General features: G+C 46.4%; 1 protein-coding gene and 1 long non-coding RNA gene across 4 annotated transcripts; both read left to right on the top strand.

Moving 5' to 3' along the window:
* The first annotated feature begins 3115 nt into the window (after positions 1-3115).
* Positions 3116-57144, top strand: LOC149347545 (uncharacterized). 3 transcript variants are annotated; one of them, XM_089587192.1, is made up of 2 exons: positions 3116-3285; positions 52073-57144. In XM_089587192.1, the coding sequence occupies exon 2, from the start codon at positions 52078-52080 to the stop codon at positions 52663-52665; it is 588 nt and encodes a 195-aa protein (XP_089443318.1). In that variant the 5' UTR covers positions 3116-3285; positions 52073-52077; the 3' UTR covers positions 52666-57144. The 3 variants fall into 3 exon arrangements, with proteins under 3 accessions (XP_089443318.1, XP_089443316.1, XP_089443317.1); XM_089587190.1 differs by lacking the exon at positions 3116-3285 and adding an exon at positions 10120-10226; XM_089587191.1 differs by lacking the exon at positions 3116-3285 and adding an exon at positions 42246-43431.
* Positions 57145-63066: 5922 nt separating this feature from the next.
* LOC149347546 (uncharacterized) lies at positions 63067-71763 on the top strand. Its single transcript, XR_016292534.1, has 4 exons — positions 63067-63379; positions 65964-66057; positions 66604-66679; positions 71468-71763. It is a non-coding gene; the product is annotated as an uncharacterized LOC149347546 (long non-coding RNA).
* Positions 71764-72089: the final 326 nt, after the last annotated feature.

Genomic DNA, 72089 nt, shown 5'->3' on the forward strand with positions numbered 1-72089 from the left:
GTTCGCGTGCCGTGTGAGCTTCGTGTCGAACCGCAACGCCTTTACGAGGGAAAAAGCGCTGAAACCTTCGACCGAAACTGCGGCTGGCAGGCCAAAAAAACAAGCGCACACTCGTTGCCGAAGAGAACAAATGACAACGACAAAAAGTAACCAAGCGCCTGAAATGAATGCTTCTAAAAGGCGAGCATCCGCAAGCAACAAAGTCACGTGGATGACGAAATCCACACAGCACAGGCCGGCCAAGGCCGGCGGCTTCACTGTGCTGCTATGAGAGGGCGCTAACAACATTATTATTTTTTATGATAATAAAAGCATTGTACTTTCGAAGGATGTGTACTTGACAGAAATGTTTTTAAATAGCAGTACCTAGTATAGGAAGGAAGAAATTAGCAGGAAGGAAGCAGTAACTAGCGTAGGGGGATGAAACGGGCTTGGGCAAGGCATGTAATGCGAAGGCAAGATAACCGCTGGTCCTTAAGGGTAACAGAGTGTATGATTCCAAGAGAAGGCAAGCGTAGCAGGAGGTGGCAGAAAGTTAGGTGGGCGGATGAGATTAAGAAGTTTGTTTGGATACGGTGGCCGCAACTGGAAAAGAGCTGGGTTAATTGGAGAGACATGGGAGAGGCCTTTGCCCTGCTGTAGACGTAGTCAGGGTGATTATGAACTAGTATAGTCATTTAGATTATGAACCACAAATAAGTGTTCAAATAAGTTTTTTCGTTACGTTTCGGGGCTGCCAATGTTTATTTCGGGGCTGCCAATGTTAGAGGCTGGATGCCCATGGCTGAGTCAAGCTGTCCAAGAGGAGGCGTTTACTGTAGGCATTCTACCACGATGCTAATTTTGGTAGCGAAAAAAGCATCATCATCATCATCCACATCATCGTTATTTTTACTATCATTATAATAATTATTATTTGTATTATATATCCACTGCCGCAACTTACGACTACCGCTGATATCGCTGGTACTGGGTTCTAATTCGCATTAATGCTTTGACCTTGTCCTTACTTTCTTGTCCACCAGGTGTCGTGCCATGCTATGACCGTGAGGGCGCCACTATACATACGCCGGAACGCTGCCCACACCCCTGCCGAAAGAGATGTTTGAAAATTGTGACTGTAGATATATACATACTGGAGCGCAATGGAGGGCAAACTGCAGGTGAAAAAGTAAAAAGGAGCATAGCAACGACGGGCTGGCGTGAACGTCGATATGTCGGGTATGACGTACATGTTTCCAAAAGAGACAACTACATACAGAGAAGGTTGCGACACTGAATATTATCAGCACAAAAGAACGAGAAACGGGACATTTTCCGCCACCTCGCCCGCGCAAATGTTTGCGCCCAACGCTGCGTTGGCGTGACTGGCGGGGATTGGGATATGCAAATGGTTTCTGGGATGCTTCCCCACGGGAGGCGGTTGCATGCATTCATGAGAGCGGTTGATACTGCCACTCAGCTACGCAGGAAACATGAATGTTCGACGCTAGCGCCGCGCTGCGGACAATCGTGGGTCGACGCTGACGCCCTCCTCCCGCTATCACACCACTGGTATGGGAGACGTAATGACGAGCTAACTTCGCCGCTAATGACTGCACGAAATGGGCTTCATTGCGGCGTCTCATCCTACGCTTTCTAGACGACACTGGGACTACCGCTAAGGTATCCAACTGAGTGAATGGTTTATATCTCGCTGTTCTACCTGAATCGTCGTAGCAGACGTGGGAGTGCTTCGAATCATTCGGTGTTTTGTACTGAGTGTCGAGGGTAGTGAAGATTCAGCGACGCCGGAATGGGAACAGTTTGTGGACGGTGCGTGGAAGAGAAGTTTCCGAAGGACAGTCGAACGGGTGGTCGCTGGGCTGCAGTCAGGCAAGCGACCGGAAGGGTTCGGAAATCATTCTTTGCTCGCAGTGAAGTCGTAGCGTGGCTGGTTCATTTAGCCCGCTTACGAAGAGTGGTTCAGTGAGACCGTTGAAGATGTAATCGATAGTGTCGTCTGGTATGCGCGTCGTCTGCAAACGACGGCTGCCATTGACTGCGTCGTCGACTGCTTACCGTCTGCCATCGAAACTCGTGTGTTCGAGCCGGAATGAATTCGATTCTTTCCAGCTCATTGATCATACGTTGTTGATCACTGATTCTTAATTGGCGCATAATGACTTGGAAGCAATCAGGTTGTTTTCACTGATAATGCGATCATTTCTGTTCAGTAACACCGACTCGTTCAGGCGTACTACATGATGTCGACAAAAGCAGAAGAGGACCAGGTGTTGTGAAGTGTCATCTGGAAGTGGTCCCCTAGAGAGGGAGGCCACTGCGAGCCTGCAACCGAAAGACGACCCAGCCACAGCGTTCATGGTGACCGCTGCGAACTACAAAATCGCTATCGGATCCTGTGCGTGGGCTTCGCCACTGGACATTACACAACATTTGGAGTTGAAGGGTTAGTAGTCATCAAGTGTTATCTCTATTTCTTTACGCTGCTTTTTCTCTGAACATGCTACTTTCTTTAGCCGTAACTGAATTCTTAACATTCCAGACATGTCCCACTGAGTTTAACAATGACTTTTCACCAACTGCCTACAGTCTCTATGTGTAATGTCCTGAACGTTAAGCAATGGCGCGAGTTATGCGCCCATAAAAAGGCAGCTTCATAGTAATGCATGTCAGACATTCTAGGACAAAAATTTTGAATATTGGAAAATTGTAAGGTACCGGTGTAGCAGTATTGAAGGGTTCTAACCCAGGATCATCGCTTCACCGGAGCATTCCCTCTACCTCAGACTAAGGCGACTTTTTCTTTAACTACGAAGTTTCTCTGGAAGCTATATTTCTGCTTTGTAGCCGCATAGCTCCGCTTAAGTGGATGCCAATGAGTAATCTGCTCCCTTATTACAAATTTACTCCACCTTGGGGGATTCCTAAACATTTGACCAAATATACATTGTTATTCAGAACAAAAAGACAAAAGAAGTTACGACGCCATTTGAGAAGTATTTGCGTAGCTGATCCTGGATTGGTAGACATTGCAGATGCAGGCAACTATCTTTCCTTCCTTCGTCTCTCTCTCTCTCCATTTGGGGGTGGCGCAGGCGATGACGTTCCTTCATGACAGCTTCAATGTATTCCAAGGCTCCCGGCCAGTTGGCCGTCGCAGCCAGAGCGACCATCCCGGCATCTGGGGATCGCTCTTCTCAACGCGTAGCCGGCCCGTGATCGTGATCGGAGCTTCAAGACGCTCTCAGCTGCCCACCGTCGCCGAGTCGCTCTTCAGACAAGGTGAGGGGTCCCGCATATTTTTGTGGCGAAAGCTACATTGGCCACGAACTTGAGATTTCGCTGTGGCGCTGCTCCGAGGAGGCACAGAGACCGACCTTGAGCCGTTGCCTAGCAACCGCCGCAGCTGGCGGACGCCGCGCGCTCGCCGCGCCATCTGGCATGACGTCACACCGCGCGCCTCGCCGCGGAGCCTCCGTTTGGTATGACGTCACACCGCTTGCCTCGTCGTTGCGCTCGCCTCCGCTCGCTTCTCCAGCTGCGTCGCATGTCTGATAACATGTCGGAGGACTGAAACAACAGCACAGCTACACAACCAGATTAACGACTTGTAATCAAGATTAGCTAAGGCTATCTAAGCTATGCCTTACCTTTCACTACGTATATCCTGGTATAGCCGAGCTAAGCCACTGCCAATTTTTTAGCCTCTCTGAAATGTCATGGGACCTCGCCTTGCGTGACTGCGTTGTTTGTGTGAGTGTGCGTGTGTATGGGCGCGTGAAAATCACAACGATAAAGACAACTGGGCTAGGGATTCGGGGCGGCGACATGGTTATTACTAACGGCCAGCCACAAATAACTAAATACAATGAATTGCTTATCAGTAATAGTTAAAAATTTCACAATTAGAGTATAGTTAATCACTTTACTAGTTACCATGCTTCGCCTGTTTTGCTGATGTCCGCCAACATCGGTATTACTACTCCGCAGAAAGCTTCTCTTTACGTCAAAGACCGTTTATTCAAAAATTAGTAGCCGGCTTCCCTGGAACACCTGCCATGTTAGTCATGCAACACAGAAAAGCGACAGCAGATTGGAAATCCAAATCGACGTTTTATTCTTTCTAACTGCGCTCGCCGCATGTCACGTGACCCGCGTAAATCACTCTCGTTATCCTTACAGTGGGACGAGTGACCTTGATATGCACCTACTAGATGTTATTTTATGGGGACGGCACCGGCGATATCTCGGGGAAGTCTGGCTATAACAGATGGCGCTGTAAAAAGACGCGAAGCAAGTCCATGAACGAAAGAGTGCTGACACTCAATTTACGACCCCCAGCGTGTCCCAGGATCATGCCAGTACTCCTATAAGTTCGGAAGAGCACATGGTTATGGCTCTTAGGCTTAACACAACTCCTCTCTCAACCTCAGTGGTTGTCGCGGTAATGTTTTTTATCATACTTCTGTTTTTGCTGTACTCCGTATTTCAAGCCTTGGTCTCTTACCTTTATCAAACCTCAGCTACTATAAATGTTGACGGAGACGATTAACAGCGCAAAGACGGTACAAAGAGAGAGAGACACACATTTGCGCTAACTAACGTATTTTGGCTGCTAGTCAACGCCAGTGTTTGTATCGTTTCCTTTGTTTCGTCTTAGCCCTGTTACATCCTCTTCGTCAACATGCACCCGCTAACCCGTATAAGCCATATTCTACTTTAAATCCCGAGTGTCTTCCATCTTTTACATCCTGTGCGTTCCTCAATAGTTTCATTTCGATTAACGGCCATTAGTCTTCCAAATGTTTGCTCTATCACCATCACATCGTCATTATGATCATCACCATGAGCTTTTTTTCTTTTTCGCTTTTGAGTGTTCTTATAATAATAAATTTTTTTTCTAATTCCGTGCACCACTGTATTAGACGTTTTGCTGGGAATAGGCGCTTTAAGCAAACATATAAACAAGCCACCACCATCACCACAGCTGTCATAATCATCATCATAATCATCCGAGTTAGGTCCACTCCTGGATAACAGTTTCTCCCTGTCATGTCGTATGCTATACGATTTCGGGTCCCGAATTATGCCGGTTTCGTTCCAGACGTTGTTCCATTCTTCCCTGAAATTGCTTGAGCCTGCCACTCCATCTGACAGTCGGTTTCCACCGATAACATCTCCCTACCCATGGAACCTTCTATGACGCTCTCACAAGCCATCCGTTTTCAGTTCATCGTATTCCTTGTAGTGTTTGTGCCTATTGCTTCTTTTCAATTTTATCTAAAACTGTCTTTGTTCAATAAACGGCGCTACTCCCTTTAATTAACGTTACACTTATAATTGCTTTTCGTTTTGCTCGTCTCACGATTTCTAGCCTCAATTCTAGCCAATTTGGTAGCCTCCAAGTTTCGGTCCACCACCAACAAACCAAAACCTACACTAACGATTGTGGGCTTTGCCGCATAATGCATCACCACGTGGCGAAACCACCTTTCACGACGCACAAAATTGGTGGTCGAAATTTGTCGTAATCTGGAGCCACGGTTCATTTCGTTTTACTTGGTCATGACGTCAATCGTGACGTAAGCAATAAGGAATGCGGATTCAAACGGCCGACCATTGGAACGGCAGGTCTGATCGCAGCGCCCGCGGTAGACGCCCCACTGTAGATGCATCCAGTCCGGCCGAGTCGCTGGGTCCAGTTTATTTCTCGAGGCAGGGTTAACCCTTATGAAGCTGATCAGGCGAGTCAAACGTGTCGTCATGTCCTGTCACTCGTCGTTGTCGGCGCTGATCCTTCATGGTGACATGGGTGCGAAGCACGTCAATGCGAGTAAGCGACATCAATGGTTTGCTCCTGCGGCATTCACCGTGACGTCAAATACCCCTGGACACGTCACCGGAAGCAGCGACGAATGGCATAGGACCAAATTAAACGCTAAAAAATGCTGCCTTTGTTGATTGGATCTTGAGGAAGACACGTTGTCGGAGCTGTGGTTATAGCTACACTAATGACATGAATGGGAGTAAGAACGTTGTTGGGGAATATAATAAGGAGTAGAGTACACCGGGCGTTTCAGTGAGTATTTTACGCAGGTTTTAAAAATAGACTTTTAGAAACAAAACATGGCTTTTGAGACATGGTAGCGTCAGTGGCGGCCGCCATTAGAAACTACATGAGCTGTGTTGATTAGTAAGCGCGTTAAGTGGCATTCAATGGTCAACTAATCCGGTGAAGTTCATCGTTTGCAAAGCGATGTTGTGGTAGTGAAACGCATTGCAGCTCAAGTCAGGAGCAACCTTCGGTGGAATTACGCGTCTCCTCAATCGATGTTACTTAAGCGTCCATAATGTAGAAGAACTGAGCGCCGTTTTCTTTTACCGCGACTTCCGGGGCTCGGACACGAATTTAACAAATCGTGCGGAATGGTTCCTCCACATACCTCCCGCGTTCGAACGCTGTTTTGCCGAGCTCAGATAGCATCTGTTTTTCCCTGACCACTAAATAAGATTGGCATCGCCCGAAGAGGGTCAACGGCGGCGGGTTTAACGGCGTTCCAGGGATTTTCATATATTTTTCGCCGAAAGCAGTCAGAACACTCGTTGCCTTATGGGCCTCCGACGGACCTCGCCGGCCGTGCGCGTCAGCAGAACGGGCGGTTCAATCGTCCCGTTATTGCGAACGTCTGTCTTTCTCCTGTTTGCTCTTTTTTTATTTCATTTCTTGCTCTTTCGGGTATTGTTCTTTGCGTTGAAGCGGAAACTTCGGATATAGGAACGACGACTATTATGAAGACATGACCCTCGCCTTGTTCGCTTTTGCGAGAGCGGAAAGAATGTGTGGAGATAGGGGAAGTTTGCCGGTGTAACTGCGACGTGACGCCGTTTTCCGGAGCATTGGAAAGAGCGTCATGACTGAGCGTTGCGGAATCCGGCCGTAACAGGCATCATCGTACGTGGCTGCCAAGGGATCGTGAAAGGATAGCCTCATCGTAGCGCTATTCAATCAATCAATCAATCAATCAATCAATCAATCAATCAATCAATCAATCAATCAATCAATCAATCAATCAATCAATCAATCAATCAATCAATCAATCAAAAGAAAACGACTTAATTACCACTGCAATTATTTTTGTGTAAGAATAACTGAGTTAATTAGTTATCAGGGAAAGATAAACAAACCAATGTTGCAGGTAATCTTTGGCGGTCGCTTTGATTATGGCCGTAGTTTGAACTCTCCACTGCTTAGCTCGTCTATCGTACCTGATGAATGCTGCTTGGTTTCTCAGAGATTTCGCTAGAGTACTTTGCACGAATATGTGCAGGCGCGCCCATAAGTAAACGGAGCACGCTATTGCGTTCGAAGTGCAATCACGCTTTCTCCATGGCTAATGATGAAGCGTTGTTTGTCTACAAGAAAGCCCACCAACCTCCGCTACCAGCACGCACGCACCACTTCTGGAAATTTCAATTGGGTGACGCGTGAAAAATATTCGAAGACAGTTGCGTGCTTGGTTTACTTTTGTCCGCACCTGTACATGCACTTAGTCCGACAGCATGTGCTACAGAATGGGCCAAGGAACGCACTGATAGAATTCCGCGCAACTGACGAAATGCGCAGACTGCGAAAGCGGGCGGTTGGATCCTAATCGATGGTAGCTGGCTCGTTGACTAGCTGACTAAATAATCAATGGCGAACAGTGCTTCTAAACGTGGTCGATGCTTGTGACCACTCCCCGAAAGCCATTTGATAAATGGGTAAACAAAAAAACTGCTGCTTGAAAACTACCCTTTTCACTGTCGCCGCTTGAAAAAAAGAACAATGCATAACAAGCTTTAGACAAAACGAACAACGCAAGGACGTCAAAGAGAACCACACAATGAAGTCCTGCCGAATGAAATCAGATATAATAATTAAAACACTACTTGGTGAGTTAACGTAAAGCTGCCGTTTAAATTCAACGTACGAGAAAATGCAAACCCCAGCCCGCTCCCGTGGTGTGCGCGTTCGAAAAAGAACAGATCGATTTCAAACAAAATTCCGCTTACAGTGACGTCACTGTGCGAAACCGAGTGCCACCCGGTTGAATGTGAGAAAAAGAAAAAAAACGCTGTATTGAGCTTGGCAACCACCACAAGAGGATCTTTACGGTGTTGGCCCAAATCGCATTCAACGAAACAGCGCTCCACTTTGTATCTTGTCGTTCTTTTGGGCTGTCGTCAGGGCGACGAGTATAATCACGCTGGGATCGTGAGTTTATACAGGCATACCTTCTTCCCTGTACCACGGCTCTCGTCGAAGAATTCCCAAGTGTGACAGACAGTGAATGCGAATTTCCCGCGTGGTTCGCATTCCGGGCTACGCATTCAAGCTGAGTTTCAAAATCTGCCACACGAACTACGACGACGACATTGCCCCGAGGATCACCGTGAAGGAAAGCATCGAGAACAAATCTCGTTTAGCGTACCTTCTATTCAGCAATTATTCATGAGCTTGCTTGACGTTTGTGTGTGCTCAGTGTCCGCGACGAGGGAAAAGTCAACAAATCGAGGAAAGAGAAGAAAAAAATGCAGAAGTGAGAACAACGCGAGGGGAAGGGGAGGGGGGGGGGGTGGAGGAGGGATTCTAAAGAGGATTTGAAAGAGAAAAAAAAAGTTCAAGGGGAGAAGAAGAAGCCAGACGTATCGATTAGCGGATCAAACTTTGCTCGTGCTTTGAAAACACCAAGACGAGATGGAGGCTTCAAGCGTTAACAAACAAAGTTCTGCAGCCATCCGAGAGACGAGAGGATGTGCGCGTCGTTAAGAAGGCACCATGGTTTCCACGGGATAATGCGCGCCTCTAACTATAAACGCCCTCGAAAACCACTGTTAGCTGGCTGCGCTGAACGCGGTTCATGCCTCTTTCAAACACAAAGCGACTGCACACAAAAGTTGTATTTCTCTTTTAAGGTTTAGTTTTCGTATTAATGCAGCCTTCATCAGGGCAGGGTACAGTATAGAAATGAAATAAAAAAAATTCCTTCGTTTCCTTTCAAGTGCTGCAGTCGTGAAAGACCCCATTTTCTTAAATGGCTAGTGTTTCTTTTTTCCCCCGTTTGGGTCGAAAGCTTTCTCGAAAGATTTTTTTAGATAGGGGAAAAAACTGCGAGAGTTTAAAATCTGCAGCCCTACGCATTTACGCTCTTGAATGATATACAACTCAAACGAAACAATTGACAGAGAAGGTACTGTAATGGGGATTACTTTGTTTAGCATCATCGCCAAAACACAGCCAGTTATTCGGTAAAACAAAGAACTGGGAAGAAATTAATCGAGGAGCTCAATTCACTACCGTTATTAGTGTAGAAGCGGGCTCTTTCTTAAAGAGCGCACCACCTATTGTTAACGCCTGAGACCTGATTAAAAATTCATTGATGAACCAGTTCGCAGCAGGCGAGACCTCAATTAGATACAGTTGGGTTATATATTCTCTGCTCCCGTTACAGTCGCAGCAAACGTCGATTCGCATGTTTCTGTAATTAACCGAATGATGACTTCACTTGGAGTTGAGTTAATCCCATGGACTTAACGCACTTCTAGCAAACACGGCAAGAGCTGGAAAAAACATATTTAGAAGTAGGTGAAATCAATTTTTATGTTACAAGTTCTCTAGTTAGCAGTAGCACAAAGAGCGGCAATAGTGCGATGAACGAAAATTCGCACTTTATTATCGCGCAGTGCTGAATTATCCTGCCTCGCAGGATTATAGCGACGTAAACGAGCAGCCAAATATATAACCGTCCGTCGGCACCGACTTCAGAGCAAGCGAGCTTGTGTGAGTCTCGGCAATTTGTCGGGCCCAGACTCCTCCCTCAGGCCTTTTAATTTATCAAGGAGAAAAGAGAAAGGGCGAAGAGAGCGTGGTCATCAAAGGCAGAACGCCATCCCCCCCCCCCCCCCCACCCTCCCTTTGGGTGACGTCACGAACGATGTGTCCGCCGCGTTCCGAGCCACACCCCTAGCGGCGGTCTCCGAAGAAGAGTATCGAAGCAAGACAAATCCAAAGCCGAAAGCGAAGACGAGAACAAAAAAAGCGCAAAGAGGGGAAAGCAGACGAACAGCGCAGACGAAGGAATCCGGCCCGCGCTCGGCGCGCCGATACGTAGCAGACGACGTCCGACACAGGGCGAGGAGCAGACGAACATCTGGCGCTGCGGCCGACGCCATGACACGGGCAGGTGCGCACAAGTTTTTTTGGTTTCATTTATTTGATATTTCTCTCTGTGTATCTGCGTTTCGTCACCGAACAGGGGCCTCTGTGCGCTGATTGATTGAGAGCGATAATTGAGCACCTGCTTCCGAAAGCCGCGGCAGTTACGACAGGAGCAACTAGACAAAACGAGAAGCCTGTCTAGACACTTTTAAAACTGTTCCGTTTTGTTTTTTTTCTCTGGTCGTTCGGGACAGAGCGATGTTATATGACGTCGCGTCAATCCGGGGTTCTTGCGCAATTTACTATTTCGCGATGGCGAGTAATTAACCACTTACCTCTCTAAACCGCTGTGTTGGTCGGGCTTAGAGACGCCCACGTGATCCACGTTGTTAATGAGTTTAACAAGTGACGCGCATTTTGAAGATTACCGAGAGCCTGTCTGCCTGGAGATGGATCATTGTTTGTGGATGACGCACTGGTAAGCTAAGTGCCATTTTTAGATGGGCATGTCTAGACATGTTGCTTGCTTTTAATTACAAACTGACGTGAAATCAGGGTGCATAGAATGCATGTCTGTAACGATTTTCCTTTTTTATTATTAAAGCAGGAGTTTTTGCGCAAGTTAATGCAGCTGAACGTTGCTTGCTTTGACACACGTCGCATTTAGAGCAATTGTACGTTTTCTCACTCGGTCATTGACCTCGACACAGTCGGGAATATAACTTTGCTATCGTCTCAGAGTAGTAGACCATTACTTAGTGAAGCTCTTTTTTAAAGACAAGCGTTTTAATACGTAGTGAAGCATCAGTATTACATTCTAGATGCCATATGACCTCTCTAACGCATGCTGCTAGACGCACAAGACAATAATTTTGCTTTTTGGGACTCTCCGTGAGCTAGTTTGAGATTTTTATTTTTAAATACGAACGTTTATTCCGAGCCCAGGCATGGGATGTCTTTGAGTACAATTAATAGTTCTCTCAAATTATGAAAACAAATTACCGCAAAAAAATTGCTGGAAAACGAGTATTGTTGATGGCCTTGGGCGACTATAGCAGCCGACTCAAATTTCAGACGAACGGCGGACTACGAGTACTTGTTGAGAGCGGCGACAGTAACACAGAAAGTTAGTTTGCTCACGAAATGTGACTATCGAAAGAAATAGATGAAAAGGAAGGTTCCTGGAAAGGTACGCTACTAGAAGAGTGCTATTAAATGGAGTTAAATGTGCGGTGTAGTAATATTCGGTTTTCTCCTGCTAATCCGTGTTTGAATTCTCCAGTTATGGATCGTTTCTTCGTGGTTTTCATCTAAGCTTCCTTCATAACAGCACTACGAAGGTTAGCTTACACTACGCATAAATACCTCCGAAAGTAGCAGATTGGACATCCGTCGCCGTAGCTCAGTTGGTAGATCACCGGACGCGAAATTCTGAGGTCATGGGTTCGGGTCCCACCAGCGGGACGTAGTTGTTTTTTCTGGTGCTTTTTACCAATCTCCCATTGATGAGAAGCTATAAATGAAAAAAAAAAGACTTCCCCCTATGCTCTTTGGTTTCGGTGGCTATTGACTTCCGTCATTTAGGTCTTAAAAGCATCGTACGGATAACTCCACGTCGTGAGTACAAACCTTGTTTTGTAATAAGGGAGTAATTATTCACTGGCATCCACCCAAGTGCAGCCGTACGGCTACAAAGGAAAGCTATACAGCTTTCGAGCTATTGATCAATTCGCTCTCGCCCTACCATAAGCTTGCCGTCCCGGTTAGCTCAATTGGTAAAGCGACTGCTCCGGTGTAGCGATGGTCCCGGGTTCGAACCCCGGACCAGGACGAATTTTTCTTTAACTACGAAGTTTCTGAGAAAGCTGTATAGCTTTCCTTTTTAGCGTATGACTGCGCTTGGGTGGACGTCAATGAGTAATTACTCCCTTATTACAAATCTACTCCACCTTGGGGTATTCCCCTAAACATTTGACCAAACCTTGTTTTGAATGACCCATCAATGACCAATGTCCGGTACGAAACTACATCTTCCCGTTAAGTGAGTCGAATTCCCCGTCAGTTGCCTCGAAAGTGCTGTGCGGCTTGTGTTCGACGAAACATGGTAGCTCCTTCCGGGCAGACTCGGGAGCCGCTCGCTACCTCGGCATCAGGGGGCAAACAAAACACCGCCAGCAGGCGTCGGGGACAGGAAGCAGGCAAACTCCGGCAGGGGCATAAGCTAAAAACAAACAAAAAACTCTTTAGCGGGTAACAGGATCCTGGAAGCAGAGAGAACCACGTGACACGGGATCTGGGACGCTCGTTTGTGTACTGCTGACGCTCCTTCTCTAGACCCCGAGGCAAAAAAAAAAAAAAGAAGAAGGGAGCAAGAAAGCCTTCAAGATGGAAAGAAGAACATGAATTCCACACAGAAAAGCGGCCGGACGTTGAAAACAGCAGCTGGGTGTTTTTTTCGCGCCCTTAGGGAAAGAAGCTAGGCGCGATGCAGGCTCACGTGTTTGCGAGCGTTTGTTTGGCTAACGTATTTTTCGCTCGACGTGGAAGCACTAAGCTAAGGCTGTGAGAAGTACAGTATGGAGGGAAGCAATTCGAGGTGAATCTTCGATCTCCTCTCGAGATTCGTAGGAGGACACACGAAATTTCCGAATAGGGAAAAGGCTTTGCTCTTCGCAACCTCGTCGAAAGTGCGCGGGTGGTAGTGGTGGTGGCCAGGTATTGACTGACCAACCTAGTTGTTCGAAGAGGAGAACATGCATAACCACTCAGCCGTCGCGATGTATATATGCACGTATATTGGTATAGTACACCCACATGTTCGTATATATATATATATATATATATATATATATATATATATATATATATATATATATATATATATATATATATATAGCGCTAAACATAGAGTTTCTTACTATTACCTAGAGGGAAAGCTGGCGGCGCTGCACTTCAGCCACCATGGACGCCCAAAGCATCATGGGGCGGTGAGCCACTTGTTGCGGCATAGTCGTAATTTTTCGGAAACATGGAGTGGCACTACTAAAACGTTTCATTCCGAAAACTCTGTTCGTGTGTGCGCAGACGACTTTCCCGCGAACGCAGTGTGCAAAACCCTTAGTAGTGAAAACGCGACGACACACGACTCCAATAAAAGGTTTCGCTTTTCCGAAATTTCATTAAAAAACCTCTTATAGTATTTAAGCAACAACATCTTGTTTGAAAACATATTTACTTTTAAAAGTGCGCCTGTTAATTACGAAATATTAGTTTTTATAGTGTTCATTACTAGGCCAATAGGAGAGCGAGTCGTCTCTTATTTTGGGCAAACTTTGCACTTAAATTCTTTTCTGCTTGTTTGTTGCAATCAGACAAGATATTGAATATTAGGACGTTTGTAGTTATCAAACAGCTTAATTTTTCTATTATTTTTTGGCCAAAAGTTGCAGTTCCGCAACAAGTAGCTCACCGCCCCATGATGCTTTGAGCGTCCATGGTGGCTGAAGTGGTCTCGAGGGGTCGCCATGCAAACTCCCATAGACGGGCTGCCAGCTTTCCCTCTAGGTAATAGTAAGAAACTCTATGGCGCTAAAAGGTAACCGTACTTGGTTGCTAGAGGTAACCTGCGAAATTGAGGAACGCTACATTTAGGTAACCATTTATGCGAGTCGACGTTTCGGACAGAGCCTGTCCTTTTTCAAAACCTGTTGATATATATATATATATATATATATATATATATATATATATATATATATAGAGAGAGAGAGAGAGAGAGAGACGTCGTGCGACGAGACAGACTTCTAAGTTAGTACGAAGAACAAGTTCTGTCCTTTCTGCATTGAGGTTGAAAACGCCATCTGTGTTACTGGTCTAGAAGAAGACCATCTAGAAAGAAGCATGCAAATAGTATGATTCTCTACCTTACTAACCAACTGGTCATTGGTTGACCACTGGTAATGCGTTGCCCCCTTTTATGTTGTCACTACGTGCTCTCCCATATATGGCTACAATATTATAAGGGTTGTTAGCGCACCGATCGCACAACCAATGGATTATGGAATTCCGTATGGAGAATGCATTATGTATTATGCGATTGATGACAACGGGTTACACGGTCTTCTTAAGCGATGAGGTCATTTTGTGCTAACGACGACTACGAAAATCCATTAATCAAGAAGCACCATAACGCATTATTTTCCTGTGGCGTTCTTCTTTTTTTTCCCCCCGAAAATAGCTTCCTTTCGATTATAGTTGTTGAGCTGTTTCGTACATTTTCGCCCAATTTCTTCATAACAGCTCTTCGCGAGACCTGTGTCACGTTTTCGCGTTTTTTCTCGAGAAACAAGCTTTCTCGGAGCAAAATGTTGCCGAGCAAGCGTCAGCAACCTTGCGCTTTGTCATCGCCAGGGCTTCGGGTACGTGTGGCACAAGACAGAAAAACACCGCGACTTCTCCACTTCTTAAAAGTCACGGCCGCACTAAAAAATATGAATTTTCAGTTATATTTCCTTTTTTTCTGTTCCAGTGCCTATCGATTGAGTTTGTCTAGCATCCGTCATCTGTTATTACCTGTCATTTCAAAAGATCCGCTCCTGTTACGATTTCAAAAAGAACTGGGTGCCACTTCTTGACGTCAGTGATGTCGCCAAGGTAAATCGACGAAAACTGTGGTCACGTGACCCAAGTACCTGTGACGCAAGAGAGATGCGGCGTCGACATGACAGCGTCCCCCCCCCCCCCCCCCCCCCCCCCCCGAAAGAACAGTCAGGAGTGGGTCGGCCTTTGACGTCAGCAGTCCACCACGCTGAACGTGAAAGAGATGCACGCTGACGTCGCTTTGTACGTACGAGCGAACGAACGAACGTACAAACAAATGTACAAACAAACAAACAAACAAACAAGGTAACCAATTTCTTTGGAAAACTAAACCGCTAGAGTAAAACAGGTACCTGCAGGTGCAGTATCATATGCTGTGTAACAGTCTGTCATCAGTACACTGTTTAAAATGACATTGTCGAGTACCAGTACACTGACTTTTTCGCGCTAAATGGCAAGGCAGTTCAGTATATGCCAGTGCTGCATAATAGATCATAAGTTTGCAACCCTGGACTGAATGGTCTTGCGAGTAATTATAGGCTGTAGTGAATAGCCTGTGATCATGGCGTCGAAGCACTCTGCCTTCTGGTTTTCACTTTCTCGAATCTTGCGCCTGCCTTCCAGAGCTTACATAAGGTTCATCAGATAAGTGTAAGCGATGCGTTTTACTTTTCGGGAGATCTCTCTCCTGTATCAAAACGCTCACGGCCGATACCTACCCCCCTGTAAAGGCCTCAAGACGGCAGAGGAGCGTTGGCTTCTTCGCCTCTACACCAACACGGTACTGTGCCCGGCAGTGCTCAAACATTTCAATTCGGCCTTTTCGGACGAGTGTCCACGTTGTGGGAAAGTGTTTGCGGACACGTATCGCATGGTGTGGGCATTCCCTGCCAATCCTGCTTTCCCACCCCACCCCCACCCCACCCGAGAGGACTGGGAGGCTGCCCTGCTCGGCTGCTCAGCTCTCCAGGACCAACGAGCCCTGGTGACAAGAGCCCGGGCCGCCGCGGAGGCCAAAGGGGTCCCGGACTGGGGATCCCTCCAAGTGATTGTGAGGGCCGGGCCCTTCAGGCACGGTCCAAGCAATACCTCTCTTTTACATACCATAAATAGAAGTTTTGCACCACCACCACCATGCGTTTTATGGCACTAAAGGAAGCTTGCGTACCTCTAGCCTTCCCAATAAAGAAACCTACCCCAACCTCTTCTACCCCTAATCATCCTGGCTCATTCAGATCACGCGGTCATGGATAACACAGACTCAAAATGCCCTCTTCCTCGCTCATTTAGATAAATCAAATATAAAACAAAAGATGAATAGTAGAAGTATTCCTTTCTCGCATACTATGGCAACAACGACCTATACCTGTGGAGAAAGTCCTGCAGCTTTGTTTATTTACCGCAGATACCCCCGCTACCACGTTGGCATCACTGAGGGCAGTGGTCGGTAAACACACTGTGAGCACAATTCGCACAACACATTGAATTAGAACAACCACTGGCTACAATACGACGTATGGCTCAGTTTTCTGAAAGCAGATAGCAGCAATTATGTACCTACGTGGTAACACAGAAAATAAATGGCCAATAAACAAAAAGAGCAAAAGGAGAAGGTATTCATAGGACACAAATCAAGAGCAGACAAATGTCATGTCATGGATAAAAAAAAAAGTAAACTCACAAGCTTTTCTTAAACTGCTCGAAATCGTTGGTGAGTGCTGGATGTGCGGGCAAATGATTCTCCTGACATAACGAGACTCATTATCATCATCATCATCATCATCATCCCGGCTATGTCCACTGCAGTACAAAGGGGTCCCCCAGTGACCTCTAACTAACCCGGTACCGTCAACGGCCACGTTATATCCCCCCACACCTGCTAATCTAATCTGCCCATTTGACTTTCTGTCGCCCCTGTTATGTGCGCATTCTCTTCGAATCCATTCCGGCACCCTAAGGGCCCACCTTACAATATATATCGCTGTACAGTGTAGAATTTGTGGTCCGGTAGGTGGCATGCCGGTCTGCGAGTCGACAGCTCGGGGGTTCAATTCCCGGCACATTCTGCGCTGTGCGCGGCTTTTCTGCAGTCGCCACCGGAAAGGACCGTCACCTCTTTGCTGGAAGCTAGCGTGGTGTATGCATGACCCTCGTAACGCGTTCACTACGCACATGGCGCAGCAGATAGGATGACCGGCTAGCCTCGTTATTCAGGCGAGCTTGCAAAGAGAGGAGTATGTATTAGACGTGTGGAGACGAATCGTGGGCACCAGTCATCGTCAGGTCTCCACAAATATATTCGGCTGGACGCGCTCAGCCAGGCTGGGATGGAACAGCGCTGCGCCGGCCTTGCAGTTAAGCAGCCATGAAAATCCAGTCTGCGCGTGCTTGGCAGGTGTACTGGGACAGTCGTCGTCTTCGGCTGCCGGACCATGATGGCACGCTACAGACGAATACGGAGAACACAGTCTTCACAGAATAGAGCGGCTTTTACGGGCAGTCGCTGTAGGAATGCGTTTCTGCATGCAGCAGATGCGCTCACTGTTTCGTGTCATCATCATCATCAATTTGACTACGCCCACTGCAGGGCAAAGGTCTCTCTCTCCCTTGTATCTCCAATTAACCCTGTCCTTTGCCAGTTGCGCCCACCGTATCTCCAAACAACCTAATCTCATCCGTCCACCTAACTTTTAGCCGCCTTCTGCTACGCTTGCCTTCTCTGGAATCCACTCCGTTAGTCCTAAGGACTAGCCGTTACCTTGCTTCGCATTACATGCCCTGCCCAAGCCCATTTCTTCTTCTTCATATCGACTAGGATGTCATTAACCCGCGTTTGTTCCCTCACCCACTTCGTCCGTTTCCGATCTCTTAACGTTACGCTTATCATTTTTTTTTTCAATGTGAAAGCATTATATGGCTCTATCGCGTCAGCAAAAAAGTGTGCGCATTTTCGTCCGCATGATTACGTCGTTCTCAGAAGATGAATGCGTGAAATTGGGTTTGCGTGAGATAGTGTATGATAAAATGTTGCTGTGGTAGATGTTTGGTCGATGAGATGTGATTCGTTAATAATAGGTGAAAAACGAAAAAAAATTAGGATGTCAACATAGCCGTGTACGTCGAAATAGTGTGTGGACGTCAACATAGCCATGGACGTCGATACAGTGTGTGGACGTTAACGTAGCCATGGACGTCGATTTATAGTATGTGGACGTCAACATAGCCATGCACCTCGATATAGTACACGGACGTCAGGACAGCCACGAATGTCGATATAGTGTGTGGACGTCAACATAGTGATGGACGTCAATACAGTGTGTGGACGTCAACATTGTCATGGACGTCGATATAGTGTGTGGACGTTAACGCAGCCATGGACGCCGATGTATAGTGTGTGCGCGTCAACATAAGCATGGACGTCATCATAGTACACAGATTCAGGACTGCCACGGATGTCGATATAGTGTGTGGACGTCAACATAGCCATGGACGTCGATATAGTGTGTGAACGTTAATGTAGCCATGGACGTCAATGTATAGTGTGTAGACGTCAACATGGCCATCGACGTCGATATAGTACATGGATGTCAGGACAGCCACGGACGTTGATATAGTATGTGGACGTTTTGCTTTAGCATTGCTTAAACGCGGGCCGCTGCACAAATCTAAAAGTTATAATGCGCTTCATCGCGATACTGCTCGCGAATTAATCAGCTTTGTCGTCGCCCAGAATAATGAGCGCGTCCCCTAATTCGCTTACAGAGGAAAACGAGCTCTCCTGCGCCTATGCTTTCGCTTATTACGGAGATTACGCTGGTTCACGTTTCGCTGTCCCGACATGCACGGAATAGAACCGAGCGTGACGGGCGACTAGGGGCTCTGATTAGATTCGATTAGCCGCTGATTAGATTTGCGTCCGGCGAAGACTTGTCTGCGCGGCTTATTAGCGAGTCGGCCGGTCGAGGTCCCCGCTCTCGTCCGGAGATACCGAAAAAGAGCGAGCGATGCTGTGTCACGTTCATTCCCGTACAGAGCTTGTTGGAGTAAGGAAGTAAGGAAGAGAGTACCGTAGAAAGAAATAATTTCCTCATAAGGTCTTTTTTTTTTTTCACTTTGAGTCGGACTGAAAAATTGGTTTGGAAAATTGGTTTTTGAGGAAAGGAAACGGCGCAGCAATTGTCTCACGTCTCGATGGACACCTGAACCGCGCCGCAAGGGAAAAGAGGAAGGTGGGAGTGAAAGAGGAAAGAGAGAAAGGGGTGCCGTAGTGGAGGTGTCCGGAATAATTTCGACCACCTGGGGAATTTTAACGTGCACTGACATCGCACAGCACACGGGAGCCTTTGCGCAGTCGGACTGTTGAGACAACAGTTTTGCCTTAGATATAAAAATACAAATGCAGAGCGGGCCACCGCAGTGGTGGTTCAGTATTAAGCAAATCTGTGCTCTAGTTTTGTGATCGCACTTGTCTGAGGGGTTTCTGAATGAGCTGTATTTTACTGTTCGTCTCGTACTTGTTCGTTTTCCCATTAAGCTTTTGCATTCAATTTCGTGGAAAATATTGTATAAAGATTTAATATCTATGCCCTTCCCTCCGCCCATGTACATACTTTATAATAATACGTTATAATTCGGCTAGCCTGGACATGATGTGATTTTACGAGTGCGCTAACTCCGTCTCTCACGATGCACCACGACAATCGTCGGTAAGCTACATACTGACACCTCACCCGTTAAACATACCTTAAAAAAATTTGTGTCGTGTGTCAAGTGTCGACTTTGTGCCGTAGCTGAGATTATCGAGCACTGTATTATTAGTTGTAAATATGCGACGCGCTTCTGGGACGCCCTCCAAAGCACTTCAAAGAAACGCGTAAATTTGTATGCACGTACATCGCTTTACCTTACAGCACTACATCCCATTAATACGCTCTTCAACATTTTATTTCGTGTTGAACTTCACAGACTATGAAAAACTAATGTGACGCATGCGAGTCTAATGTCTCATCAAAATTACATTTTTCGTTCGAAAATTACATGATTACCTGCGTCAGAGATGCCTATGATTAAGCTGATTGGACTCCGGGTTGGTTCCTCTTTTGATCATATGCTCAGACTTGCCAGCTTGTTAAACCGTGTATGTGAGTGGTTGTGATGTGTTTGATGCGATGAGTCCGGTTTGGTGTTGTTTTCTTGTAAATGTTTTGCACATACTTATATATTGCATTGCATCGATCATAACATGCTGAGAAAAAAAAACGCATGCTTTCCTTGCGTCGTAAATTCAAATCATCATCACCGCACCAAAATGAAAGACAACAAAGAACGGGATCACTTACCTCGGCAAGATTCTTTTTTCTTTCTTTTTACTGACACTATGGTTTATGCTTTATGGGGTTTAACCTCCCAAAGCGACTAAGGCTATGAGGGACGCCGTAGTGGGGGGCTTCGTAAATTTCGCTCGCCTATTCACGCTGGAATTTCGCCCAGAGATGGCATACGAAAATCTCGCTTTTTCAATACCAAGTTTGGATGATGTAGTTTCCTGATTTGATCAAAATTAATTCTAAATCCGCGTCATCTACACCACTGGCGACACCCGCCCCCTTCATAACAAGGAGCTTTCGCACAGTGGGCGTTTAGCGTCATAACAGTTTGTACATTGAACGCGACATGTATAGTGTTGAGCATGACGGTTTGGTCTATGGGGCTTAACGTCCCCAAGCGACTCAGGCTGTGAGGGACACCGTAGTGGAGGGCTCCGGATTATTTCGACCACCCGGGGTTCTATAACGTGCGCGGGCCTCTTGCATTTCGTCTCCATCTGCACAGAGGAGAGCCCCGTGCTCCTTTATTGGGCATAGGCGCTTTCGTAGTGGCCTGTTTACTGTGCTTGGCTATGTGACTGTGTCCTTGACTGTGTGACTGCGACTGTGTCCTTGACTGTGTGTCTGTGACTTTGGTTTTGTCTTGTTTTGTTTTGATTATGTTTTTATTTTTCTGATTTTCTTTGTGGCCGGCACTCGGTGCTTTGTTTAGACTGTTACTGTGACCATGACATTGCTGTGACTTCCGTTTTCTCTTTTTTATTAATATTATTTATTCCGCGGACTGCACGCTGTGCTTTGGCTCTCTGCCTGTGACTAAATTTTACTGTGATGTGCCTTTTGTTCTTCTTCTTTTGAGTTTTTTTACTGCTCTGTTTTTCTCTTTGAATTTTTTTTCCTCTGGAGCATTTACTTTTTTTTTTCATTTATCTTGAATTGGCGTTAAGCCCGGCAAAGCTTTGCTGGTCCGGGTACCCCCTTTCTTCTTTTGTTTTTGCTTTACCTTTTCTGAGGACCAATAAAAGGGTAAAAAGGAGATCAAACCGGCTGTTTTCGGGTCAGCAGCCGAGCGCCATATCCACTGAGCCACCGTGGCGGCTCGTGTGGTGTGCATGAATAAATTGACATGAAGTGCGCGCGTTCTTCTTTACGGTGTCGTTGTTTACAGTCTCACCGTAACACGACACTGCTTCCTTCGACACTTGTGGCCATGGCCGATTGCCCACTCGACATCAGGCTTCCCGTTGCGAGATTTATTGCGCTTAACGTTAAGTTTTGTTACGAGGGAGGAAAAGGCAGGATTAACTGTTTCAGCGTGGATATACACTTTAACCGCGCTCCGAGGGAGGCAATGAAGGGGGTTAAACGCGGGAAAGGACAGGGAGAGATAGAGAGAGGGAGAAAGGAGAAGGGGAGGTACATTCCACGAAGGTATTGGGTGTGAGTGGTTCCTTTGTGCTTTAAGATGTTCCTCTCTTTGCCGTCGACTAAAAAAAAACAAAATTAATTTAAGCTTCAGAAATGCGCACAAAAGAAAGGAGATGTATAGAAGATACGCTCCGGGTGAAGTCACTTGGGGATCTGTTCTTCCGGAAAAGGGGAACCCAAACTGATCGATACCGTTAGTGGCACAATTGACTGTTTCCGATCTTCATTCCTTACTTCCAAAGAGTGTCGGTAGTGATGGATCAATAGGAAACGTTTGAATCAAAAGGAAAACGTCGAAAATAAATTGGAAAAAGAGAACTTCATCGCGTTTTATTCGCTCGCAGTATCGAATGAAGAAATATTTTGCGGATATGAGATGTGGTGTTAAACCAGGGGAGCGCATTTTAATGTTCGCAGTATCGGATTAGAAATTGTTTTACTGAAATCTGGTATTTAACCTCAACTTCTACAACTAGCCTAAATTACAGCTTCGTGAGGTTTGTATCTCCATCGTAAAATTCGGCTGTGGTGGCTGTGAGTGAACTCGCAAACTGGCTCTCAGCATCCCAAAATCACTTCCACAGGGCCCTATTAAGAAGGATCAGAAACGTTAACTAACAGCATGTTTCAAACACCTCCCCACCGCCTCTCTCTCTCTTACTGGGTTACCATAGAGGGTTTATTAATTGCGACCTCAGCGAGGTGCTGGAAGTAGTAAGAGAGTATGTCTACTTAGGGCAGGTAGTGACCGCTGGTCCGGACCATGAGAGGGAAATGACTAGAAGAATAAGAATGGGGTGGAGCGCTTATGGCAGGTTCTCTCAGATCATGAGTGGTAGTTTGCCAATATCCCTCAAGAGAAAAGTATACAACAGCTGTACCTTACCGGTACTCACCTACGGGGCAGAAACGTGGAGGCTAACAAAGAGGGTTCAGCTTAAGTTAAGGACAACGCAGCGAGCTATGGAAAGAAAAATGATAGGTGTAACGTTAAGAGATCGAAAACGGGCGCAGTGGGTGAGGGAACAAACGCGGATTAATGACATCCTAGTCGAAATCGAGAGGAAGAAATGGGCTTGGGCAGGGCATGTAATGCGAAGGTAAGATAATCGCTGGTACTTAAGGGTAACGGAGTGGATTCCAAGAGAAGGCAAGCGTAGCAGAAGGCGGCAGAAAGTTAGGTGGGCGGATGAGATTAAGAAGTTTGCGGGGATACGGTGGCCGCAACTGGCAAAGGACAGGGTTAATTGGAGAGACATAGCAGAGGCCTTTACCCTAGAGTGGGCGTAGTCAGGCTGATCATGATAATGATGATTACAAAAATGATGCTAAACTCGTGTTTAAAAAAAAATTCAAAATGAAATATATTTATAAATAGCTTTCGGGAAGTGATAGAAGCACATCATTTGCTGCTCCCTTTTTCGCGCTGGTTTGCTATGCGCATGCAACAGGCATTGGTGCCAGGACAAACTGCAGAGAACATGGTGTTGGACTTACGCCCATGAAGCACATTCAAGCGGTATGACATAGTAAAATACATGGTAAGCTCGAAGGGTGCAACAACTCCCTGCAGAAATCAGCACATAATGTAAGGTATTATGAAATTAATGAGTATGTAAGAGGTTATCCCATCTGGTTGGAGAGTTCATTTGCATTAAATACGTAATGAAGAAAGAAGCAACATGCTCGTCCTAAGGACTTTTGTTGGATCCAAATACACGCGAAAAATTCCGTACAATTAGTCGCGAGAAAATTTTTGGCGATTTGTACGAAATTCGTGCAAAACGTGATAATTGGGTCATCGTTAAAATTAAGTCACTTAGGGTAAGTAATAATGACTTAATATCCTGTCCATTGCGGTATGGCATGGTAAGATGTGGTTTGGTATAGTACGGTATTTGATATGCTCTGGAGTGACACGGTACGATAGAAGCCAACAGCAACAGAAACCAAGGAGCACAGGGGATTTTTTTAATTTATTTCTATTTTTTTTGTGGTGTCGATCAAGTAGGAATATTACTGAATATGTTGTCGCTTAAAGCTAATTGATTAGAAAAGCAGAAGAAAAAACAACCACATGCCGCCGGTGGGATCCGAACCCACGACCTCCGAATTACGCGCCCGATAGGGTATTTTACGGTACCATACCCAACAGTTCTGGAGAAAAAGCATTTTTTAGTGAAAAACCATTTATGAACGCAATTTTGTTCGTATAATGTTAAATTTCACTATAACATTCAATATATCCACAGATCACCCGACAGCAGTCTGGTATATTTTTTCATTAACGTTTATTCGAAAGTCAAAAGCATTCCCCATTGGTTTTGTATGGCAGTCTTAAATGAGACAGAAATGGTAATAGCGCTACAGCAAGACGTACACAAGAAAGATCGACACAGGACATGCGGTAGCGCATGTCCTGTGTCAGTCTTTCCTGTGTACGTCTTATTGCAGTGCTATTACCATTTCTGTCTCAAATAATGCACCATCTAGCCCAAAATGACGTTCTTCTAAACCAGTCTTAAATGCTCGACGCGATCGATGGAAACACATTAAAAGAAAGATTTTGCTACATATCAGAAGAGTGGACCATTACCTTCAATATTTCCTTAAGAGTGTCTTACAGTTTAGCCATTTTAAAAACTTTTGTAGGAGAATGTTCCACATGGGTATGATATAGTATATGGTATGGTATTAACATGCCGTAGCTGCTGGTGGAATTTGAACAATACTGTAGTGAAAGGTTCCAGATTAATTTCTCTGGCCCCGCCGCGGTGGCTCAGTGGTTACGGCGCTCGGCTGCTGACCCGAAAGACGCGGTTTCGATCCCGGCCGCGGCGGCTGAATTTTGATGGATGCGAAATATCGAGGTCCGTGTAGTGTGCGATGTCAGTGCACGTTAAAGAACCCCCGGTGGTCGGAATCTCCGGAGCCCTTCACTACGGCGTCTCTCATAGCCTGGGTCGCTTTGCGAGGTAAAACCTTGGCATAAACCATAAACCAATTATCCGGCCTTGTGACATCACTTCCCTTCAGCCAATGAGTGTATTATATTACCGGCGACACAATCCTTTCTCTGACGAGGCTTTTAATGCTTTAACATTGAGATAATTGCCCTTTCATCTGACGTCTCACTGTGAACACTGCGACTCGAAGGCGCTTTCTCAGTCGTGCTATTGATTGTTAACGCCTCGCTGCAGTTAACCCCCGGTGGTCGAAATTTCCGGAGCCCTTCATATGGCGGCCCTTATAGCCTGAGCCGTTCTGGGACGTTAAACTCGAACAAACAAACAAACAAACAAACAAGATTAACTTCTATCAAAGGGTGTTCTTTAACATGTGTTGATATCTCACAGCACACGGGAGGCTTTTCCTTTTCACCCCCATCTTAATACTGCCACCGCGACCTCGATTCGATCCCGCGGACTTCGGCCCAGCATCCAAGCGCCACAGCCACTGAGCCACCGTGGCGGATCGGCCCTAATAGAGCAGTCCTAAGGTGAGCCCGTTGCTCAGGGTAAAAATCCCGGCGTAAGTCTCCTAAATGAGCTAGCTCTCTTCTTCAGCCATTCGACTGCATCGGGAGCCACGAAAGACAGGAGCAAGGCCCGGGTCTTGCGCCGTCCGACGTTGACCAACATGGTAAGGAAGGGACGCCAATTAGTGCGCACTTAGTGCAAGTTCCCCAGGGGTCTCTACGCTGAGCACCGTATCCCGCCGCAACAACCAACTTGAGGTCAAATAGCGCTTGGCACTAGTCTGGCAGGCGTAGCAGAGAAGTATCGTGGCCCCAGAGAAACAGGGGGTATAAAGGGCCAACAGAACGGTTATACGCAAGCGCCACGCAACACTCTCCACTCCTCTCTTTCACGGAGGAAGAGGACGACACTGCCGCCAATATGCCCACGTAATAAAGGACCGTCGTCCTCCGACGTACGCACCCCCCCCCCCCCCTCCCCGGCCAACGAAATGAAGAAGCGAGCAGCACTCGGTTCAGCGGCGACACATCTTGTAGGAACTCTCCTTTCCTTCACTGGGCGACGCTCCCGAGTATCTCCACCGTCTCGAAGAACACGCGAAACTGAGCGGGAGATGGGAGGGCAACAGTCTTCCTTCATTTATCGATCCCCCCCCCCCCCCCCCCGCCCGAGCTTCCCCTCTTTGGGTTGGGACTGGTGCCAGCCGCGCTTATTATCTCACTTTCGAGCTTCCCTGGCCTTGCGTAAGACGCTCGGCTTCCCCTCGCCATACCATTTCTCTCTTCTCACCGACAATCTCTGCCTCCCTTCGGAACGCCGGTTGCCGTATTTCATACCACTCCGTGTGGAATCCGCGATTTCCTGCCGGTCTTATCGGACCTCTCCCCTTTTTTTCTCATCGTCGTCGTCCTTTGCAAACTGCTATTGTCTTCTCCGGAAGCCTGCAGTAAATGTCGCTATACGTCATCGCCTTTAATGTGCTTCCGCTGCTGCTCACTTTTTTCTTTATCTGTCATATTCACCAGAAGGGCTTGCTTTCTCCGGACGTTTCGTATTCACGCTGTCTTGCACCACGTTAAGCCATTACACCGGTATGTTTTTCTGCCTCTTTTTATCTGTATGTTCATCCTTCCTTCCTTCCTTCCTTCCTTCCTTCCTTCCTTCCTTCCTTCCTTCCTTCCTTCCTTCCTTCCTTCCTTCCTTCCTTCCTTCCTTCCTTCCTTCCTTCCTTCCTTCCTTCCTTCCTTCCTTCCTTCCTTCCTTCCTTCCTTCCTTCCTTCCTTCCTTCCTTCCTTCTTTCCTTCCTTCCTTCCTTCCTTCCTATCTTCCTTCCTTCATTCATTCATTCCTTCCTTTCTTTCTTCCTTCCTTCATTCCTTCCTTTCTTCCTTCCTTCATTCATTCATTCGTTCATTCCTTCCTTCCTTCCGTCCCTTCTCAATTCATTCCTTCCTTCCTTTCTCAATTCATTCATTCCTTCCTTCCTTCCTTCCTTACATCCATGCGTCCATCCGTCCGTCCGTCCGTCCGTCCGTCCGTCCGTCCGTCCGTCCGTCCGTCCATCCATCCATCCATCCATCCATCCATCCATCCATCCATCCATCCATCCATCCATGTATGACCCTGCATGTGTTCCTCCAACTCTCATCCACTCTTTTTCGTCGTATTTCATGCAGCTCTTGGCAGATCCCTGATTTCCTCCCAGTAGTAGTAGTAAAAGACTTAATCAACCATAATTTACAGGCCGAGCATTTCGACCATTATCGGATTTCGTCCTCGTTTTGTCTCGCTTCGGAAACCTCCCCCGGATCGTAGAAGCGCTTTTCGCTTCCGACCTTGCCTGCCCGCTCACCTCTCTTGCCAGGTCTTTGCTCCTGGTCTTTCATTACACGGTGCACGCCAACGCTGAGCCGCCTGGTGACCGATCCTTCTCTACTTTCCCGTACGCAGCGTGAAACTTTGCCTAATGTACGTCCATCTCGTCTCCCTTACTTTTCCCCCTTTCCTTCAATCCGATATCCGCGTATCTAGTGTACAAGTTCCCCACCGCTCTTCAGGAGGCATCCACTTTTTTCCCCCGAAGACTGCAGATATGCTGTCGGTCGTGAATCTGTGAGAGCGTCTGCTACTCTTCCTTAATATCCCGAAATGAGTACCATCGACATCCCATCTTTGATTTGTTTGAAGTTACAAAGGATCACGCATACACGGTTTCCACCTCAGCTTTTCCATTTGTTTCAAAATGTTCTCAACTGCCTCCGCGCTGAGCATGTGGGCTGTGAAAAACGAGCACTGACAAGCAGGCATCGCCTAATATGCTTCCCCATATTCCCCATATAGTCTTTATGCCTTTGCTTCATTCCCGCTTTGGCATCTTTTGTTTCCTTGTTTCCCTTTCCCGTTTCCCAACTCATAGCTTTCCCGTTTCCCAACTCATAGCTGGCTTTTATTGCTTGCGACACCTTGCAACAGCGTATGCGCACCACTTCTCCCTGCTTCCCTATTCGTGATTCGTTTCTGTTGTTTCTGACGTCTGTAGTACGGCACCTTTCCCTATTCTCTTATTCATAACTACTTCCCATTCTTTCTGTCGCTCTGCAGAAGCTCCAAATGCATGTATAGTCGATCGCGTTTTGCCATCCCTGGCATTCTTTGTCCATCCCGTTTGACGTGTCTGCGTTATTTCCTGTCGGGTCTAACCCCTCTTTTCCCTATTTCCCCCGTGTCTGCAACCCATCCACCGAATGGCAGCATCCTTCATTCCCCAGTCCGCTTCGTTGGGCGCGGCTTAACCCTCTCCCCAGCACTCTCCGAGAAGAAAGCCTTCCATGCATCATACAGCACGTTCATCTTCGCGTTGGCTCCCTATTTTCGCGCTATATAGCCGGGACATCATCCCTCCAAATACCGAATTTGTCGCATCCCATTTCGCTGGCTTCCCTTCTTTCTACGCGCTCTGATATATACGGTCGCACGTCGGATTACTGCATAGCCTGGGTGTCGGATTCCCCACTTCCCTATTTCAATTTGCCACTGTCCTCACTTTCGTTTCTTTTCTTTCTTATGCCATTCCTTTTCTTTGCTCGGAGAGATCCCCGATGACACTCTTTTCTACCCCCTTTATTCCCACGGGTGTATTAATGCAGCGGTAGTATTTTTTTCTTCTTCTCCCCTACCTTCCTTTCTTGTCCCAGTTTAGCTACGTTCTCGTTCTGAACGAGTATTCATCTCAGGAATGGTGGTGGATGCGAAATGCACGCGCATGATAGGATGAAAACAAAGTAAAACTCCAAAACAGAGAAACTCTTTAATGAAAAAACTCCAAGAGAAAACGGCAGTCAAAGCACGGGAGGTACTCCATTCTCAGTTTTAAGGGTATCACACCTATTTCTACATGAGGGGCTTAGTGCAGGATAAGCGGCGTGGCATCGTCCTATTTCGTAACTGAAAACTCCAGCGTTTACTGCGCTGCCCAAAGAGAATATAGCTGTCGTGGGCCCGCCGAACCATAATAGACGCGTGTACTAGAGAGGGTACGTGTTTATCATGTTTTCCTGGTGGGTGATCATGGGGTCCTATGTTTGATCATGTGACCGGTCCAAGATCGTCATCATTAGCCTAACTACGTCACCTGCCGGATGCAAGTCTCTCCAAGTGACCTTCAACTAACCCTGTCCTGTGCCAGCTGCGGCCATCTTATACCCACAAACCTAATCTCATCCACCTACGTAGTATGGGACATCACGAAGTCCCAGTGCTGGGATACCATGTGGCCTTATCCAATGGGGTGATCCATCTCCAAAGATCATCGAGCCCCCCCCCCCCCCCACCTCTTGCACCATACGGTTGACGTGGGTATCCTCGCACACTGCCTCCTCCCTGGGAACGAGGTCACACACATTATCGCCCGAAGACTAACGGACCAGACCACTGGGCACCCTCCCCCTCCGGAGTAGAGGTCAGTACGCCACCGCATCGTTACCTACCGAGCAATCACCGGAAGCTACCGCTTAGAGCGCATTCATTAACCACCGTGACATAAATTCTAAACAAAACACACGAAGTCATATGGAGGCAACTACAAACAAACTTCCTACCGAAACCCGCACTATTTGCAGCTATGTACCCCACTGCTTCACTCCCCCTCCTGCAAGAAATGCGGCCTCAGAGCCGATTTAGCACATATCCTATGGGCATGCCCCCAAAGACGTCAGGCATGAGGAGCTGCAGCTGCAGTAATGCCGAGCAGTGGGTGAGGGGGGGGGGGGGGGGGGGTGGCGTTGCTCAGCTCGGACCGGGAAACCCAACAAAGGGTCAATGAGGGAGTCATAGAAGTCGTCACAGCCTCCTCCCCCGACCGTTAAATCTTCGAGCAGTGGACGCGAAATACGTGTCGTTCTCTTTCCTCGCGCTGCCACTGACTCCTGTACCAGCCAATGCGCATGTGTTCGGCGACCTTAACCTAGAACGCTACGCGGAACGGAGACACTGCACAGCGATGTAAGTGTGTTTCGTGTGACGCTTCACCCAGACGCTATAGACCTATAATAAAACTATCATACAACAGCGCATAACTGTTACTGTGAAAAGAGAAATACTGCTGCTAATAAAATGTCGTGCAATTATGGTTTGGTTTATTGGGGTTTGACGTCCGAAAGCGACTCAGGCTATGAGGGACGCCGTAGTGAAGGGCTCCGGAAATTTCTACCACCTGGGGTTCTTTTAACGTGCACTGACAACGCACAGCACACGGGCCTCCAGAATTTCGCCTCCATCGAAATTCGACCGCCGCGGCCTTGATCGAACACGCGTGTTTCGGGTCAGCAGCCGAGCGCCATAACCAGTGAGCCACCACGGCGGCTCCGTGAAGTTATCATAATCATCATCATCAGCCTGACTGCGCCCACTGCAAGGCAAATGCCTCTCCCACGTCTCTCCGATTAACCCTGTCCTTTGCCAGTTGCGGCCACCGTATGCCCGAAGACTGTCGACAAAAATTAAAAAAAGAAACGTAAGAATGATGAACAGAACTCGCACCTTTCTCGCGCTAGTTCATGCTATTTGTCCGTTAGCCATGTAAAGCCCTCCGTTAAAATAAGCTATGAAACGAGAGCAAAAACATGGACTAATCTGTTCCCTTCTGTAAGAGCAGACTTTTCTTTTGCAGGAAAAGAGAGGCCCACTGTCTGAAACAAAAAAGTGAAAGACACGTGGCATTGCGTTAGATATGCTAATGTACTTCACGGGCTTCGTTGACAGGCACCTTCTTTTCCCTCGAGTTGTGCACAAAGAGGAAAATATAAATAATAAAAAGTCCGCGTATCATCCTATTAAGCCTGCGGCGGTGCTCCATTAGTTATTCCCTTCAGGCCCTGGATTTGTGTCGTTCCTGCCTTTCCGTCTTTGTGCAATCAGCGCTGCAAAGTGCCTCCCATTACTAAGCAAAGTGCCCAAGCGTAAATATCGTGATGTTTCGGACTGTAAATACGAGATTTATTTATCCTGTAAAAATAATATCAAATCATCCCATCACTTCACAAGCCCCATTCCTCAACCTATTTCTCAAAGCGATGTGTATCATTTGCCAGAGGTGCGGAAGACCTGCTGTAAGGTCCTCAACTAGAAAAAACTAAGTCTAGCGGAGAAATAACCTCAAATTTTAACGGGCACATCTATACCAGCAGGTGACGGAATTGTTTCTAGTGAACCTCTTCATTTATATACGTGTCCAAATATGCGCTCAAATTTTAAGCCTGCTCGGCCGTTCAAAAATTGGTCGAATTTGTTAACTTCAGGCGCAAGCTACTAATTTTCCTCTCCATAAATTTGCTGAACCCCGTAATAACGAATTCGAAGGGGCCCGGAGATAACTTTGTTATAGCCGTAGCTTCGTTATAGCGCGCCTTGACCGAGCTTTCACGAGGAACCGTCATTTCTTCGTTATCTCCATTATTTCGTTATAAACATTTTCGTTATAACGAGGCTCGACTTGTTAGTGCTTCTTCCTGCACCGTTGGAATCGACCTAACGACGAAATGCCGGAACTTCGTATCTTTTACCGCTCGTTTTCATTCCCTGCCCATCGCAGGGTTAATGAATGCATCCAAAGTCCTTGGACACGTGTGCACTACGAGCATCCGGGCTCCAAGCGAAGCCCGCGCGCAGTCTTGAGACTGGGAGGCGGATCTCTTTCACTGTCCGCCGAGCACAGTCGGGGTTAACTAACCGCGAGCGGAGGAGTTCCGGCAGCGCCGCGTCTCCGAAATGCAAATGAAGCTGCGGTCCTCGAGAAAACTTTTGCTCGCGCACGGCTGGACTTTGGCGTGCTGCAGTCGGCTTTTGTTGCACGAGAAAGAGAGAGAAAGAAGGGGAGCGACATAGAGGAGAAGCAGTAAGTTGAAAGTTTAGTGGCGCCGCGCAGCGGCAACTGGAGCACAGCGGGAGGATGTAATAAAATGTAGCGATGGATGGTATTTTTTAGGACCTGGAATCACACGCTCTGAAGTGAAAAATCAGTATTTGAAGGAATGTTCAGTTAAGGATATGAGTTGGCATCGACTATTATTTAAATATTATTGAAACGCATTTAGAACGAATGTGCTGCTAAAAAAAAAAATTGCGAGGACACTTTGGCAAGTAAAGTGTTAAGAGGGGAAAGCTGAGGACACTATGCCGTGACGACTTCCGGTGGATGTGACGTCATACCCTTCCCGTGGCTCCATCGATACCCACATTTATCCGATACCCGCATCTTACGGGGATCTTAGATGTTAATTACGCCTAATTACACATTTTTCCATCTTATTTGACACAAATTTGGCGATTTTCCGACCATTCTGTGACAATTTTCACTCTGCCGTGACGGCTTCCGGTGGATGTGAAGTCATACCGTTCCCGTGGCTATATCGACGTCCGCACTATTTCGATGCAATTTCGATATTTTTGCCTATAATTAAACAACTAATTAATATGCTGCCCCAAAACTTGCTTCTAGGTTCATATTTTTGTCCTCTATCTGATGCGATCATTCGTTTTCTTCTGTCTTTTTTAGTTCCCGAGTTAAAGGCGTGTAACACGCTTTGTTAACTGACGACAGCATGAGCCATTAAAGGCTTACGCCTTAAAATTTAATGTTTGCTCGCAAGGAGCGAATAAGTCCTCGGAGACTGAAAATTGGTTTTTTGGTTTATTGGGGTTTAACGTCCCAAAGGAAGTCAGGCTATGATGGACGCCATAGTGAAGGGCTCCGGAAATTTCGACCACCTAGGGTTCTTTAACGTGCACTGGCATCGCACAGCACACGGGCCTCTGGAATAGGAAGCGGAAGTAAGATGAAGAAGGAAAGAGGAAGGAGATAAATGGAGAAAAGAACAAAGGGAAGATGGAAAGAAGGAAGAGGGAAGAAAGGACGGAAGGGAGCAAGTTACAAGCCCTAATTGAAAGCATTCGAAGCTGACAAAAGTAATAAAAACAGGCACGGACGCAGAAAGAGGCCCTTGAGTTTGACACTGGAGGAAAGGAAAAAGAAAAGGAGGAAAGTAAAGGTGGAAAGAAGGAAAGAGGGAGGGGAGGCGGATTGAAGTAAGGAAGAAAAGAAGAAGGGAAGATGGAACAGAGCCAGGACGAAAGGAAGGATAGACGGGAAAAAGGTAGGATTTAGGGAAAACTAAATGAAAAAAATAGAGAAAGGGAGGAAGAAAAATAACAGCATAACTGATACAGAAAAGAAATTTAAAAAAAATTGCGCAAAATTTAAGCATGGTCTTCACTTAAGGCTGGGAACTACTTAGCTGGTCACGAAATGAGTAGGCGTGGCCGTTTTTCAATGAAGGTGTGTGCTTTCAAGCGGACTGTGCGGTCGGTCGCTTTACTCCCTGGTTAATGAACTACACGGTACGCTGTTTTCTTTCCTTCAGAGTGCGAAAAGCTTGCCTAATTTGATTTAATCTGTTTGTAAGGCAAAACAAAGTATTACCTGTAACTGCTGTATCTCCTCACTAAGCTTAATTACGAAACTTAGAATGACGAAAAATTAGTGTCTCGATGTTTTAGCATGTTTGTTGGGTTAACCCAACAAAAAAAGTTTTAGACAGTCTATAGAGTGCCTATATACTTCTGCCTATAAAGTCTATAGATTGTCTATAGAAAAATCCTAGACAACAGTCTATAGACAATCTGTAGACTTATGGCCATACACTTTTAGTCGACTTTTGTCTATAGACAGTCTATAGACTATCAGTAGACAAAAACCAATATCTATAGGAAGTCAATAGAGTCAATAAGAAGTCTATAGACTGTCTATAGACCATTTTTATAAGGGCTAGCATAAAAAATTTGTTTCATGTGACCGGTAAGAAACAACAGATTTAGGATGCTTAAATAAACTAAGTGCAATTTCCCGCCCATCCTTGAGTGCTCGGAGAGGTCTCGGGACACCGCACCGTACGTGCACAAAAAAAACAGAATGTCCGGAATCCATCATAATGATATAAAGTAAAATGGAATAAACTGCAAATAAGTTGCTGAACGGAAGTCGAATGAGCGGAAGTATAAAATATCGAAGGGAGAAAATTGCTCTTGACGATTGCTGCGGCATATTCTTCACTCGTTACTCGTTTGGCCATTAGCAAAAACCAACTAGAATTTTTTTGTTAAATTCTGAATCAGAGGACAGTTTTCCTTTGAGCCCTGATTACCAATTCATTATTCAAAAGTTCAATTTAACTAAATTCAGTTCTTTTATTACTAGAGAACTGGACTGCCTACAGGGCTGAAAGTCCCAGCCAGCAACTTGTCTGGGTCCTGGAGCTGTTTTCAAAGCAGCAGCAGACGTTGGTTGCAGAGTGGGGTAACAAAATAATACAAGACTAGGTAAAAAAAAGGTACCAGGAAATAGAGGCAAGCTAGAAGATTTATCGTGACAATCGATACTTACTATTTTACAATTCTGAAAAGTGCAAATCGTAGCTGTTATGGAGATTTAAAAGACTACCTGTTTGAGTTTATTTAGTGAGGCTGATAGACTGTGTTTGAATGATTGCAGTTTATACTGAGTGAGAAACTATGCCCAGTTCTGCGTCATTAGTTTATGAACGAGTGCAAGGCGCCTGGCATCCTCCGCAACAACTTTCCATGCTTTCTTTTGACGAAAAAAAAATTTGTGAAAACATTTGACGAATATACAGAGCCTTAAGTACTTAGTACTTATTATTCAATATAATCTATGACGGCGCACCTATGTTGAGGTCTGCTCTAAACCGTATTGCAAGGAGGGCTACTTGCATAGAAGCTAGGTGCGTGCAAAAAAAAAATTATTTCTTTTCCCGGGGTTTGGTGTATATCTCCCGCATTTGTGGCTATCATTAACTGTACTGTAAAGAAATCAGAGAACGGCAGTTCTTCTGCAGCCTAACTCTGCAACTGAAAACCTTTAATATCGCGACCTGAAACAGTTGTAAATATGGTGAGGTAAACAAGTATTTAACTTATTAGCAATGAAATGAAAATCAGCGCAGCAACATAGTAGTAGTAGTAGTAGTAGTAGTAGTAGTAGTAGTAGTAGTAGTAGTAGACGTTTATTCGGCCAAAATTTACAGGCCGAGCATATCGACCGCCTGGGCGACCAGAAGTCGCTGTTCTTGCTCCCCTTCAGCGCCAAGCCAGTCGAGCCAGGTGGTGATGGATAAAGAAGGTGGGGGGTAGGAACCCGACTGCTGAGCAGCCGGGCAATAGAAGAGGCAATGGGCAAGGTCCGCATAGATACAGGGGCAGTTGGGACAGGAAGGGTCCGATCGATAGCGATAGAGAAAGAGGCGAGACGGGGTGATGATTGCATTCATTTGAACGTGCAACATACATACATCGTACAGCAAAATATGTCTGTTTGAAGTATAGCGCCACAGTATTACCTTGTAGGCCAGGTCTATATGATTTTGGTCACTCTTCTTGTATTCATTGGCGGAACGACGTTTCGGACTGCGCTGTAGCTGCAAAAAAAGAAAAGCAAAACATTTGAGAGCTTATTGAAGTTTTATTAAAGACAACCAAAAATAACGAGAAAAGGTAAGGAGAAAAGGGTAACAGAGTGGTTACTATTAGAAGGGTACTTTGCCAGAGTTGGCTGAATGTAACGCGGAGAGATTAGGAAGTGTGCCCGGATAAGGAGGGCGCCCTATAGGGATAATCGGAGAACACTGGGGAGCAGCTATTCGGCAGTGGACGCAGTATGTCTGTTGAGGACGATGATAATGACAGAAAGTGATAACATTATGGTATAGTACGGTATGCTATGGTATGGTATCCATGTCATCGGCACGGTATGGCATGATAGGTTGTGGTATGGTTCGTACGGTATGGTAAAGCACGGCATGACGAGGTAGGGTGTGATACTGTACGGTATGGCATACATGGTATGATACGGTGTGGTATGTTTAGTATTGTGTGGCATGGTACGATATGGAATTGTGCGTATAGCATGGTATGGTTTGGTTTATTGGGGTTTAACGTCCCGAAGCAACTCAGGCCACGAGGGATGCCATAGTGAAGGGCTCCGGAAATTCCGACCACCTGGGGTTCTTTAACCTGCACTGACATCGCACAGCACACGAGCCTCTGGAATTTCGCCTTCACCGAAATTCAGCCGCCCTGGCCGGGATCGAACCCGCGTCTTTCGGGTCAGCAGCCGAGCGCCGTAACCACTGAGCCACCGCGGCGGGGCTATAGCTTGGTATCGTATGGTATGGTATAGTACGGCATGGTGTGGTACTGTACTGTATTGCATACATGGTATAATACGGTGTGGTATGTTTAGTATTGTGTGGCATGGTACGATATAAAATTGTATGATAGGTATAGCATGGTATGGTATGGTAGAGTACGCCATGGTGTGGTGTGGTATGGTACTGTACGGTGGTAGGGTATGGGTATGGTATGTCGGGCGTACCGTCCCGAAGCGAGACATGGGCTAAGCTGGACGACTCCGGATTAATTTAGACCACATGGGGTTCTTTAACGTGCGTTGACATCCCACAGCGTAGGAGCGTCTTTTGCGTTTCCCCTCTATCGAAATGCAACAGGCGGAGCCGGGCTTAGATCCCACGTTCTTGGGTTAAGTAGCTGAGCGCCATACGCAGCCGCTAAGCCACCGTGGCGAGTTAAGAGAAGTTCACTAAAAGATCTCTTTACAAGGAAACATAAAAGCTGTGAATTGCAGCAACAGCGCACAGAACTCATAAATAACACTTCACGGACTGACACTGCTGTTAAACGTTGCAGAAGCAGCTGAATAAGGTCAGTGTTAAGCAAGTCTGGGAAATTTGGTACATTAAAAGGAAAACAAAAAAGAAGCAAAAGTATTAAACTTGAATTTCGCAGACAGGTTCAGGCGTAGTGTGCGCAAATACACTAGGTACAGTAAAATCCAGACGAATATTTCCTGCAGGTTTGGACGACGTCATTTGTTCAACTATGATCGAAGTAATAAGTACAGCTGCAACGGAAAAAGATTAGCACAAGTGACTCACGACCGGAGCGGAAAAATTGCGAGACGCGGCGCTATTGTAGCCGTGTGCGCAGATAGCGAGAGTGCCTGGCACATTCCACTTTAAAAAAGTGGGGGTGGCCGACAGAAAGCAGCCCATCCGAAAGCAGGCACTGCCACACATTACTTTTGACAGTGCATCCCCAGCACACTTCTAAAGGAAAAAGGTGATAAAAATAACAACGATAGCCACGCCAGCGCAAAAAAATAAATAAAACGCGATTATGTGCTCAGCCACCTTAGCACATGGTTTGGCTGATAAGAGATCTACAGGCGTTCGTTTAAGACGTTACATTTCAGATGGGCTAATCTCTAGGTGGGTTGCTTTCTACCGGCCACCCCCGCTTTAGGAAATGGAATGTTCCTGGCACTCTCGCTATCGGTGTACTCAGCAACAATAGCGCCGTGTGTCGCGATTTTTTCGCTCCGGTCATGATTCACTTGTGCAATTCTTTTTCCGTTGCAGCTGTACCTTCTATTTCGTATGAGGAACAAAAAGAATTTCCAAAACCCGCTTTTCTTTCGTTCATAAACTCTCTCTCACTTACGACATGAAACAAATTATCATGCTGCCTATTTATCAGTTAGTCTTGAACACACAAGCGCAGTGCGGTTTTCGTTTTCTACCACGCAACATTGTCATATGCTCTAAGCATGGCCGGTATCCCAAGACTAATGCGCAATCGATACGGGCACACACACAAACACCGAGCTTTGAAATCGCACTCGGGTAACTGCGTTGCAGGCTACTCCGCATCGAGTTCTTGTTGATGCTAATGTAGTACGGGCCTCTTGCGAATCATGCAGCCTCCGTTACTGCGCAGCGTACAAGATAGGCACCGCATTGACCCGATTTTGCAACTAAATGGTATTGTTCCTCAACGTATCAGAACTTTTTGTGTTTCGTGATTTGTGCGCATGATTCCAGAACGCAACGGCTCCTTACATCGACCCACCCACAGCAACTAAAAGTGGAAGCTTGTTGGCAAAATAGAGAATTTTGGTCGGCACCATGCGGCAGTTTTACCTACACTCTGTACTTTAGCCGAATGGCGGGGCTTTGAAGAGATACTAAATTTTGCGTCTTATCCTACGATAATCCTGACAATAGAGGGGAACTCGCGTGTATAGTCAAAACTCATTGAAACGAAACGGTTTATAACGAAAAAAATAGATATAGCGAAGTAGTGGTTATTCCTCTTGGAAGCTACCACAGAAGTCCATGTATCTGAGGTCTCGTTTTTACGAAGTAAAATTTTCCTGTGAAGCGCTGAAACGAAGCGCGAGCGAGCCCCACTGGTTATTTCGAGCAGAGTGGATCAATTTATAACGGCACTCCATATTTTCATATTCATTCGAGTTTTTGGGGACAGAAAGTGGCGAAAATAGAATTAGTTGTTTCGGGTGCCAGAAAGGACTTCGGCCTAGCTATGAGCATGTAATGTACAATCCTTGGTAACAAAAGAACTGCGATTAACCTTGGGAAAGAACTAGAAAGAAGTTGATGTTCCTTGTCTTCGAAGCATTTATGAGCACTGTCGGTAACCTTCAGTGTGGCGTACCCATTCTCCAGAAGGCATTGCTGTGATGCTGTCAAGTGTCGTGGCGAATGTAAGGCGCCAAGCGCAAAAGTCACCCAATCTAAAACGGGTGTCCCCGCCGAAAACCTTACTTTGAAGCTCACCGAATTAGAAAACCTAATCAGATGCCATTTAAAGACGAGTCAAAACCTACGAACGCTGATCATAAACTGCAGTATTTTGTTTTCAACCTTTTCAGTTGGCGTTCGTCGGTTCGATTCGAAGCAAATATTTTTCGTCCCAAATGACATATCCGGGCCTCAGGAAAGCCACTTGGTTAATTTTTCGAGAAAGATGGGCAACTGTTGTTGACACGCAGGCGCAAAATTTCTGACAAAGTGTCAAAACAGTTGGACACTGTAAGATTAAAATGCGCGTTAGGACCTGTGAAATTAAAACCGTAAGGATCGTTGAATAATTTCCTTTTTCAAAGACAAAACTGACCTATACATTCAGGAAAAAAGAGTAACATTTGTACTCGGGGCTAATTCTGTCCACGGGATAACAGTGGAGAACATGCTACAAAACTAAATATATTGAGAAATATTTCATGCCGCGTCATCGAGTTGACAATAGAAAGGCGTCGTATTTTCACAATGGAGGATGCTAAGTTCGCTGGACACAAAATCAGTGCTATGCAGAGCACACCACAAGAAAAAAACTTCGGGTTCACAATGTGCACAACTCAGTACAAATCGCCTCGAAAGTTAAAAGAATATAGATATTAAGGTTTTGGATGCGTGTTTTTTACTTTGGAATGGTGCGCAAGACAGTGTTGTATACGATTCACGAGGTGGAATTCATCTACACCAGGTAAACAAATTATAATTGCTTTTTTTCTCGAACCGTCTCGATTCCATTAGCCGAGCGTGGCTCTGACATCACAGACGAGTTGATGTTCACGCGTGTCATAAAAAATGCGATATAATTGCTGCTTCTTTTTTATTTGTGCCACCAACGCCTTGGAAGGTTTACGGGAAAGTTGGTGTGAATTAAGATCAACAAAGCAGCGGCAATACTGCAGTTTTTGTATGCCTCACGCGAACTCAAATCGTCTGTGACGAAACAGCCGTCATTTGGTTGTTGAAACCGAATGCGAATCAGATCAGAGAAAAAAGAAATCGAGTATAAACTATTCGCAGCTTGTTTGCGCAATACATGTGGCGGTCGATGTTTTCTGATGTGCTACGCATCATTCCAAAGACGGAACACGCAACTCAAATTTGGTCGTCTCCAATCCTTTAAGTGTCATCGTAGTAACCTTGATCATGAAGCGTTTTCATCTACCCTCTCAGCGCGCACACTTTAGATTCAGGGTTATCGAACTGATATATCATATAACTGATCGATCACAGTATAGACAGTGTTACGAACATTCAGGAAGGTCTTGAAGCAGCAGGGGCTGCGATACAGAAGTTTTGAATATGATGAAGCACTTTTTGGCACTAAAATCCGTTAGGCGCAATTTTACGTGAACGACTTGACACCCACAAGCTCCTACTTACCATTTTGCTTTACACTTATGAAGTTTTAGTTTATGGGGCTTAACGTCCCAAAGCGACTCAGGCTATGAGGGACGCCGTAGTGGAGGGCTCCGGAAATTTCTACCACCTGGGGTTCTTTAACGTGCACTGACATCATACAGTACACGGGTCTCTAGAATTTCTCCTCCAAAGAAATTCAACCGCCGCGCCGGGATCGAACCCGCGTCTTTCGGGTCAGCAGCCGAGCACCGCAACCACTGAGCCACCGCGGCGGCACACTCATGTAGTGCCAGGCAATAAAGAATAATGCCGTTGCTCTGGAGGAAATTTTTTATGTCTTGAAATGACATGAAAGAAATATTGTTATCTCTTTTGCTATCCTTAATTTATTTAACTCTTGGCTGTCAAGAGGAGATAATAGAGAGATAATTAGATGCATTCTCGTAGTATCGGGCTAGCAGCAGTCGTCCCCTAACTAATAACTCCTCGCGTGCCTTCCCCAAATTCATTGTAGCAATTATGTTCCCTCGCTGTCTATACTACTTTCTTATTCACCACCCCTAATTTGCTAATACTTTTCCCTTACTATATTCTGTCCGTTCTTGGTCAGTACTTCCCGTAGCGCCCTCTTCTGGGTGCTTGGTGAGGCAGCGAGCGCCGCGTGGGCCGGGAAGATTTACTTTGTTTATTCACGGGCGCGCGTGCCCCAAACGACCAATGCAGCCCCCCCCCCCCCCATCCCCTTCCCCCTCTGTCTCCTCGCAAAGCCGGTGGACCGGCCAGCCAGCCTTGAAGCCGACCAGTCGATCATGAGGCCGCACGGGGGTGCGCTCGGGTCGCCGCCTCGCGTCTTGGCAACCGCAGCGATCATCGGCGACCAATATAGGCTGGCAGTTCGATCAATGCCACTCACATTGGCCGCCCGTGCGCCGCTCGGGCTGGTCGCGTTCTCAACGCTCGCGGAGAGACAATGCCCAGCGCGCTCTGGCGGGACTATTTCTTTCCTCCTCCTCACCATTTCCGAGCCCGGAGAGTGGCAGTTAGGCGGGAAAAGTCTGTGTGAAGTGCTGTTCTCCGTTTGCGGCACTGGGCGCGAAAGTCGTCTGCTTGAGTAGTGAACGTCGTCTGTTTTGAATAGCGTTTGGGCTGCTTAGCGAGAGCTGTCTGCTCCAAAAGGCTGTTTTCGTCTGCTTGAGGCGCTGCGAAGCACGAAGCCGTGTGATTTCTACTGGGGTTCGTCTGCTTCGGCGAAAGTCAACGTTCTCTGTGGAAGTTCGCCTGCTTCAATGAACATGGACTACTAGTTAGAGTTTGCCTGCCTGGAAGGTCCCGTACGGAGTGAAGTTCGTCTGCTTCCTACCGAAGTTAGTATGCTTCAGTGAACGTGAACTGTTCCGAGTGGAAATTCCTCAGGTACCTCGCTGAGTGAACAACGGGAGATTTTTTTTCTGGAGTTCTGCTGTTTCGGCGAAGGTCAACCTCAGTGAAATTGAAGTTCGTCTGCCTCGGGTTTCGCAAAAAACGAAACCTTATCTGCCTCGCGGGCTGCGAAGAGTGAATTTCGTCTGCTTTCAGCTACGAGTTCGTCTGCTTCAAGTATCGTCGACTGTTCTCAGAGGAAATTCGTCTGCTTTCAGCTACGAGTTCGTCTGCTTCAAGTATCGTCGACTGTTCTCAGAGGAAATTCGTCCACCTCAGTGAAGTTGAAGTTCGTCTGCCTCAGGTTCCGTATAAAGCGAAACTTTATCTGCCTCGGGTGCTGCAAAGAGTGAATTTTGTCTGCTTTCAGCTACGAGTTCGTCTGCTTCAAGTATCGTCGACTGTTCTCAGAGGAAATTCGTCCATCTCAGAGGCCGTGCCGAGTGAACCTCGTCTGTTCTCTTCCGGAATTCAGCTGTTTAAGTGCGCGTCGTCTGCTTCGGGTGCCACGTCTATAGTGAACGCCAGCTGATCGCAGCAAAAGTTTGTCTGCTAAACTTAACTTCATTTGCACTTAGCAGGAGTTTGTGTTTCAAGTTCCATGCATCGAGCGATAATTATGTAGTGATTCACCTGCGTTGACACTGGACGATGATATCAAAATGAGAATGCCTATATTGCCATCGATGTGGGCTTGGATTCAGCTGTCGCATACTGAGTGACATCGAATCTGTTTTCTTCGAAGTGTGTCCTCCGACTTTTCTGCACGCAAACTTCGCTGTGACGGCGTGCGCTTTTTTTATTCGTCTATTTCCGCGACATAGTGTTGTGAAAGCGTATCGTTCGATCGTTAGCTTCTTTTCGGGCAACTGTCTGTTGTTGGCAACGCGCATAGAATGCGCATCCGGCTTCAGCTTCGCTCTTCAGAGCGAGTCGCCTGTCGCTTTATGTTCGTCCATGCTCGTGACATTTAACTTGCAAAACCAAGGCTATCGTGTTAAGCTGTGAATAGTTGTTTATCTGATTTAGGTCCAACGACCCTCAGCTGCAGCGCGCATAATTTGTTTTGAAGATCGATCTTTCTTCCAGGAACTTCTTCCTTTTTTGCTACTTTCCGGCCACCTGCATAATTCTCAGCTCGTTTTTCGAATGCTGGATGCATTGGTAGCCATATGTGTTCGCTCTGAACGCGCTTACTTTGCTGTTGCAATAGTTTTCACAGGCTGTGGATAGCTCTTTATAAACATCTTCTGCGTCATGAACATTTCTATCTCAATTTTTTTTTTCCGTATGCAAAGTCGCCTGTCGTTCGTGTACCATCACGTGATACCGTCGCTTTCCTATAACACCGTCTGCTTTGTGCCGGCCACCGCCCAATATTGTACATTGTGTGCATCTCCGGTGTAACAAGCTCCCAGAAGCGGTGCCACTCGCTGTGTCTGTATTTCCGTGATGGATGTACCTGTCGTCGCTCCATAACTGAAGCCAACAGGCGCTGCTTTTTACAAGCACTTTTTCCGACAGCTGCGCGGGCGAAGAGCATCGCGGTTTCAACAGCTGTCTTCAAGTGGCGTTTCTCTTCACATCGTGACCGCCTTTCTTGGATCACCTGCTCTCCGACTGGGAACGACTGCCGAAAGACCGTTCTCTTTCTAACTGCTTCGTGAGTTACAAAAGACTGGATCGTTCTTCACCACCTGCATCGCTGTCATACAAGCTTGGTCGTTCTCGCAACTTCCGCCCTGTGCAGCCAGTCTGAATCAGTGGTCTACACCGTACACCGCTGTTCATCAACTGCAGACAATCGGACCCTTGTATGTACAAGCTAGTTTGGTTTTATTGCATTGTACTCTGGTGTTTCCATCTTTATACACCGTGGTTTCCCAGTCCGACACAATCATCGCGCTCTTCTGAATCCGTGCAGAAGATCTGACCTTTGAGCCTAGCCCTAAAAGTGTCCACTGTCGCCATATCTGTAAAGAACAAACAACACAAGTCCAAAGAACCAAACTTCACGCTTCGAGACAGCGGTATGGACGTCTTTGTCTCGACTGACTTCACTGAGGACCAGTAGAGGTGAAAGGTATCAGGCAGTTTGGATGAATTCGTCCCGGTACATTGGCAAGACCTCTGGTCTCGCGTGTGGACTGAACACCAGAAGGCCGAGACGGAAGACATCGTCGCCTCGGGTAACAAGATCTGTGAGGCAAGGAACGTGGACCATGTGCGCTGCGCGCGAGGACCTGCCAGTTGTGAAAGTGTGTGAAATCACGATAGTGGGCCGGTGACCTCTGAGGGTCGCCTGGTGACCGGAACCGTCTTCACTCCGCCGACCAACACACAAGTGCACTTTCGGAAGGAAAGGACATAAGCAGGTACAGTACATGATCGCGATGCTTATGTACAACAGTTAGGGGGCAATTATTCATTGGCATACACCTGAGCGCAGCCACACGGCCAAGAAAGAAAGCTAGACAGCTTCCTGAGTAGCTTCGAATCCGACCTGGTGCGGGAGTCGAACCGCCTGGTCGAGGCAGTCAGTCTAATAACTTACTTAACCAGGGCGACTAGGAGATGGTAGCGAGGACAGTGTCAGTCCAATATACCACTGTGGATGGTACAGTGCAGAACAGACAACGGAAGAAGACAACACATACGAGCGCTGATGACAGGAGCCTTCACTCTGTCTTCTGTTTCGCTTTGCACTATCCGCATTGAACTGTTACCAACTTGCTCAACTATCCATCTTTCTTTAGACCAATATATTTAGGGGAAACCACAAGGCCGAGTAGAGCAAATTCCCGGGACAGATAACTATCCCTGGTTCGATCTCCAGGAGCAGGGCAAACTTTGCTTCAACAGCGAATCTTCCGAGAAAGTTGTAAAGCTTTCCTTTGTAGCCTGCGTTTTCGAACGCTTTGTTGTACTTGAAATTTCAGCGTGTAGTGATTCAGCAACATACGGATGGCAATAAGTTTTTGAAGAGTTAGCTTGGGATATCTTTAAATGCCTGTGTCTTAAAGGCAGGCAACGAAGACTATTAGAGCATTTTGTTATTGACGAGAAGCGATATACTGCACAGCGCTGAAATGACGGGACACGAGGAGGACGAAGAGAAGAGCGAGACAGTGGTTCCGTTTGCGATAAGTCAGTATTCTTCTTTAAATTACATACGGCATATTATTTTTATTTATTTATCTTTTACCCACAGCGCCATTTGGCATTACAGTGGGGGGGTTGATACAGCAACACAGCACATAAATGCAGGCAAATACAAAAAAAGAAAAACAGCAGCCCAAGCATTCACAAAGTAAGCAAAGAACAAAATTGACGCAATGCGCATCTATGTACAGAATTTGGGTACAAGAAAGTCAACTGTGTTGTTCAGCTGTGTTGTTTTAACCGTCAGGACTTCGTCATCCGATTAGTATTGGTTGAGCCGTCACAATACGTATGCGCCGCATCTATCTCAAGCCAATAACAACACCAGAAATCACAACAGCCCATAAAAACGAATACGGAGAGACAAAAAGACACCAAAACTGCACCTCTGTGGTGTCTTTCTGTCAGTCTGTGGCCGTTATTTGTGCGCTGAGGTGAATACAAGCATGTGGAACTAACTAGCCCAGCAATTCGTCTTGAACAATATCAATCTGCGATGTGCGACCAGGCTAAAATAACACCCTATCTATCATCTGATCCCGGTATGCATTCGGAATCAGCCTTCATGCTATATACATTACTTCTACATTTTTTTAGGCTCTTTGCACGACAGACGTTCCGGCTGCTTTCGCGACCACTAGGTGCAAATTTCTTAACAGAGTAAACCTGAAGTGAAGGGCTTTCTTTTTTGCGCCCTTCGCCTAAATGTCGCCTCTAGTTTTTTTTTATTTTAGCTCTTGGGGAACTTCGCGCTTCATGGCGTTGTGAGACATTCACCAAAAACAAATGATCTAGGTGGGACTTTCTACGCCTTGGGCGGACTCATGACATTCTTTGTGTCTGGTCTCTGAGCGGAGCTCCGGCCATTATGTTGACACTCGAAAAAAAAAATTCGAATAGAACAGATTCCCTAATGCTCCACATGTACACAAAGCATCAGCTGGTTGCGCAATCTCTTAACTTATGCCTAGGGCTTGGACTTTTAGCTTTTTATATTCAGAAAGTTCGGCGGACTTTTTCCGGTCGCAGAACGCAATTTTTTTCCAGCGAATATTTTCAACTAATGAAGTACTGACTTTTTTCGGTGATTTAACTTGGCAATCCTGTATGGTCAAAAGTCACTTAGAGTACATATCTCGGCGTTTTTTTTTTTTTTTTTTTGCAGTATGAACAGTTTATTTACCAGTAATTAACGCGGAAACCATAGTGCTTAGACCTATGCTTGTACGAGGAAATGCTATCGTCATTAAAAGGCAACGCAAGTTAGACGATATAACCGAACAAAGAAAAGCGCTATTCAAAAGTTTACCTATAAAAATAATTTGAGAGTTTGCCGTTGTTTTGCCGCGCTGGGTTGACTCAGAGGGCAGGGAATTAAATTGTCAGCACGTTGATGGTAGCGACTGAACTGCCACTCAATCATTATGGTAGCGTCTATAGACAGTCTATAGACTTCTTATAGCCTCTGTTGCCTTCTATAGATATTTCTTGTTGTCTATTTATAGTCTATATACTGTCTATAGACAAAAGTGTACTAAAAGTGTATGGCCATAAATCTATAGATAGTCTACAGACTGTCTAAGCATTTGTACTGCCTAAAGACTGTTCTCTAGGATTTTTCTATAGATAGTCTTATAGACTTTATAGACAGCAGTCTATGGACAGTCTATAGACTGCCTAAATATGTTTGTAAGGGAACATGCTACTTGTTCGTGGCGCCCGTGGACGGTTTCGTGTCAGTGTCCGACAGGCAGTTGATAAACATACTTAACCAACCAACTGCTCTAAGCGGGTGATGATAGTCAACAAACAGTGCTTAGCTAGCAGGCGCCGAGGATATGGTGCTTCCCGATGTGCAGAGGCGTGTAAGCTATAGCGAAGCAGTACATCATATCGCACAACTGTGCCGCTTATACAGCAATGCCACCGTTGCTTCACGGCCCTGACTTGCCATCTATAAATGCCGTGTATGCGAACAATACTGACGTTCCGGTTAAAACCACGAAGTCCAATGCCTACTTACACCGAATCTCTCCGTGAGTTTCTGGTTAACCGTAACCGGGTGTAGGCCTTGTCAGGAGGCATGCCTGGTCTTCCTCCTTTAGCCTCACCTCGGGGGCATACTGTACCTAATATGGCCAAATAAACATACTACTACTAATACTACATTGTACGGTAAACCTTGACATACGCAAGCATAAAGTGAAATCGAAATAAGCAGTATCTGTTAAACGAACTTGAACGTATTAAAATATTGGTTTTAGATTTATATTATCCGTATACCAAACAAAGCAGTCTGTAACAAAACCTCTTTCGTGGGTGCAGCTATCAGCAATAGTTATACTCGGAGAAAAATAGCCAGGATTAATATTTTTATCAGCTTTATCAGTGTAAGTTCAATTTGAACTGTGTCTTGCACTTGCGCCCACTGGGAAACTTTTTTTGTATGATCGATTTATATGCAGTTATGCCCTACATGCCCGGAGTTTACTTCTTTAAATTTTCGTTTCTTTCAAAAACAATTATTGACTGGAACAATCTCGACCGACACGTACTCCCTTTGTCAAAAGTTATTTAACTTTCGTGTAGAGGATTCCCCTAGACTAAATGTTTAGGAGGATTCCCCTAAACATTTGACCAATAGCAACCGAGCAACAGGTTTTTGCTTCTCAACCGTATAATGGAGTAGTTACGGCACTCCTAAAGACCAAAAGATGTGAAAACCTGAGGAAGAGGGCTCCCTTACTTTACAGAGATTCATAGCTAAAAGGCTGTCGTAAGTGCTTCGCCATGCGACTAAGAAACAAAACTCCTTTGCCGGGTTACCTTTGGCAGAGACTGTGCTTAGCAATACTTGTTCATTGAAAGGGTTAAAAAAAAAGAGCTATAACTTCGCTATGCCGACTAACTGTGTCTTTCGCGCCCTGCAGCATCCCGAAGGGCTAAAAGTGTTCGAAAAACGTTAGAGATCACTGCGGCGATCCTCACTGGGATAATGCGAAAGCATTGACGCGCTTATACTCTTTCGACGTCCGAGGCTGTCTCGACGCCCTCTCACTACATCGACGTCCATGGTTTTATTCGCCTCTAATTACTTCACATCAACCAAAGCTTTTTTGTCTGCTTAATTAAGTTATTTAATCACCTTTCAATCTATTTCAAACCTTCAACCAGCTTAGTTGCGTATTTTCCCGCAATTTCAGAGTCCAAGGCTGTGTTGACATCCGCCCGCTATATCGACGTCCGTGATTATTCCGACATCTGCCCCACAGCGGTGGCTCAGTGTTTACGGCGCTCGGCTGACGACCCGAAAGACGCGGGTTCGATCCCGACCGCGGCGGCCGAATTTCGATGGAGGTGAAATTCTAGAGGCCCGTGATTGTGCGATGTCAGTGCACGTTAAAGAGCCCCTGGTGGTCGAAACTTCCCTCCACTACGGCGTCCCTCATAGCCTGAGTTACTTTGGGTCCTTAAACCGCAATAAACTAAACTAATTTCGACGTCTAATCAACTTGTTCGCCTCTAATTAATTAAACAATTACTACACGTGAACCAAATTTTACGCGCATCGACACTTTATCGTCCTCTATCACACTCAATCATTCTTTTACTCCTAACTTTTCCTCGAATGACGCAAGGGCTGCGGATATGTTTTGCGTCCACTTTCTGCGGACACAAAACCGCGAACATAGCCAAGTAGTGCTTTCGCATTGAAAAAAGGCATCTTGCTCCAGATAAGGTTCGTAAACAGTTGCAGAACTCTCACCGCTTCTCACCGGCGCGCGCTTGTGTAAACGCCCACTGCCTTTTTCAGCTCCCCCCCCCCCCCCCCCCCCTAGCTCTCGCCTCTTTCATCATTCAGCTGCTTCGTTGCTCCGTTTGCGCAGCTCGCCGTTAAGCGCTCAAAATAGCTCGGGCGCGCAAAGCCCGTAGCTTGTCAGAGCCGTCGGCCGCAGTGCCGTGAGTTTACTCGGACCGAACTTAACGAGTCAGGCAGCGGCCGAACTTCGAACGACGTGCTGCGGTACAAATGAAGGTGGCCAGTGTGCGGTGAATAAAACAAGCTGTAGCGGAAAACGCCCTGGCAATCTGCTCTGTCGTAGTCGTAAACAGGCGCGCGCTCAAACGATGCGCCAACGGTCGCTCGTATGCCTCACTGCTGAAACATGCAAGACCTAGCGGTGGAGCGGCCGGGTCTCTCTAGCTTAGGTTATGTGGCGCGCGAACAGCGCGTCCAAGCCTCGCCTGTGCGATGTGAGGGTAAGACATGTCTCGTTCACGTGGCTATAGGACCGTCCTTCTGAGATGATTTTCTTGTCACACGTGGCGTTATAGAGGAGCCGGGTTAAACATGCATGCTCTTTTTAGAGCGCAGCTCTTTGGCGTCCGTTCCTGGGTTTCGCGTCGTCGTCGGCGTCGGCCTCGTAACCAGCTCCGCCCCCCTTTCATCCCCCCAGCGCTATCGGCGTCAGCGGCATCAGTCAGTCGCTGCTATCTCTTCCTTCCTCCCTTTATCGTGTTGTCCGCTTGCTGCGCGCGCTTCTGCCCCCATCGTTTGCCGCTGGGTGTACACGCCGGCCCCCTCCCCCCTCTTCCTGCGAGTCTCCGGTTGTCAAAGCGCCGGCTCGAACTTAATTCCTTTCTTCGCTCCTCCTCCAATGCAACCCCTGTGCGGTGGCAATCAGAGAGCCAGATCGGTGGCGGCGGATCTGTATATGTGCACCGCCCGAGCCGAAATTGCGAATACGTGTGAAAAATAAAAAAAAAATTCTGTGATAGCGCATACATGTGTTGCTCGATTTCTTTGCCTCAATCTATCGAAAAGGTGAAACAGCTTATTTGCTGCGCTCAAATTTCGCATTAGGAAGTAACGTAATCGTCGGTAATTTTTTTGTTAATAGAAGATGATCGGCGTTTCACAAATATTGCCATGCGAGGAACGTGATAGAAGTTTGGTGACTCTGTGCAACTCTGGCGTACTTAAAGGGCAAGTGCATCACTTTTTCCGAATTCCGCGCTATTCAAGGATTCAAATCTATATAGACTGCAGGTAAAGCATGCCAAGTGTTTTTGCGCTAGCTTCTAAAATATTGACGTAAACGACGATTAAATTTTAGGCTTCTCCTCACAGCACCAGAGGAGTGCAGAGAAGCTTGGTGTGACGTCACGGAAGGTAAGATTTCAAATTTCCGCTGCCGCCAACCATACCGTTCATTGCCTAGTTGGATGCTGCCAAACAACCCTAGGAGGCATTTGCCTTCGGTGGCATTGCTTGCTTTCCTTGAAAGTAATCGTTTATGTGTTGGAAATGTACTGATGCCTTCGATGACGTCATGATGCGCCCCCAACTTGGAGTTGGGCGCTGCGGAGAAGCTTGATAGACGATTCGATTTCAATCAGCGATTACTTCACCTATTCAAACGCTAGCACGAAATGACCTCGAATGATTTACCTGCAAGTTTCACACATTCAACCCCTTCAAACTCGTCGGTTTCTAAAACATATGCAGTTGCCCTTTAAGCGAAGTTAGGTCAGATGTCACCTAACTTTTCTAATTATATTTTTTCCCTCTAAACAACATTTGGCATTCGGAGGTTGTGGGTTTTCGATCCCACCGGTGCCATGTGGTTGTTTTTCTCTTCGGTTTCCTAACCAGCTTTATTTCAGCGATAAAATAATTATACTATTATTTTACCATTGATTAAGCCCACAAATTATAAAATAAGAGAAAACATTCACTTACGCTACTTGGTTTTGGTAACTGCTGGCTTCATTCATATACCTATTTGTCATAACGAGCCCCTCATTTCTTTTCCCTTACCTATCGAAACAAAGGGACTTGCATATTTAGCTTCTGTGTTTGGAGCATTCTAGCCGTTCTTCCCTGCGCGCCATAAAGGATAACATAATTATTTAATGCAAACGCATTACTACTCCCATTACGAGAAAAGCCAGCGGGCTGTGTGTGTGCCCGCATATGACACAGAAAATTCCAGCGATGGAATGAAAAATACGGTGACGTCATCAAGCGCACGCATGACGCACACAGCAAGGCGTGTACCGCCACTTCACACAATCCTATATACGTCGTTAGTCTATATTAAGTTCTCACTTAACGACCTCAATATGGTGCCAGTTTTCCCGACAACATTCGCACTTAAATTATGACGCACCCGTTTGTCGTACAGCGTTCCGGGTTTTGTCAAACGATTTCTCGACGCATAATACAGCTTACACGTGCTACTCAAGTTGGAGGCCAGCTTGCGACAGGGATTCGAACCGACGACATAAGCACCTGCAATTGAATGCCTTCCCACACCTTCGTATCAAAATTGTGATGCATCCTTTCGCCGTACAGTGTTCCGTGTGGTGCCATACAGTGGAGCGCACTGCCTCATATTTTCGCGTTCCACACGCAAGCACTCTTAAGTGTCTCTGCCGATTTTTTTTTCTCTCAAAACGGAAAGGTCCTTGAGCAGGCGTGTATCCACTGCACACCTATAATGCATGGCGACCGAGAGAGAATATTATACGTATAGAAAGCGTCAATCCAGCACGTCATGGATATGACGAATTAGGAGCGGCAGACCGGTTCTGACTGGATGTGGCTGAGCTGGGTGTAACAACCTCGTCAGCGTAAAGGTCGGCGCGGCACTTTTCGATTCCGACACACTATTATAAACTGCTGGCACCGAGCCCGCTTATCCAACAGGATTCTCGATGTCCAGCTTTGGTCTAGTTTACTGCATAGAAAATCCTGCGTCCAATAAGCTGTCGCGTTGTGAACAGCCATCTGCAGGCGACTTAGCGTCCCGCTATGGCGGAACTCATTGTTGTGTCCATGTAAAAAAAAAATTCACGTGGCCTGTAGTGTGGTGAAACAGTAAGTGAATTCAGCCATCGTATTCTTTTTGCTACCGCATTCATGAAGGTAGTGCCTAGCTACCTCTGGTAAAGTAGCCTCTTACGCTTCAAACAACACTACTTCCAAGTACATTGGCGCATATGTTTAATTATTCTGTTAGGACGTGGTATAGTCGTGACTGCATTGTCGTTGAAACGCCCGCGTCTGCTTTAATGACATCAAGCTGCTCCAGTCTTCCTTCCGGATGATACAGTATGCAATGTGTGTGCTGTATTCAATTACGAGCAAACACTTCAGACGTCGAGCCAACCAGTCTAGCGCTATACCGACTTCCTCTCGAGTACCATCACTCTCGTTTGCGACACATTCGGTGATTGCTGTCTCTTATAGCTACTATAGGTTATCAGATGATAAAAAGGGACATTTAGGCTGCTTAAATTATATCTGCGCTATTTCTAGCGGAATAAGTGGTACAGCACTCCGTGCTAAGTGCAATCAAACACTGACAAGGACAGCATGGTGAACAAAATATGCAAAATATGCGTCGGAGTCATGACTAGAACCTAGGGACCTGAAACCCTGGGACACTGGGACCCTTAGATCCTGGGCTCTTGGGTTGGATCCTAGACCCTGGGACCCTGGGACCCTGAGACCCTGAGACCCTGGGACCCTGGGACCCTGGGACCCTGGGACCCTGGGACCCTGGGACCCTGGGACCCTGGGACCCTGGGACCCCGGGACTGTGGGTCTCTCGGACCCTGGGACACAGGGAGGCGCAATGCGACCACTCTGAAAGTCGACATCGAAAGATCGACGCTCAGCACCAACCCGCTTAATCTTTACTTTCATCTGGCCCTGCATATAGGTCCTTTTAGTGGAAATCTCTTAATACCTTATTGGGTACTGTTCACAGTAGGTCTGCTCACCTTCCCCAAAACCGCGAGGTCGGTCCCCGACTCAGTCGAGTTCCCCCTTTGGTGTCGTCGCAGGCAACATGCTGTCGTGGATGATCAGCCGCAAGCGGGAGCTGGACCTGCAGGAGCAGGCCATGCGGCGCGAGCAGGAGGCCAATGCACTCGAATACGAGATGAAGCGGCGCGCCCTGCAGCGGGACCTGCAGGACCGGCGACGCCTGGCCGCCACCAGGGGAACCGTGCTCTGCATCGTGGGCTGCGGCCTGGCGCTGGCCGCGCTGGGCGTCGCGCTCACCACCGTCGGGGTCCTGCTGCGGGGAGGGCCCTGGAAGGCTCCCTGCATCGTCGCCGGACCCACATGCATCGTCATGGGCTTCCTAGTGCTGCTGCTCTCGGTGGAGACCATCATCAAGTGCCGGCGCGCGCAGCGCTTCCAGCAGTCCGACTCCAAGGAGACGCTCCTGGAGAGGGCCCTGCACAAGGCCGCGGGAAAGGCGACCAAGGACACTAACGTGGACGACGCGACCACGCCCAGCAAGCGGAAGAACGCTGTCGCCACCGGCGGTGCGGGAACTTCAACGGCGAGCAATGCCACGAACTCCCTCCTCCTGGACCCTCAGAGACTTGTGGAGCCATTGCAAGTCGAAGAAAGTGCCGTGGATACTTAGCAGCGAAGGTGGTGGTGATGACTCACGCGTGTGGTTCATACCCTCTTCGAGAGAGTGGATACGAGTACGAAATCTGTGCTGACGTTTCTGAGGGATGGGTGCAAAGCGACGTTGTAAGCGGTAGTGCCGTGAACTCATCTTGAAGCTGAAGGTTCTGTACGTCCTGTGCCTTCTTATCCACCGGGTGAAGGCTTCCGCAGTCGCCAAAGAAGCAGAGTGCATCGTATGGTTCGCCGATGCTTGTCCTTGTGGATCGTGGGCGTTGTGGCTTGTGCGCGCACATCTTAACGCAGAGTGTAAATAGAATGCAGCTGAATGAAAGGGTTGACGGAGATGCAGCGTTGGTGATAGATCCAGAGGACGTCCTGCCCACTCCTCACTGACCTAGACTTCCCTATGTCTCGATGGAAGAAGACAACGCCAGATGTGGATATATACAGTGAATGAAGACTGTTACTCCGGTTTATGGAGCACTGATTACAGTCCTCTCCCTATATGGAAGCTCCGTATGTGTACGAACGGTATACACTTCCAGGAGAACGATGTTTATGTGTATCGTTGTCCGCTACGATTAATTCTTCGTATTCTGAGCCCTCCATGTCGCAAGAACTTGAACAGGGAGGGCAGACTAAGTGCGCCAGTTAAATCGAGCGGGTCACAGAGCTGTTGCGTCTTGATACTACCATGAGGTGTCGAACTTTATGAACACCTGAATGCATTCTGCACAGTTACGAATTTCTAGCGAAAAGGGATGTGAAAGTTTAATGAAGTGATACTGATAAGCGCTTAATGCTGCTAGATAATGACAAGGCGCTATAACGTGAAACATACCATAAAGTCAATCAACCAATGAGGTGTGTGCTTGGACACAGGAGCGGCCTGTGCACGTTGCAGACGGCACACGCCCTAGTCAAGACAGGAGGATTCCTTGCATGCGTTCGTGCAAGGTTCGGGTCTTAAGACGGGGCTGTGCGTATATGGCGAGATTGAAACTTGACAAGTGAATTCCCTCGCCCCGGCCAGGGTAGGAGGGTTAATCGCACTGGTTATTGACGGAATGCGCGCAGTTGAGATCATTCCGCTTTCCCCCAACCACGTGAACCCTATGACACCGATGATATAGCACAGACCGTACAAATCCAGCATGTATCATACGTCAAAGTGTGGCGTCAGCTGCAGCATCATACTGGTATATTTTTAACGCAGTTATTGCAAGCCCTATTCCTGCATGCTTACGACTGATTTTCAGCGTCATCGGCAAGCACACACCGAGATTAACTTACGTTTCGCTAAAAACAGAGGAAACTCCGATGCAATGTTGTAGAGGTTATAGAGCCTCGAGTTGGTTGAAACGTTTTGTAGGCACCATATAGATGTCTACGTGACTTTTTTTTTTTCAATGAGTTTAAGATTTAAAACGAACAAAAGCACAGATAAAACCTTAGGCAAAACGTGGCTGTGCTTTTGTTTTCGCTGGGGATAACACAGGAGAAACTGTATGGCTAAGTCTCTAAGCCAGGCTAGAGAAACGACGTAATTGGATGCAGCAGGACAGTACCGAACTTAATCTATTGTTAAGTGAATTCATGGCAACATAATCGTCAGTCATGTGTACGCGCAATTCAAAGGTCACCGGCAAGGAAAAAAAAAGCCTGCGTGACCACAGAAGATGGTAGCGCCATGCGTTGTTTTGAGCTGAACATCACTAGCAACCGAGGCGCATCACTGCAACGACAAGAAAGCGCTTACCCCAGCCATATCATCACATTGTGGACGCTTGTGAATCACCGAATCGTGACCACCACCCTGAATGAACGCTTTGTGACAGCGACATCTCCAGTTTGGGCACGTCACCGAGCATCGTCCTTGCATTGCCCGTATTCGCCGAAAACTACCTCTAACTGGAAACAACCAAGATCCGTTGCAATCCCATGCAGACTGTGAGGTGTTTGGGGTGGATACGGAGACACGGAATTGTGACTCGTTTGTGCGCGAGAGACACTTCCTCGTTCATTGGAAGCGCGTCATGGGATTACACCTGCATCCTCGAAGAAGTGTCCTTCGAGGAAGCGACGTGTGCGACCAATTTTCGATGCCCGTGAGTCGCCGCGCTGTATACCCTGGGATCAAAAAGAGCACTCTTGGTGAGCTGTAGAAGATAGCGACGTCGATGTGGCTTTGATAGTCGCTTTTTTGCCGTGTCTTTCTTGTCGCTGATGCTACTTTCTTGTATCTTGTTCCAGTGGGCATTACGGCCAGTCATTTGTGAACACGTTTCGTCGTTTTGTATATTTATTGTACAGCAGTCATGTCCGAAATGTGAGGTGGCGCAAACAGTTCGGCGAATCATTGCGAGTGATAGTAGTCCTAACGTACGCGGAGCAATCATGCACGTTGTTCAACTTTGACTAAATGTACAACGCCAGCTATTTTTCCACACTTTTGCAACGCAAGGCGGCAGCGAGAATTCTCACGACTGTGCGTACGCAGTTTCACGCCGTTATACACTGTGTCTAAAAAGTTACTCCCTCTATGAACTTTCCGGTGTCCTAAAAATGAGCTAGGTAATTTCAGTGGCTTAAACTTTACTCTTGAACGTTTCAGTGCTGTCTTAAATTTTACCTTAACCATGGCGCTAGAACTTTCTGTTGATTATGGCACTGAATGCTAGTCGTAGAGCGCCCGTGACTACGGGTCTAGTAGTTTCTAATGTGCCTTCTAAGGACCAAATCTTAAGTCTTTGCAAAGAACAGCGCAGGTAATGCGTCCAGAACAGCCTGCCATATTCATTTACCGGAGAAACTAATAAAAGCAAACATTTATGCCACTATACTCGCATAAGTCGTGTAAGTCAACTGCCGATAGCTCGCATTGGCATCTGCCGCAATTCTTCAACCATTAGTTTCGAACGGCGACTTGTCATAGTATTCTGGTTTGTCGGAGCGCAGTAACTAATTATAACGTTCCACAGTTGGTGCACTTACGTCATTAACTGCCACACTTTGTAACGAGCGCTGTCGTGCATATTCTCCCGTGTTACATTTTCTGGTAAGACTAATTTTGCTGACGCTAAAAACACATTATTTTTAGCTCTAGGACTGGTTATATGCGGAAGTGATCTTGAGGGTACCTGCTGAGTGGTCATTTGCACTAGTCAAGGTAAAACAGCGGTTATGGCGCCGAGGCAATCCGAGACTGATGCTAAAACCTGCGATATGATGTTTCGGCACATCAGTCAAGCTTAATCATTCGGTGGAAGGCAATTCTGTCATGGCATTAGTGTCAGATACCGCACATATGTACCAATGTATTAAGTATTCGAAATAGCGCAAAATATTTATTGTCAGGACCTTGCGTAACTATATGTCGCTTTTTTGCAGTAAATGCCTGTTCTCGTAACAGTGCCAGTGCAATGGAGTAGATGTACGAGAATATTCCTCAAAAACTGCACTTGCATTTCGAAACATGCCAATGGGCACTGAAGCTTCCTTGGATATCCTGTGGACGTTAAAACGTCCAGAGGATGTCCATGCAACGTCCAGTGGACGTCTAAGGAAGTTTTAAGGCAGGCGATTCTATTATGACATCAGTGCCAGATACCGCACACATGTACCGGCCTATTGAGCACTCTAAATAGCAAAAAATATTTCAATCTCTTGCGTAACTGTTTGCCACCTTTGGGAGTGAATGTATTTCGTGTTCTCGTGGCAGTCAGTGCCAGCACAACGGCGTAGATGTACGAGAATCTTAATCAAAAACTGCACACTTGCATTTCGAAACATATGTCCTTCAATGCAGCAGTACCTAACTCAACAAGGTTGTCAGGTGGCGTTCCACCGACTTTCAAACTTTCAAAAAAGAAGTAACAAAACTAAAAGATAGCCGTTTTCGTACGCACAACCAATACCGATCTGTCGTATTGCCTGCTTTCCGTGACAGGGTTTGCGTGCAGCTTGTGTTCCTTCCCTTACCGAAAGCCATCCGGATGGGCATCACATCTGAGTCTGCAAGGTCCGTCCCTTCGCTGTATCGTTTTTTTTTACTTTCCTTGTTCTTTTACATTCGTGATTTCCTGTCTGAGAGCAAGTGCACCACTGAAAACTTGTTGAGCAACATATGCGTGTCTGATATGGAAATACTTTTACAGTTGAACCGCTATGTCCCAACGGTGCACCAGAGTTCCATGGCCGAGTTGCTTTGCTGAATGGAATCAGTAAGAGCGCAACCGCATTAAGGCTGGCTTCTCTTATTTCTGCCACGAAAGTTCGTGTTCGAGCTGCGCTTTTTTGTAAACGAACTTGACCAGCCGGCACGCCACGGTGCGGTCGATTTTCTTCGTCGTTTTAAATGACATTATACTGTATAAAGCGGCTTGTAGCTTGCGTTGTTTATTTTATAAACAAGAACAAAACGCTCGCAACCGCAGCTTTTCTATCGCGAGTTGTTTCTCGGAGCTAAATAAACGTATTTCCCGTTGGCCGTGTTGTTTATCGTTTTCGTGTGTTTTTACTACTGCAGCGCCCTCTCGAGGTGACGAGTGGAGAGGGGTGCTCAGTGCATTCCAGAAGCATATACATTCTGGAAATTTCCTAGAGAAAGAAGAGGCACACTATCTATGTGATATTGTCAAAAAATGCTTCCTATCTGTTAGGGCGAAAGCCTTTAATGGCTCATACCGTCATCCGTTAGCGGAGGATGTCACACCTTTGGCAGCGTTTAACTCGCGTTAACTCGGGAACTAAAAGAGATAGAAGAAAACCAATGGTCGCTTCAGATAGAGGAAGAAAAAGTGAACACAAAAGCCAAGTTTTATGACTGTAGATTAGTTAGTTAATTAATCATAGGCAAAAATGTCCAAATTGCTTCGAAATAGCGCGGACGTCGATATAGCCACGGGAACGGTGTGACGTCACATCCACCGGAAGTCGCGACTGCATAGTGAAAATTGTCACAGAATGGTCGGAAAAACGACGTCAGATTTGTGTCAAATTAGACGGGAAAATGTGCAATTAAGCGTAATTAACACTTAATATCCCCGAAAGTAAAATTTGGGTATCGATATAGCCACGGGAACGGTGTGACGTCACATCCACCAGAAGTCGTCACGGCATAGTGTGCTCGGCTTTCGCCTCTGAACACTTTAGTGGCCAAAGTGTCCTCGCAATTTTTCAATTGTGGGCATGTTAATTTATTGAAAAAATTTTCCCTGCCTGGATAATGTTTTTGCAAGCAAATGCTTCGCGTTCGCATAGAGACATTAGCGAAGCACACGTAGAAGGTTTGCTTCGAGAAATGTATTCTTACAAGTGAATTCACGCTTTTGGACAACCCTAGCCGAATGCGATGACGCCATTCCTCTTGGAAGCATTTCTACAGTGGTAGAAAGACGGGGGCGCCTTTTTTTTTCTTGCCTACTAATCTAAGTACTCTGGTGTTTAATTGGTATGCATGAATGACATAAAAAGCAATAAAAAAACAGCAGGACAGAAAGAAGTACGAAAACAATGTGCTATCTGTCAGAGAAAATTACAACAGGAGCGTTATCTTGTACAAAAACATGCACAAAAATGCGCAAACCAGATTCACCTTGTTGTGATCGAATTATTATTAAAACTTCCTCAAGAATAAAATAAAAAAGTAAAGTGTGTTTGCATTTATGTGCGGCTTCTGCGCATGCGCAAAAAAGAGTACTCAGTTATGTCCAATAGGACATAATAGGGGATATTCAAAATTCTGCAAGTGCGCTTTCCCACATAACAATGTTGCCCCAAACAAGATGGCCGACTTCGCTATAAATGAACTACGTGGGCTACAGGACAGGCGCTAAAGGTGTGGATAGAAGGTAAGAAACATATTTTGGAAAAATCAAACAAAAAACCAGTCTTTCTTGCTTTGTTTCAGCTGGAAACACATGGTCAGCCATCTTGTTAGGGACAACATTGTTATGCGGGAAAGCGCACTTGCGGAATTTTGAATATCCCCTATTGCGAAACAAACTATTCGTGAATCCACTGCTTGCGCACGTAGATTGATTTTTCCTTGTCCGGTGGCTGTACGCTTCGGGTTCATATTGTTTTGTTCTAAACAAACATTCGGAACAGTCGGCGATTTATGCACGCATGTCTAACATACTTGGAGAAATAAATTTGAATATCGGAAAACTGTAACGTAGTGGTACAGAAATATTGAAGGTAATGATTCATTCTTCAGATATGTTGCAAAATAGTTCCTTTATAGTGTTTCCGTCGCTAACATCGACCAGTTATAACCGCCATAAAAAACCAATGGGGAACGCTTGTGACGACAGCATGGCTTTGGTACCAATATAATTCAAGCCTGCCGACGGTAGGTCTGCGGATATATCGATTGTTATAGTTGGTTTGGTTTGGTTTGGCTTATGGGGTTTAACGTGCCAAAGCGACTCAGGCTATGAGAGACGCCGTAGTGAAGGTCTCCGGAAATTTCGACCACCTGGGGTTCTTTAACGGGCACTGACATGATTGTTATAGTGAAATCTTACAGTATACGGAAAATTTGAGCTCATAAACTATTTCCCGTTTGAAAACTGGTTTTTTTTTTTCAGAATTGTTGGGTACGAAAGAGGTTGAAGTTTATGAATAAATATCAATATTTCACCTTAGGAACAAAAGGAAGTACACGGAGAAGCGACTTCGCCTACCCAACAATTCTGCACAAAAGCATTTTTGAGCAGGAAACAGTCTATGAACAAATTTTTTTATGTAAAGTAAATTTTAGTACAACGTTCAATATATTCACCGACCACCCGAGGGCAGTCGTGAATTTCTTTTTTTCTATTAGCGTTTTTGCTATCCACAAAAACGTTCTCCACTGGTTTTTTATGGCAGTTTTAACCGCTCAATGCGATCGACAAAAACGCGTTAAAAGAAAGATTTTGGTACACATCAGAGGAATGGTCCGTTACCTTCAATATTCCCATAGCAGTATCTTACAAGTTTTTAATATTCAAAATTTTTGTCCGAGAATATTGGACATGGGTGTTTTTTTTTTTCACGTAACAGAAACCTCGAAGACTTTGCGGCGCGATGACCGCCCCCATTATCATGATCATTACTTAGACAGCCCAGAACAAAAATATATTGCACTATATCGCTGCATCACTGCTCCATTCGATCATGTGCCGTGACAGGAACAGCGTATTATACAGAGTAAAAACCGATTCAAGTAAACATAAACACAATGAAAAGAGAACGAAAATGGAACCACTTGTACCCTATGTTCTAGCTATCGATGAGACAAATGCATTAAGATCAAATCATCGCGATGTACATTTTGGCGTCAACACTTATCTACGTGCAAGAGAACTCACGTGGGAAGTCATATTGCACTCCCTATTTCGATTGCCACCGAAAACACGTGAGTTGACTATTGACAATGCTCGCCACATATTTATATCTACGCTACGAATCAGGCTTCACGTGAAGGATCTAGCACATGACTTCAGCAACTTTTCTTTTTTTTTTAATTTTCTTTATTGCGCTGCGCTGTTTTGCAACACGAGCTAGAACACGTGACCTCTATTTGGTTCTGGTTTCTCACGGGTATCTCTCGAAGCACCAGCAAAAGCTCTTTAATTTATGCCCGCGGTGAAACTCACTACATGTCCCATGTTTCGAGACCTCAATGCTTGATGATCGGTCGAAAGTTTGGACCTATGCGAGTGAGATTTCGCAGCCGTCAAGCAGATAGAGAAACTGAGAAATATATACCTCGGGGCCGGTATTTTGTAACGACCCCTTTTCCTGCTTCAGTCTTCTCCCCTCACATCACTGGTGGTTCGGACTTGTGACGTCATGACTGAGAGCCAAATTAATGTGATACGCTGGCTATGGTAATGAAGCTGGAGCTGACCAAAGGCAAGAAAGCTTAAAAGAAAGAACCATGAACACTCTAAGAACTGCTACTCCTCCATTAAGAGTAAAAGAGCCTCGCTACTCCTGCAGATCTCAATCTACTCTCTCTACAAACGAGAAAGAGTGAAAGGTCCTGTTCACTCCTCTTGACAAAAGAGTAAAATGGCATTTCCACTCCTGCATACCCCAAGGGAGTTCAGTGCTTGTTTTACTCCTCCGCCAAAGGAATTAACAAACAAATGATAAAGTTCATGCGGCTCCACAGGCTGCACAATAGATATCATTGCTCATCGTAGCAAGCAACTCGTATTATTTTCTTATGCCGCAAAGAATAATCTACAGCGAGGACGCGTTGTTCATTTTGCTAAGAGCGCTCGCCATGCATTCCTTCAAACTTGCGTTTAACTGTATTTTCGCGGAAGCACTTACTATATACGTATACGTGAACTACGTATACATACGTATACGTGAACTACGTGAACTAAGGGACTCGCTACTGCAAACGGGCATTGAATGCCCATTCACACTTGCAAGTAGCAAAGGGCATGCGACCAGCAGTCGCTTGCGACCAGGCAGCAGCTCCACGACACCGTTCCTCACACCTACAAGGGTGACCTGCGGGTCGCCTGCTCGTTTGATTCTCACGTGAAATGAGGTCTCGGGAATGACGTCAGTCACGCGCTTTGGCCCAGCTGGCTCCTGCGCCCTCGCGCTCGGTCTTTTAAAGTGGTCTGGTTCCTCGTTATTAGCAGTGTGCTGCTACAACCTGACCGAAGAGGAGAATATCGTGGCGGTTTTGATGTGCGCCACGGCCATACAATCGTAAGGGCGCGTTAGCTTCTCGGGGCCGGCCTGCCAGCCTGGATGCCGGCTGCCGGCGTCAGAAAAATGCACTGGTATTGTTTGTTCACGACCAAAGCTCTGGGATAGAGTATCATTAGCCAATGTCGAGTTGTTGGTAGAAGCGATAACAGCCATACAAATTTCCTCCCATAGCCGCTTTGCTGCTGCTCTGGAGTTCGCCTGGCCTCTGCTATAGCTCCGCTCCTGAAGGGGTCGCGGAAACCGAGCATATATTTATTTCCCTATGACGCGGGGTTCAGAGTAAAACGGCGCCGAGGGTAGCACCTAAGTGCTGGCCAGTTTCGAAGCGCATTCAGCTACAGCATCTATGTGAAATCGGCTAGGTTTAGCGACGACAAGGGCAGCCAGCGAGCAGCGCACAGTTCGTCGCCCGGCGCGACCGCGGGCGGCGTCGTTGCCGAAAGCTCGGCTCGCTCAATGATTCGCTCCGTAGCTTGCGAATCGCGCACGCAAGGCTGGAAAATCGAGCAGCGACTGGCCTGCGATTGAGCGAGCCTTTATGCCCACGTTTGCAGCACAGGTGAACAAATTTAGCACACATGTATGCATGGAATATCGGCTGCGTTGCGGCGATTCTTAAGCTCGTCCTCGACGCCATCATCACCGTTCGGGTCGACCCGAGCATATCTTTATTTCACTACGAGACATAGTTCACAATAAAACGTATACTTACAATGCAAAGAGTAGCACCTCAGCGCTAGCCAGTTTCGAAGCGCTCTCAGCTCTGGCATCGAAGTGAAACCTCCTAGGCTTAGCTACGAATACGGCAGCCAGGGAGCAGGCCGAAGCTCGTCGCGCGGCGCGCTCGCGAGCAGCGTCATTGCTGAAAGCTCGGCTCGCTCACAGATTGGGTCAGAAACTTGCGAATTGTACTCGCAAGGCTGGTAAATCGAGCAGCTAGCGGCTGGCCTGCGACTGAGCGCACGTTCGCAGTACAGGTGAACAACAATTAGCGCACGAATGCTTGGGATACCGGCTGCGTTGCGGCCACGTTAAGGCGATTCTTAAGCTCGTCCTCGACGCCATCGTCACCGTACGTGACACACAGGCTGAGAACTTGAATTCGAGTACGTGCTAAAGTAAGCTGCTCGTATTTCTCGGAACAATCTGAACTCGAAAAGACAGTTACTTCTGTCGGCTTCCATGCATGTGGGCTCTTGCTAGTGAAAGTACACTCGAACAGGATGCGGCGAGTGCGGACCGCTGTTGCATATAAGCTAAAGTGTGAAGCAAGTATCGTCGTAGTTCCGTAACGCAGTTGATATCACAGTAATCCGCTTGTACGGGTCACATTTAAGCTCTGTTTCATGTAGATCTCCGTCGAGCATGCCAGTGTCGCGTTGAGTAATGCATCGCAGCTGCTCTTTGCCCTACCGCTCGCGTCGAACATATCCTTGATATGGACCAGTTTGCGATACGGTGCGTTTCTTTGCCTTTTTTGTCGCATTTAAGGGATTTTCGCTGCCGTCAATCGAAATTGCATTCCGTCAACAGCGTCGTCTGCGCCGTCGTCTGCTAGGACACCCGGGGATAGGATCACAGGATCGCAGCTTCTACAAACGACATGTCAGCAAAAGTATCTAAAAGCGCTTTGGTATTAGCATTTAATAAAGAAATAAAATGAAAAAATATAATTTGTTTTCGTTGCAAACACAATTCAAATATTAGTAATAAAAAAAGCGCATTTGTAGGTTTTTTCAACGAAGCAAAACTGCAGCCGTCGTCACGTTTTGTGTTATTTGGGTTTTCGTAGCATTGTTTGAGTGCTTGTGCGGTAAACGTGTATGAAGAACACAAGTGTGTTTTGGAAACCAACGACGAGAATTACGCCCTGTCAACACTGGTGATTTTGAACGGGTAAAGCCGTGAAGAAAGGTAGCGCTACGACTTCTTGTCATCTGGAGAGGCAACGAAGAAGAATGTGCGGTTTTGCTAAGCCTTGATGAGCCGTCTGAACGGTGAGTCCCGTGTACGTTTCTTTACTTCTGATCTCTATTCGCACGCGTTATTAGTGTGCGCCTATATAGGGATGGCAGTGCAGGCAGTCTGCGTGCGGTTGCCTCAGCTATAATGCGTTAAGGCCGATTCACACGACGGTCCGTTCGGCCGCGGCCCGCGCACTACGTATTCAGGCGCGCTGTCGGCCGCGGCCACCAGTTATCACAACAGAGTTATGCGGTCGCTTGCTAGCGCTGCGAAAAACAACAGACAATGTTTACTACATTCCAATAGCATAGATTTGTGCTACGTAGGAGAGGATGATGAGCGTGCAGTACCACGTTAGAGAGCGCTCTTGCTAGGCCAGCTGCGGACAGACAAGGGAACTGACAACGGTCGAGTTGCCTCGCGGCTGGGGCAATTTCCTCACGGGCGTCCCAGAACCCTCCTCGCAGCGCCGCCTCTCCTCCTCCGCTCTTTTCTCCCTTCTCCTCTTTTTTTCTTTCACGGCTGTTGCGCTCTTCGGTCTATTCCTCCGGCGAGTCTGCCTCCGCGCACCGCCGCCGCCAATCTGCGCGTCTTCTGAACCGCGGCCTGGTCAGCGCGCCTCTCAATGTGCTGACGCATGAACACGTAGGTGGTGGTGGAAACGTTTATTGCCAATGATGTAAATCGTAGGGGGCGCCTGGTTTGCCGCAAAAGTTTGCATGATTACGAGCATTGGTCTGGGTATCGGGCATGCAGCAGTATTGGGTATTGAGCAGTCCGGGTTTGTAGTTGTCGCCAATGTGCAGCCTGCGCTATGGTTAGGGACGGAGCGGGGGTGCGTATTCCCTTCTTTTGTCTCGGTAATACGAGAGAATATCACGGAAGGAGACCAGGTAGTGCATTCCCTGCTCACGACAGTATGAGGCATTAAAGGCTTTCGCCTTAATAAAGCGATTCTGCTCGTATTGTCTTTCACAGCTGTTCTGCTCCTGGCGAGCTTCTAGGGCGGCCGGCTCGCGATTTTCGCGTTGCCCTTCGAGCCATTTGTGTGGCCGGCACGTTCCTCGCGCAAAGAAGGCGACTGCGCACGTACTTAAAATGGCGTTAAAGGGCGATTCACACGACGGTCCGTTCGCCCGCGGCCCGCGCACTACCTGGTCTGGTTTGGTTGGTTTATGGGGTTTAACGTCCCAAAGCGACTAAGGCTATGAGAGACGCCGTAGTGGAGGGCTCCGGAAATTTCGACCACCTGGTGTTCTTTAACGTGCACTGACATCGCTCAGTACACGGGCCTCTAGAATTTCTCCTCCAAAGAAATTCTAGCCGCCGCGGCCGGGATCGAACCCGCGTCTTTTGGGTCAGCAGCCGAGCACCATAGCCGCTGAGCCACCGCGGCGGCCTACCTGGTCTCCTTCCGTGATATTCTCTCGTATTACCGAGACAAAAGAAGGGAATACGCACCCCCCGCTCCGTCCCTCACCATAACGCAGGCTGCACATTGGCGACAACTACAAACCCGGACTGCTCAATACCCAATACTGCTGCATGCCCGATACCCAGACCAATTCTCGTAATCATGCAAACTTTTGCGGCAAACCAGGCGCCCCCTACGATTTACATCATTGGCAATAAACGTTTCCACCACCACCTACGTGTTCATGCGTCAGCACATTGAGAGGCACCCCGCCGCGGTGGCTCAGTGGCTATGGTGCTCGGCTGCTGACCCGAAAGACGTGGGTTCGATCCCGGCCGCGGCGGCTGAATTTCGATGAAGGCGAAATTCTAGAGGCCCGTGTGCTGTGCGATGTCAGTGCACGTTAAAGAACCCCAGGTGGTCAAAATTTCCGGAGCCCTTCACTACGGCGTCCCTCATAGCCTAAGTAGCTTCGGGACGTTAAAACCCAATAAACCATAAACCAAACATTGAGAGGCGCGCTGACCAGGCCGCGGTTCAGAAGACGCGCAGATTGGCGGCGGCGGTGCGCGGAGGCAGACTCGCCGGAGGAATAGACCGAAGAGCGCAACAGCCGTGAAAGAAAAAAAGAGAAGGGAGAAAAGAGCGGAGGAGGAGAGGCGGCGCTGCGAGGAGGGTTCTGGGACGCCCGTGAGGAAATTGCCGCGGCTGGTGCCCGTCGGATTGATTTGTGCTACTTAGAAGATGACGATGAGCGGCAGTGCCGCGCGACAGAGCACTCGCGCTAGGCCAGCTGCCAACAGACAGTGCTCAGTGTGTGTACTCGTCGGATTAGTGCTTACGCCTTAATATTTGTCATACAATTTTTTCGGGGACAATGATCGCGTGTAAAAGGCTGGGGCATATCCCTTGCCTAGTCATTTGTAAATTTTTATCTGTGCTTCCCCATGGAACAGAATTTGACACAGTATTATGTCAAAGTTAGATCGTTCTTGCGTCTGCCCTGAGGTGTAGGTGTCGATGCTTCCTCGCCTTCAGATTTTGAGAACTGTTTGGGATGCAACTGCGCACTTATTTAGGATTTCAAGCTTTTTGCTATATCCCTCGTTTGTGCGGCCCGCTTTCAGGTCGTTCGCTATATCGGTGATGGTTTGTTATTGATTTTCACTTTCTCTTATTTATTCTTGGTTGACTGCCACCAGCTGTGCTGCCGGCGATTCTCCGCGCTCGGAACTATTCCCAGGCACGAGACCCTACCCACAGACCTCCCTGCACCACACTCACCAGTTTTCTTCGGTATTTTTTTCCCTTGCTCTTACTTGCATTGCCACTAGGCAGTTTTTATTTCTGTGCATATTTGTTAAATGCAATACCAATTTTCGTTTCATGCTGTGATGTGAGATATCGTGCTTCTTGCTAATGAATGCATGCCTTTTCCATCCTCTCGTCATTTGTGCAAAGCAGACGGGTCTACTGGTCGCTACGTTCAATTTAAAAATACCTTCGGTGCTGCTCCAAAGCACCCTAGTAGTAATAATTAAATCCTGTGCATGCTATATTCGAATAGTTACGCTCTTTTCATCATGCATAAAAATAGTGGTATTCCAGCCTGCTCATCTTTCTATGCGGTTGTGACAGTCGTGTAAATCTACTGAAAAAATGTATATCGGTGCATCACATACAATCTGTTCATTTCTTTTGTCATGGGCCATCTCATTGCTTTTTGTGTTCCTATGTTAATACCTTATTCTAATTTATGAAGCAGTAGACAATTTCTTCTCTTGTCATTCATGACATTGTTACGGCCACTGACAACAGTTGCTCTGACATATTTATTTGCAGTTGCCAGCTGCCAGTATCTACTGGGCCATTCGTGCTTCCAGCTTTTGGCTGTGCTATCTCTCCTCAGCTGTTTGTGGTAGGTATTGTTTTCCAGTGATGCATACCTTACCTGCCTATTTAGAAAAATTTCGTAGACATAGGCTCACAGCCAGGTTTAGAAATGCATGCAGAGCTCTACGTGCACTTAGCAGCAGTACCTCCCTGTATAATCACATGAATCTGATCCTGAATTACATGAATGTAATTGCATGATCTGTATGAAATAGTCGCTCATGAAGCTTTTGACTGCTGCTGTTAACATAATGGAGTTTACACTGCTTCAGGTGCAGTGACTATTTCACACATGTTGCCTCTTATGCATATGTGCCCTCTGAAGGGGCGAACATATTCCTTTATCCCTTTAAAAAACATTGTGTTCTATCATGATGCTTTACCAGTATGTCTGGTGTATAGACCAAAATGTCACTCAGTATTGTAACATGAAGCGGGAACTCAGTTTGTCCAATGTTTTAGAGGTAACATGAAGCGGGAACTGAGTTTGTCCATTGTTTTAGGGGTCCTAAAACATTGGACCAACACAGTTCCCACTCGAGTTATTGATCACTTCGCTCTCGCCCTACCATAAGCTTGCCGTCCAGGTTGGACAAATTGGTAGAGCGACTGCTCCAGTGAAGTGGTGGTTCTGAGTTCGAACACCGGACCAGGACGAATCTTTCTTTAACTACGAAGTTTCTGTGAAAGCTGTATAGCTTTCCTTTGTAGCCATTTGGCTGTGCTCGAGTGGATGTCAATGAGTAATTACTCCTTATTACAGATCTTTTGTCAACGCCAAACTGATTCAGTAGCAACAAATAGTAGAAGGGTAAAAGCATGCTGCTCCCAAAAATTCGTTAAGCATGTTATGAAATGTATGCTGTATTGTTTTAACTGCTGCAAAGAAATAACGGTGATGTTAGATGCCCAGCCCCTATTAGGTAAACATAGCTCGCAATTAACACAGTGGATCGAAAAGAAATATGGACTTCAACCCTCACGACGACCCTCACCCCAGTAAAACAAAAAGTGCCAGTGTTGCCATACTTGAGAGCTTTGCTCTTTAAAAGTGCAGTAGACTGCTACTCAAAGTTGACAAAAAAATGCGTCTCGTTTTCTGCATGTGCATTCCACAGTGCTGGTGCCATTTTCACTGGCCATTGACATTCAGTCGCATGATGTGCACCCCGCTCCTTGAGTTGATTTTGTTTGTCTTGTGAACCTGCCGTCAAAATCAGTGCAGGATAATGCTTCCCCAGTTGATCTGCAGTTAACCTTGTCCTTTGCCAGCTGCTGTCACCCTTTCTCCACAGAGAAGGGCGGTGGGAGTCCAAGCCAGGTGGAGTTGAAATATTTGACTAGTAGTGGACAGGGATCCTGCGGTTTGTTGAGGACACAGGCAAATTGGAGACTTATGGAAGAATTTTTTTACCAGCCAAAAAAGACGCTCTTGTGTATGCGTGTTCCTTGGCAGGTAAAAAAATTCCTCCGTAAGTCTCCAATTTGCCGGTTTCCTCCACAGATTGGAGGATCCCTGTCTGTTACTAGTCAAATTTCACTACTCCACCTAGATTGGACTCCCACTGCCCTTCTCAAACTTTTGAAATCCTGTTGCCCTAGCAGATCATCAGCTAGCTATCGGTTGTATTACTTTCGCTTCAGTGAAATTTCACATGTAGCGGACAGGGATCCTAGAATTTGTGGAGTACACAGGCAAACTGGAGACTTATAGAAGAATTTTTTTAGCAGCCAAGGAAGACGCATACACAAGATTCATTGTCTGTGTTTCACAACTGAAAGTTCTAAATGCGTGCAAAAGTGTATCGTGCATTCGCACGTATTTTGAAAACTCCATTTTTGCAGCGTTAGGTTTTCGGAATTGGAGCTGTAGCATTGCCGCCACAGAATCCCGCTCGTTAACAAAGCGCACACTTATTTGCTAGGTATATATTCGGTATACCGCAACCAGTACACGTCACTGTTTGGAAGGTTCTGTCGCGAAATTTCTGATTGTGCAAGGTAGCTTTTCTTCTAAATTCAAGCGCTCTATATTTGCTTTTTCCTGTGCATATTCATCGGTCGTTTCAATTCGGAAGTGTTTGTGCTACAAGACGTGCATACGGAAGCTACGTTTGTGCACAAAGCTCCTGAATTTTTGAAAGCGCAGCTCGGACAGTTCTCGTTGTCATAAATAAGTACAAAGCAGCCTAATCATTTTGGACACACCATTTCATGCTCTTAGCTGTTTCTGAGAAACAGGCTGCCTTTTTTTCTGTTTTTGGTGTGAAACATTCCTAACAACTTCTTTCTTTCTCCATGCACAGATAGCCTATGCATACACGGGCAGCTTGATTGCAATATTTAGGGCAATATTTATAACAGGTGCAGTGAGCCTTGGTGCATGTGGACAGAAATTAAGCTAGGGTGGGGTGGGGTATTTTCGCACAGGGTAATGTTATGCGGAGGGTCTGGCGTATTGAAACCGAGTTTTCTGAGCTCTTATTAGACGTCCCAGCACCAGGACAGTAGTTGAGGCTTTTCTTCTTTGTTGTCCAGTCAATGGTTTCCATCACATAAAATAGCCTTAATTCTAGCTATCCCGTGGCCGTCTAACAGAACGATGCAGATATACTGAAGTGATCAGTGTTGCATAAAAGTAGTGAGAACATTGCAAATGCAAGACAACTTCATTGGTTTTCAGTGCACTAACGTGGCAGTCATAGAGAATTACACATTACATTTGCAAATCTAAATTGTGCGTAATAGTATGGACTGGCACGTAATGTGCGAAGTAATCACAGTTATCTCGTTCATGCCAAATGCTAGTGTCAAACATTGTCAGTATTGCATATTTATAAAGAGCAGACATGCTGCGCCTAACTTGTCGTTGGATAGATTTTATTACTATGAAAGCAAAAAGTTTACACATGGCTGTCGTGTTCTTGCGTGGGAAGTAGTATTACCTTAAATGAGTATAAACACCAAATTTTTGGTTATGTGTGTTCTTTGTAGCGACGTGCTGGGCATTCGTATACATAGAATTGTTGCATAGTATTCGTCTCCAATCGCTAAATAATTATAACCAGATTGCTTTTCTTCCCTGTTTCAATAGCATAGCAATTGCTATGACATCAATGTTCAGTATAGGTTATGGAAGGCACAAAAAAGCTACGATATCGCTACTTCATCATTTTAATTAGTTAAAATGCTAAAGCCAGCCTGCCTTAAGAGTCGGAATCACAATGAATGACGAAGCCGCAATTATATTGCAGTTTTCCTCATGCCTCCCCTGGCTTATACTGACCTTTGATGCCATTGCCATTGCTCAGTTTTTAAAAGTGAAGCAGGAGAGAGAAGATATTTAATTACAAATTATTTAGCAGTCATAGGCGAATACTGTGTGGTTATCCGTGCATAGTAATGCCTTATGCATCATTAAAAAAAAAAAAAAATGTGCAACTGAAATTTGCTTGGCTGCTGACCCAAAAGACGCGGGTTCGATCCCGGCTGCGGCGGCTGGAATTTCATTGGAGGAGAAATTCTAGAGGCCCGTGTACTGTGCGATGTCAGTGCACGTTAAAGAACCCCAGGTGGTCGAAATTTCCGGAGCCCTCCACTACGGCGTCCCTCATAGCCTGGGTCGCTTTGGGACGTTAAACCCCATAAACCAACCCAAACCAAACTGAAATTTGTTGTCTGCCTCTTTGAGATGAAAAATTTTGAATTTTTCCTTCACTATTTTAGAGCATGAAATTCAGTTAATGGTATCTGAGAAACAGGAATTGCAACAGCCATTTCTCTTCAGCAAGAAAACTGTCATTGGTTTAAGTGTTTTCCCGATTCAAGGTTACCTTATATTTTAAACTGCACAATGTATTATGTGACAAGAAACCGTCAAGCACAATAGGTGTGGTTTTAGAAATGACTGGAAGTGATAAGGGAATACATTTACTTAGAGCAGGTAGTGACCGCTGATCCGGATCATGAAGGGTAATAACTAGACGAATATGAATGGGGTGGAGTGCATATGGCAGGTTCTCTCAGATCATGAATGGCAGTTTTTCAATACCCCTCATGTGAAAAGTATACAACAGCTGTATCCTACCAGTATTCACCTATGGGGCAGAAACGTGGAGGCTAACGAAGAGGGTTCAGCTTAAGTTAAGGACAACGCAACGAGCTATGGAAATAAAAATGATAGGCGTAACGTTAAGAGATCGGAAGCGGGCGGAGTGGGTGAGGGAACAAACGCGGGTTGAAGACATCCTAGTCGAAATCAGGAGAAAAAAGGATGCTTGGGTAGGGCATGTAAGACGAAGGCAAGATAATCGCTGGTCCTTAAGGGTAACGGAGTGGATTCCAAGAGAAGGCAAGCGTAGCAGGAAGCAGCAAAAAGTTCCATGGGTGGAGGTTTGCAGGAACACGGTGGACATAGCTGGCGAAGGACAGGGTTAATTGGAGAACATGGGAGAGGCCTTTGCCTTGCAGTGGGCGTAGTCAGGCTGATCATGATACTTGCAGAAGAGCTTGCTCATGTTAAAATTTTCATTTGGTAAATATGTGCTTGTTTTACATGCACACAGCTTTTGAAAGGACTAGCATAGTGATAATTGTATTGGGCTTCATAAAATTGTAGCTCTGAATGAAGGTTTGCAATGAAAGGTGTCTGCACTTGGTCACAATATAGGTACACACTAGTGGCGACATGACACACACGATCAGTACATTCTAGTTGTATTCTTTCTTTTTTTCCTTGGGGTTATATGCAGGATAGTATGAAAAGGGCATTGGAATTGACTCTTACTTGCATTATTTTCATTCATGTTTGCAGGCACCCGGAGAAATGCACGCATAGCCAAAGCTCCTTCACTCAGCCGAGCAAGCTACGGCATCATCCAGCATCTTAGTTTCTTTTGAGCGCTTACAGCTCACTGCGGTGGATTTGGTAGATGGGTTTACTTTGCTTTTGGCAGTGTTCTTGGCATTTAATGTCAAGTACACCCCAAAAACAAAGCGGGCTTGTCTGCTGCTTGAGACACTAATGGGGCTTGATCCTAGCGAGCACCTCCCGAGCGTGTTTTGGGCAGCCACAGCAATCACAGCAATGACTTGAGAAATAAAAGTTATCAGTGTTGTACATTTGTGTCATTATTTCTTGAACCATTGTTATTCCCAACGCAGACAGAGCACCATACTAATGTGCAAACTGTAGTGTAGCCATAAAGTAGTTGTATGAGCAAAAATTATTCTACTCAAAGATTATAATCCCTTTTGCTCATTACTCTTTTGTAGATGTAGCGCAGGTGGATCCTGCAAAACATATGACCAACTTGCTCTGAAGAATATGTGAAATAAGAAAATTAGTAGGATATATTGAAAACACGTGAAACTCTTTTGAAGGAGTAAAATAAGATCTGGGCTGATACTCCTTGAAGGAGTATAGTCACTCTAAC

Source organism: Amblyomma mixtum, chromosome 4 (genome assembly GCF_055824585.1).
Source record: "Amblyomma mixtum isolate Tamu chromosome 4, ASM5582458v1, whole genome shotgun sequence".
In the NCBI taxonomy this organism is placed as follows: domain Eukaryota; kingdom Metazoa; phylum Arthropoda; class Arachnida; order Ixodida; family Ixodidae; genus Amblyomma; species Amblyomma mixtum.